Here is a 72,089-nt window from a genome sequence, read left to right as displayed (position 1 = left end):
CTTGACTGATACATTTATATAAGTAAGACTGTCAAGGTTTTCTTTTATCTACTCTATACATTTCCCACCTTTATTCCTCCATGCTTTCATTCATTCACTCATTGAGCAATGATTCATTGATGCCAGCTACTGTTCTTGGTACTGAGAATAGAAGAGGCAGCAAAATAAACCAAATCTCTGCCCTTACAGAAACTAGATTCTTACTCTTCTCTCTACCAGCTCTCAATTTCAGTCAAGTTCATCTACCCTTTATGTCCTGTATACATCATATAAAGCTCCACCTTTGGGTTAGATGACGCTCAGCCTAGAATAATCTCTCCATTCCTCTTAGTTATAGCTATACCCTTTTTCCTTGGTCTTAAGAAGTCCCTTATTCTATAAACACCTTTCTCACGTGCTTTGTCTGAATTCTTTTCCTGCTGTCTGACCTTTTACTGAACATTAAGTGGACTCTTTTAGTAACTAGATCATATTTTATATTATTATTCAATGCATAGAACTATCCATCTACTAAATTCTAGGATACATGAAGGCAGAGACTGTGCATCATACCTTTTTGAGCCTCAGCAGTTGGCCCAATGTCCTGCATACACTATGTGTATAGAATGGAATGGCGAGAGCCTCCCCACTTGTGCTGTTGCTGTTGCCTATTCTGACATGATGCTGACCAGCAAAGCCCTTTAAAACTTTAAAATTCTCTATTTACTCTCAGACACATTTTAAATTCTTCTACTGAGTCTTTAGGGTCCTCAACAAGCTGGTCCCAAGTTTCCTTTACACTGAGACTGCTCACGGACCTGATTTTCTTAAGAATATTAAAAATGTATACTGCTTTTCTTTCCAAACAGAAGTCAATCATCTTGAGACTTGTTTTTATAAAAAGCAAACAATTCTCGATCATTTGGACAATTCCATTTGTGTGTGTGTGTGTGTGTGTGTGTATGTGTGTGTGCCCATCTATCTAGATACCTGATTTAATGATTGTTCTTCCACATTATTTTATATTATAAAAGCCCTTAAAATAGGAACACTACGTTTATTTCTGATTTATATATTATGAATGAGGGGAAATAAATAGAACATTTGGGAGAGAAGAGAATGATGAAATTGTAGTTTTTGATTATTTAAATAGCAATTTTAAAAACTGAAGCAAAATAGATAATGCTGAGGAAAAGAAGAGGGGCACAAGAGAGAACATACTGGGTAATTCCATTAATTTTAAGTTCTAGAACTTCAAAATTAATAGAAATAGTAATCAGAGCAGTAGTTACCTGGGGCAGGATAGGAGGAGACTGACTGTATAAGGGATTGAGGGAAGTTTCTAGAGTGCTGTAAATATTCTAGATCTTGACTGGGTTAGAGGTTACAGAAGTCTATACATTTGTCAAAACCCATTACCCTGTACATTTGAAATGGATATATTTTATTATACGTAAATTATACCACAATAATGTTAGTATAAAATAAAATTTTTTAATCCAATAAAAACAATTTTCAGGGGATGGGGTCAAGATGGCCAACTAGAAACTGTGGCGATCAGAGGCTCCCATCAAAAGAACCATATTTAGTTTGTATCCAGGTTCTCTCATCAGAATGAATTAGGCAGCTGGCCTGATCCACAGAGAGGAAGGAGGAGCAGTGTGGTGTGGCGCCCCACCTGAGAGCCACATGGGCATGGAGCCCCCACCCCCAGCCAAGGGAAGCTGTGAGTGAGCCTGCTATCCAGCTAGGGAAATCATGCGTATTCCACGGAACTCTGCAACCCACGGATTGGAAGATCCCACTCGCGAACCCATGTCACCAGAGCCTAGGGTCCCAACCCTGGAGCAACGCAGATTCTCATCAACCTCTCAGCTAAAATCTGCTTAAGCCTGCCGAACTCCCAGGGGGAGAGGCAGCCAGCGCCACAGCTGTGACTGCCTGCTGTCTAAGCCTTTTGAGCTCCTTCAGGGAGGGGCAGCAGCCAGCACTGGGACTCATAACTGCCTAATACTCCAAGCTCCCTAGATGGGGGAAGGGCAGCATCTATCTCTATAGCGCTAGGCCACACTTCTCCCCTGCTGGAGCCAGGGAGGCTGGACAACTTGGTCCCAAAAGGTGTCCTCCACAGCCCAACACACTGGCTGTGGCAGACTGTGGCCAGGGCACCTCTTCAGGCATGACTCTGACTCATCCTTCCTCACCGGGTGGGGTTTCCAACAACTCCAGCCAGAGCCTCAGGGACAGAACCCAGTCTCCCTGAGCCTGAGTCCCTAGGGGTAGGGGTGGACATAGTCTCTGCGGACCAGCAGACTTAGCCTTTCCTCCTGGTACTTCTGAGGAATGGGGGCAGCCCAGACGAATGAGTTTCCCCATAGTGAAGCGTACCTCCTCCACAAAGGAACAGTCAAAGAGCTTTGTTAAACACATCCTGTTCCCTGTGCCACCCAACTAGGTGAAACCCTCCAAAAGGGGTTGTGAGACACCCTATACAGGAACGATACTGCTGGCATCAGGTCGGTGCCCCTCAAGGTCAGAGATCCCAGAAGAAGGAGCAGGGACCCATCTTTGCTGTTCTCCAGCCTCCTTGAGCGACATCTCCAGGCGTGGGAGCAAACCAGATGAAGAGGGAATAAAATGAACCCCCAGCAAATTGCAGCAGCCCCACAGAAGAGGGACCTGGCCATTGAAAGAAAAATCAAGAAACAGAAAATAACAACAACAGCATCGACAACAAAGAAAACGTCCCCACAAGAAACCCATCTAAGGGTCAGCAGCCTCAAAGATTGAAACTAGACAAACTCACAAAGATGAGAAAGATTCAGTGAAAAAAGGCTGAAAACCCAAAAGGCCAGAGTGCCTCTTCTCCTCCAGATGATCACAACGCCTCTCCAGCAAGGGCACAGAACTGGACGGAGGATGAAATGGATGAATTGACAGAAGTAGACTTCAGAAGATGGGTAATAAAAAACTTCGCTGAGCTAAAGAAACATATTCTAACCCAATGCAAAGAAGATAAGAACCTTGATAAATGGTTAGAGGAGCTACTAACTAGAATAACCAGTTTGTAGAGGAACATAAATGACCTAATGGAACTGAAAAACACAGCATAGCATGAGAACTTCATGAAGCATACTCAAGTATCAATAGCCAATTTAAACAAGCAGAAGAAAGGATGTCAGAGTTTGAAGACCACCTTGCTGAAATAAGGCATGCAGACAAGATTAGAGAAAAAAGAATGAAAAGGAATGAAGAAAGCCTCCAAGAAATACGGGACTTCATAAAAAGACCAATCCTACAATTGACTGGATTACCAGAAGGAGACAGGGAGAATGGAAACAAGCTGGAAAACACACTTCAGGATTATCTGGGAGAACTTCCCCAATCTAGCAAGACCGGTCAATATGCAAATTCAGGAAACACAGAGAACAGCACTAAGATACGCCATGAGAAGATCAACGCCAAGACACATAGTCATCAGATTCTCCAAGGTCGAAATGAAGGAAAAAAATGTTAAGGGCAGCCAGAGAGAAAGGCCGGGTCACCTACAAAGGGAAGCTCATCAGACTAATGGAAGACCTCTCAGCAAAAACTCTACAAGCCAGAAGAGATTGGAGGCCAATATTCAACAGTTTTAAAAGAATTTTCAACTCAGAATTAATATCCAGCCAAACTAAGCTTCATAAGGGAAAGGAAATAAAATCCTTTCCAGACAAGCAAATGCTGAGGGATTTCATTACCACCAGGCCTGCCTTGCAAGAGCTTCTGAAAGAAGCACTAAATATGGAAAGGAAAAATAGGTACCAGCCATTGCAAAAACATAACAATATATAAAGATCAATGACACTATGAAGAAACTGCATCAACTAGTGTGTAAAATAACCAGATAGCATCATGATGACAGGATCAAATCACACATAACAATACTAACCTTAAATGTAAGTGGGACAAACGCACCAATTAAAAGGCACAGACTGGCAAATTGGATAGAGTCAATACTCATCAGTATGCTATATTCAGGAGACCCATTTCACATGCAAAGCACACATAGGCCCAAAATAAAGAGATGGAGGAATATTTACCAAGCAAATGGAAAGCAAAAAAAAAAAAAAAAAAAAAAGCAGGGCTTGCAATCCAAATCTCTGTTGAAACAGACTTTAAACCAACAAAGAACAAAAAAAGGCAAAGAAGGGCATTACATAATGGTAAAGGGATCAATGCAACAAGAAGAGCAAACTATCCTAAATATATATGTACCCAACACAGGCGGACCCAGATTCATAAAGCAAGTTCTTAGAGACCAACAAAGAGACTTCAACCCACACAATCATAGTAGAAGACTTTAACACCCCACTGTCAGTATTAGATAGATCAACAAGACAGAAAAAGTCCCTTAGACCACAGTGCAATAAAATTAGAATTCAGGATTAAGAAACTCACTCAAAACCACATAATTTTATGGAAACTGACCAACCTGCTCCTGAATGACTCCTGGGTAAATAATTAAATTAAGGCAGAAACCAAGAAGTTCTTTGAAACCACTGACAACAAAGAGAAAATGTACCACAATCTCTGAGACACAGCTAAAGCAACGTTAAGAGGGAAATTTATAGCACTAAATGCCCACATCAGAAAGCTAGAAAGATCTAAAATTGACACCATAACATCATAATTAAAAGAGCTAGACAGGCAAGAGCAAACTAATCCAAAAGCTAAAAGAAGACAAGAAATAACTAAGATCAGAGCAGAATTGAAAGAAATAGAGACATGAAAAATCCTCCAAAAAAATCAATGAATCCAGGACCTGGTTTTCTGAAAAAATTAACAAAATAGATAAAACACTAGCTAGACTAAAAGAAAAGAGAGAAGAATCAAATAGACACAATAAAAAATGATAAAGGGGATATCACCACTGAGCCTACAGAATGCAAACTACCACCAGAGAACACCAGAAAACACCTCTACACAAATAAACTAGAAAATCAAGAAGAAATTGATAAATTCCTCAACACATACACCTCCGAAGACTAAAACAGGAAGAAGCTGAGTCCCTGAGTAGACCAACAGCAAGTTCTGAAATTGAGGCAGTAATAGTCTACTAACCAAAAAAAAAAGCCCAGGACCAGATGGATTCACAGTCGAATTCTACCAGAGGTACAAGAGGAGCTGGTACCATTCCTTCTGAAACTATTCCAAACAATTGAGAAGAAGAGACTCCTCCCTAACTCATTTTATGAAGCCAGCATCATCCCAATACCAAAACTGTGCAGAGACACAACAAAAAAAAGAAAACTTTAGGCCAATATCCCTGACAAACATCAATACAAAAATCGTCAGTAAAATACTGGCAAACCAAATCTAGCACGCAGCAAAAAACTTCTCCACCATGATAAAGTAGGCTTCATTCCTAGGATGCAAAGTTGGTTCAACATATGAAAATCAATAAATGCAATCCATCATATAAACAGAACCAAAGACAAAAACCCCATGATTATCTCAATCTATGCAGAAAAGGCCTTTGATAAAATTCAACATCCCTGCATGTTAAAAACTCTCAATAAGCTAGGTATTGATGGAACATATCTCAAAATAAAAAGAGCTACTTATGACAAACCCACACCCAATATCGTATTGAATGGACAAAAATTGGAAGCATTCCCTTTGAAAACCGGTACAAGACAAGGATGCCCTCTCTCACCACTTCTGTTCAACTTAGTATTGGGAGTTCTGGCCAGCGCAGTCAGGCAAGAGAAATAAATAAAGGGTATTCAAATAGGAATAGAGGAGGTCAAATTGTCTCTGTTTGCAGATGACATAATTTTATATTTAGAAAACCTCATCTCCTCAACCCAAAAACTCCTTAAGCTGATAAGCAACTTTAGCAAGATCTCAGGATACAAAATCAATATGCAAAAATCACAAGCGTTCCTTTATACCAGCAATAGACAAGCAGAGAGCCAAATCATCAATGAACTCCCATTCACAATCACTACACACCTAGGAATACAGCTAACAAGAGATGTGAAGGACCTCTTCAAGGAGAACTACAAACCACTCCTCAGGAAATAAGAGAGGACACAAACAAATGGAAAAACATTCCATCCTCATAGCAGAAAGAATTAATATCGTGAAAATGCCCATACTGCCCGAAGTAGTTTATAGATTCAATGCTATTCCCATGAAACTACCATTGACATTCTTCACAGAATTAGAGAAAACTACTTTAAATTTCACATGGAATCAAAGAAAACCCCGTATAGCCAAGATAATCTTAAGCAAAAAGAACAAAGCTGGAAGCATCATGCTACCTGACTTCAAACTACACTATAAGGCTACAGTAACCAAAACAGCATGGTACTGGTACCAAAGAGAGATATAGACCAATAAAACAGAACAGAGGCCTCGTAACTAACACTACACATCTACAACCATCTAATCTTCAACAAACCTGACAAAAACAAGCAATGGGGAAGGGATCTCCTATTTAATAAATGGTGCTGGGAAAAATGGCTAGCCATATGCAGAAAACTGAAACTAGACCCCTTCCTTACACCTTATACAAATGGATTAAAGACTTAAATGTAAAACCTAAAATCATAAAAACCCCAGAAGAAAACCTAGGCAATACCATTCAGGACATAGGCACGGGAAAAGACTTCATGACGAAAATGCCAAAATCATTTGCAACAAAAGCCAACTTTGACAAATGGGATCTAGTTAAAACTAAAGAGCTTCTGCACAGCAAAACAAACTATCATCAGAGTGAACAGGCAACCTGCAGAATGGAAGAAAAGTTTTGCAATCTACCCATCTGACAAAGGTCTGATATCCAGAATCTACAAGGAACTTAAACAAATGTACAAGAAAAAAACAACCCCATCAAAAAGTGGGCAAAGGATATGAACAGACACTTCTCAAAAGAAGACACTTACGCAGCCAACGCACATGAAAAAAAGCTCAACATCATTGATTGTTAGAAAAATGCAAATCAAAACCACAATGAGATACCATCTCACGCCAGTTAGAATGGCAATTATTAAAAAGTCAAGAAACAATAGATGCTGGTGAGGCTATGGAGAAATAGAAACGTTTTTACACTGTTGGCAGGAATTTAAATTAGTTCAACCATTGTGGAAGACAGTATGGCGATTCCTCGAAGATCTAGGGCCAGAAATACCATTTGACCCAGCAATCCCATTACTGGGTATACACCCAAAGGAATATAAATCATTCTACTATAAAAACACATGCACATGTATGTTTATTGTAGCACTATCTACAATAGCAAAGTCATGGAACCAATCCAAATGCCCATCAATGATAGACTGGATAAAGAAAATGTGGTACATATATACCATGGAATACTACCATAGAAAGGAATGAGATCATGTCCTTTGTGGGGACATGGATGAAGCTGGAAACCATCATTGTCAGCAAACAGGAACAGAAAACTAAACACCACATGTTCTCAGAAGTTGGAGTTGAACAATAAGAACACATGGACACAGGGAGGGGAACAACACACACCTGCTGGGGGTGGGGGACGAGGGGAGGGAACTTAGAGGACGGGTCAATAGGTGTAGCAAACCAGCATGGCACACATATACCTATGTAACAAACCTGCATGTTCTGCACATGTATCCTGGAACTTAAATAAAAAACAACAACAAAAAAAAACAATTTTTGCATAAAGCTGCCTTTGAATTGAGGTTAGGTATCTCATTCACTATTTGCCACTATTTCGTGTGTCTACTGCTGCATAACAAGTTGCCATGAACTTAATGGCTAAATCAATACATATTTATTATCCCACAGTTTCTGTAAGTCAGGAGTCTGAGCATGGCTTAGCAGGTTCCTCTACTCAGGATCTCAGGACAATAAATAAAGGCAATATCCAGGCTTTCTTCTCATCTGGTGGCTTAACTGAAGAAGCTCAGTAAGGTTATTGGCAAAATTCATTCCTTTGTGGCTGTATGGCTGAGGGCCCCATCTTCTCACTGGCTATCTGCTAAAGGTTGCCCACAGGTCCTAGAGGCTACTTGCATGCAGTTCCTTGCCAGGCTGCCCCTCTCAGTAAATATCTTACAAAATGCTGTTTACTTCTTTAATGCCATCAGGAGAACCTCTCACTCCCTTCTACCAAAATAGAATCTTGCATGATGTAACTCAATCAAGGAAGGTAACATCCCAACTCCTTGGTCACATTCTATTGGTTAGAAGCAAGTCACAGGCTCCACTTTTACTCAGGAGAGAGGGATTTTACAAGGGCGTTACTTGTAGGGAGTCACCTGAGAGTACAACCTTCGGCCAAAATTAAAAAGAAAAAAACTGCGAATAAACTTTGAAAATTAAGGATACTATAGCAAGCAAGGCACCTATCATGTTATGATTTCAAAGGTAAAACTATTGCATTGTGTGGGAAGGAATGTATACTATTAATTCAACTGGTTGACAATGACTCAGGATGATGAATGCCCTCTCATATTTAATTGATCTAATTCCTTCTCCAGGCTGACAATATTTTTACTGCCAATTTTCAATTAAATTGTTTCTCTCAGGCCTCCTTGACCCCCAGATGCTCAGTTCTGAGGAGTAATCTGGAAACCCTCATCTGAGTAATGGTGTCTACAAAATTCAGAACAAGTCCCTTGCACTATGACAGTAAACACAGGCAAACTGTACTAGACTTCTTAATACACTGACCCAGCCAGAATTACTAGCTCAAAAATATAAAGTTTGTCACCCTGTTCTTGGATCATTTTCCTACAGAGAGAAAAACAAGCCTTAGGAAGACTATGTTTCGTGGCATCAAGCACCACACTAGACTGAAACACAGCTCAGTAAATCCTGTTAGTATAGCTTGAAGAGTAGCTGAGATTGAAACACCATTTCTGCCAGTGGTGATATGCAAATTATGTCATTCAATGACGTCCTGAGCAAAAAGGTAAATGAAGAGTTAAATTAAAATGCCCAGTGTACGGTCCTCTAGATCATGACCCATTCAATAAGGAAGAGAAGATACTGGGATGCCTATTTCTTTTGTAAATATTTCCTGTGTAATTAAATATCCCACCTTAGAAACCATTCATGTTATCTGGTTCACAACATCCTGTTTAACAGAAAGTACAGTATCCTAATTAGACACCCTTAGATTGACCATAAGTAAGACGATTTTTAGTTATATCTTTTCCTATCCATCTACCCAGAGACGTAATTATAGGTGTGGCATTTATTGTCATGACCATATATTTTACTTCTCCTATAAAAGATAGAACAAATTAATATTATAACCATTATTTTTCTATAATGTTTTAAATGTACTCACCTTTGACAATTTTCATTGCAATAGAGATCTCTGCAGATATTGAGCAGGTTGCTTCTTCCTGAAAGGAAATAAAAAGTTTCCATGAAAGCTTGGTTTAAGGATGTCAGTTGAGGAATACGTTCTTATAACTTAATTTTCCTCTACTGAGCCATGAAAATTAAAAGTATCAAGTTTAATGCTGATGCTGTGTTTATAAAAGCCTAACCTGATAATGCTGGTTAATTATGCAACTGAGGTCGTCTCTGACATTTTCCTCTGTTTTCCTGTGGGTTAACACTTTTTCAGCATTTATTAACACTGCTGCTGCTCATGATGATAATGATAGCTAATAATTACTGAACACCTATCACTGGCCAAGTACTTAAGTCAAGCACTTACTATACATTATCTTACTGAGCTTCACAATGCTGTAGAGTAATCTCCATTTTGCAGATGAAGAAACTGAGACTTAAAAGCTATTAATAATACCATGTGCAAAAGTCATACAAGTGGCAGAACCAGGACTCAAACCCAGTTTGTGCCATCATCAAAGTATATGCTATTGGCCTCTACACCCTACTGCATCACTGTGTCTTTTTAGTGGTTTAATTTTATGAATCAATGACACATCATTTATAGAAAAGTCAATGAATGCCCAGTATGTATATGCTGTAAACATTTTAACCCTGGACAGGTACCACAATGCTCTATAAATTTCACAATATTGCCACAAACATTGTGAAATACTATGTACCAGATTAAAGTAATTTCAGCTTCAAAATATCTGTGTAATGTACGACCTTATTCTCAGAGCTTACCAGAGTGTGCATTTCTCTCATTTGAGATGAAGTTTTCTTTAAAAATGTTCATGCGTGTTGTGGTCCTTTTATAGAGATCTCCCTCGAAAACCGAGTGGCTAGATACAATTACATGCATGTTCCCATAAAGAAAATAAATACAAGGAGAGTCATATTATGCAATACAAACTGAAAAATGGATATTGACTATCACTAATGTCAATAATATTGTCAATATCTTTTAAATATTATATTTCTCTTAAAACGATTAATGAAACAGGGTAGCAAGATGACATTTAAGGCTGCATTAGTTTGCTAGGGTTGCCATAATGGAATACCACAGGCTGGGTAGCTTAAGCAACAGAAATTTATTTTCTCAAAATTCTGTATGATAGGAGTCTAAGATCAAGGTGTCAGCAGATTTGGTTTCTTCTGAGGCCTCACTCCATGGCCTGCAGATGGCTGCCTTTCTGCTCTGTCCTCAAGTAGTCATTCTTCCCTCTGTGCATCTGCGTCCTAATTTCCTCTTCTTATAAGGACACACATTGGATTAGGGCCCACCCATATGACCTCATTTTACCTTAATTTCCTCTCTCCAAATCCAGTAGCATTAGGCATTAGCAATGGAACATGAATTTGGTGGGGCAGTTGTGGGTGGGAGGGACACAATTTAGCCCATAACAGAGGCATATCCTCATGATCACCCAGCAAGTAATAAAAATATTGCATTAGGCTGGTACCAAATAACCCTCTCCTTTTCTTGGTATAATTTCTTAAACTCAAAAGTCATTAAATTATTCAGAAAATAAAAAAGCAAAAATGCTCACAGAGAAGTAGTAATCCCTACCTCTCAAAAGGAAAACAAATCAGAAAGTGGTTAACAATTTACAAAATACAAAAATTTTCTCCCAAAAATTTCAGTTAAGTACTCTAAAAACCATCTCACATTATACAGCAAATAATTTTGACATATTGCATATCAATTTTGGCAAAGAAAATTATATTTTCCTACAACTTTCATTATAAAAGCAAAGTTATAGCTCATAGGTATCAAGGATTCCCTTAACTTTATCTTCTGAAAGAGTCCTAGGAGGAGTCATCACTTATCTATTGTTTTTGGATCAGTTCCAGCAACCAACCCTTCAAATAGGCAAGTGATAAGTAGCTGTGACCCATGTGGTGCCTACATTGTATAGGGGTTACAGATTTGTTATTTTTGCAATTAATAAATGGTACAGCAGACATTCCTGAAATTTGTGGTTGACAATCCACAGACCTAATTATTTACAAATTCATCCTCATTCTTCATTTTTACTAGAATTTGGCAAAGAACATGCAGTAGCAATTTAAGATTGGGGTGTTTGATAGCTTTAGGTAATGGTGATGATGGTAGGGTGAATATTTCAAGATTTTATAAAGCAAGCGTATTTTTAATCATTATTAATCATTGCTTTAAATCATGGACCAATGAAGAACTTATGAATTCACACAAAATTTTACACCAATTTCAAAGGCTCTAAAGATTTGTTGAATACCAGTGGACATCAGATTTAAAATCTCTTGTATTATTAAAAAAAAAAAAAAAAGAGGGTAAGAGACATCTGTCTCAGCTCAGGGACTTAAGAGAGTTGAAAAGAGCCCAATTCCTGACTACATTAACACTAATCTCCACACTAATGGCCTAGAAGATGGTAAAGAGTATTGATCCCAAAGCATAAAAACTATTTACCTCAGTCTTTCCTACTACATACGATGGCTGGCTTTCAACAGAAAATGACAAAGTATACAAAAGGTAAAACAAAACAACAACAACAACAACAAACTCCCGCAAGACAAAACAATTATCTGAGGCAGACTTAGATATGACACAGATACAAGAATTCCCTGGAGGTTATTTAAAATCACTATGATTAATGCGTTAAAAGATCTAATGGAAAAGGTGAACCACATGTAAAATCAGATGGTTAATTTCAGCAGAGTGATAAAAAGAATCAATAGAAATGCTAGGAATGTAAAACACAGTACCAAAGTTGAAGAATGCATTCAGTGAGCTGATTAGCAGGCTCTACGCAACCAACGAATAAGTAAATTTTGTTAGATCTGTACAGATCACCCAAATTGAAACACAAAGACAAAAAAAAAAAATCAAGGGTGGAGAGGGACAAAACCCAGAAGGGAGTATCCAAGAGCTATATTCTATTTGTTCCATCTCTTATTTGTTTCAGTTAAAAATATTTTTTATTTCCCTGGTGACTTTCTCTTTATTTCATGCATTATTTAGAAATATGTGGTTTAATTTCCAAATATTGGAAGATTTTCAAATAACTTTTATTGGTTTCCAGTTTAACTCCAGTAAGTCCAAGAACATACATTATTTCAATTATTTTTAATTTTATAATCCAGAATACAGTCTATCTTGATGAATTTTCCACACGCATTTGAGAAGAATGAGTATTCTCCTATTGTCGGATAGTCTTCTAGAAATGAGTATCAGAACAAACATGTTAATAGCGCTGCTTGGGTTATCCACATCTTTCTTGATTTTCTACCTATTTGTTTTTTTCAATTACTGTAAAAGGGTGCTAATGTCTCCAAGAATAATTGTGGATTTTTAAACTTTTACCATTCAGATATATTTTTTCTTTCAGCTATTTTAAAACTCTTTTGCTATGTGAATGTACATTTAATTTGGCATGTTGTCTTGGAGAATGATTCCTTTTGCAAACTTCTAGAAAAAAACATGGAAAATCCATGTGATCTTGAGATAGGCAAAAATTATTGAGATACAACATCAAAAATACCAGCTATAAAATGAAAACATGATAAATAAAACTTTATCAAATGTTGAAATGATTCCTCTTTAAAAGACAATCTTAAGAAAAGTTTTTAAAAGCCACAGAGTATGACAAAATATTTGCAAAACATATCTGACAAAGGACTTGTATCTAGAATATACAAAAATCTCTCAAAATTCAACCACAAGAAAACCTAATTTTTAAAAATGGGCAAAAGATATAAATACACACTTCACCAAAGACGAGATGTAGAGGGCCAAAAGGCATATAAAAATTACTCAGAATCATTGGTAATTAGATAAATGCAAAATTAAACCACAATGAATTATCACTATATACCTATAAGAATGATAGTATAGCTAGTATTACAATGTACAATACTATACAAACTGCAATCTCACTCACACGTATTTACTCAAGTAATTGAAAGTATACATTCACACAAAAACCTGTGAGAGTATTTATAGCAGCTTTATTCACAACCCCCTAAAACTGGAAACAACCCAGATGTCCTTTAATGGGAGAATGGATAAACAGTGTTATATCCACACATGATCTCTATTTCTCTACTTAAAAATAAAAAGAAGCAAACCATTGATCTATGCAACAACATAAATAAACCTTAAAGGCATTTTTCAAAGTGAAAGATGCCAAAATCAAAAGGCTATTAATGAATTATTCCATTCATATGAAATTCTTCAAAAGGCAAATCTAAAGGGATAGAAATCAGATGAGTATTAGACAGGGATTAAGTGTTGGAGAGGGGTTGACTACAAAGGGATAGCGCGAAAGAATTCAGGGGGCCATGGAAACATCCTGTATGGTACTGCATTGGTAAATATATAACTTTATGCATTTGTTAAAATCCATAGAAATATATGCCACAAAGAATGTATCTTACTATACAGAAATTTTTTTAACGTAAGCAGATTATCAGGGGACCCCAAGATGGAATGCAGACCATGACAAATGTACCATGTAAGATATTAACATTAGGGGAAGCTGGGTGAAGACTATTTGGGAACTCTGCTATCTCACAACAGATATGGGCAAAAAAATAATAATCTGAATAGACATTCCACAAAAGAAGATATACAAATGGCAAACAGACTTGTGAAAAAATGCTCAACATAAATAATTAGTAGAGAACCACAAATAAAGCTACAATGAGGTGTCATCTCAATCCAGTTAAAATGGCTCTTATCCAAAAGACAGGAAATAATGAGTGCTGGTGAAGATATGGAGAAAGGAGAACATTTGTACACTTCTGGGAATGTGAATTAGTACAGAACTATATAGAATAGTATGGAGGTTCCCCAAAAAACTAAATATAAAACTACCATATGTTCCAACAATCCCACTGCTGAGTATATATCCAAAAGCAAGGAAATTAGCATATCCAAGAGATAGCTGCACTTATATGTTTACTGTAGTATTCACAATAGCTAAGATATAGAATCAACCTGTGTCCATCAATGGATGAATGGATAAAGAAAATGTGGTGTATATACACAATGGAACACTATTCAGCTATAAAAAAAAAAAAAAAAAAAAAAGAGATCCTGTCATTTATAACAACATGGATGGAACTGGAGACCATTATGTTAAATGAAATAAGCCAGGCACAGAAAAATAAATGTCATATATTCTCACTCATATGTGATAACTTTAAAGAGTTCAACTCATGAAAATAGAGAGTAAAATGATGGTTGCCAGAGGTTCAGAAGGTTATCAAGATAGGGAATAAAGTGGGGATGGTTGATGGGTACAAAAATACAATTAGATAGAATGAATAATATCTAGCATTTAGTAGCACAACAGGGTGGCTATAGTTAATAATGTATATTTTTAAATAACTAAAAGAGTGAAATTAGAATGTTCCTAATACAAAGAAAGATAAATGCTTAAGGGGATGGATACGCCAACTACCCAGATTTGATCATTACACATTGTAGGCCTGTATCAAAACACAATAGGTACCCCAGAAATATATTCAACTGTTATGAACTTATAATAATTAAAAAATATTTTAAAGCTACCTGGTTGTATCATTGTCACTTAATATGACACCCTAACACCAAAAGAGAAAGAAGACCATGATCTTATAACAAAGTTCCCCAAATTTACTAAAAACAATTTTTTAAAAAGGTTTTAGCAGTCCATTAGAGCTGCAAAAACACCATTTTTACATATCCTTTCCTGACACATTTTAAATAATTATTTAAAGGGTATCTGTCTAGCAGGTGCTTAGGGAGGTTTCTGAACGAATAAATAAGCTAAAAAATTCTCAAACTCAACTCATCATCTTTCTCTTAGCCCCAGTTCCATCTTCTAACTAATTTCACCATTTTAATTAATGATGATTTTATGCTCTCAGCGCCCCAGGCTCAAAATGTTGGCATCTTTTTAAGCTCTAGGTTTTCATCTCAACACTTCTCCCCACCCTACATACATCAGGTCACCAACCATGCCATTTCTATCCAGATAAATCTTCCTTTAGCTATTACTCTGATCATGGCATGATTATGTTCTAAAACTGTCACTGATACACCATTTCCTATTAAATAAATTACAATCTTTTCAGGGCATTTAATGGCTCCTCACATTTACCAACACAAGCAAGTTGAATTGTTCAATATTTCCCAAGGATATTATCCATTTTCAGATCTTTCATGCCATTGTTATTGCTATTTGTCTACTGGAATATGCTTTTCCTGTCTATTCATAGAAATCCAACTATCTTGGCCGGGCGCGGTGGCTCAAGCCTGTAATCCCAGCACTTTGGGAGGCCGAGACGGGCGGATCACGAGGTCAGGAGATCGAGACCATCCTGGCTAATACGGTGAAACCCCGTCTCTACTAAAAAAAAAAAAAAAAAATACAAAAAACTAGCCGGGCGAGGTGGCGGGCGCCTGTAGCCCCAGCTACTCGGAGGCTGAGGCAGGAGAATGGCGGGAACCCAGGAGGCGGAGCTTGCAGTGAGCTGAGATCCGGCCACTGCACTCCAGCCTGGGCGACAGAGCGAGACTCCGTCTCAAAAAAAAAAAAAAGAAATCCAACTATCTTAATTCACATTCCATGTTCTTCATAAAGCTGCTCCTAATTCCCTGGAAACTAGATGGAAATTCCCATCCCGTCCAAAACTCTACACTATTTTCTATGAACTGCTATTATGAATCTGATCACATTTTCACCTTGCATTATGATTATTTAACCATCTGATTTATTGTTTCATTAGATTGTAAGCAAAATAAAAAACTGGGGCTGTGATTCATCTTTATTCTTTATATTCCTTACTGCACCAAGAAAAATGTCTGATGCATGGCCACAAGACATTAAATATTTGCTGAATGAATAAATAAATGAGATATCAATGGGTGAATTGGTGAATATTGACCAAATTGTGATGGAGGAGATAAAGTTTGGACTGAAATTTCTTTATAAAAACATAAGTCATTCCTTCTCTCCTATAAAAAAATAAAAGACTATTGGAGAAGAACATCAGCTAAATAGAGAAGAATATCAACGGTTCTTCACAAAGTCTGTGGCTACTGGACCTACTATTTTAGTCACAGGCACATTGCTAACTCTATAGTTTCTTTTATTATTATTATTATTATTATTATACTTTAAGTCCTACGGTACATGTGCATAACGTGCAGGTTTGTTACATATGTATACTTGTGCCATGTTGGTGTGCTGCACCCATCCACTCATCAGCACCCATCAATTCATCATTTATATCATGTATAACTCACAATGCAATCCCTCCCCTCTCCCCCCTCCCCATGATAGGCCCCGGTGTGTGATGTTCCCCTTCCCGAGTCCAAGTGATCTCATTGTTCAGTTCCCACCTATGAGTGAGAACATGCGGTGTTTGGTTTTCTGTTCTTGTGATAGTTTGCTAAGAATGATGGTTTCCAGCTGCATCCATGTCCCTACAAAGGACGCAAACTCATCCTTTTTTATGGCTGCATAGAATTCCATGGTGTATATATGCCATATTTTCTTAATCCAGTCTGTCACTGATGGACATTTGGGTTGATTCCAAGTCTTTGCTATTGTGAATAGTGCCGCAATAAACATACGTGTGCAAGTGTCTTCACAGCAGCATGATTAATAATCTTTTGGGTATATACCCAGTAGTGGGATGGCTGGGTCATATGGTACATCTAGTTCTAGATCCTTGAGGAATTGCCATACTGTTTTCCATAATGGTTCAACTAGTTTACAATCCCATTAACAGTGTAAAAGTGTTCCTATTTCTCCACATCCTCTCCAACACCTGTTGTTTCCTGACTTTTTAATGATTGCCATTCTAACTGGTGTGAGATGGTATCTCATTGTGGTTTTGATTTGCATTTCTCTGATGGCGAGTGATGATGAGCATTTTTTCATGTGTCTGTTGGCTGTATGAATGTCTTCTTTTGAGAAATGTCTGTTCATATCCTTTGTCCACTTTTTGATGGGGTTGTTTGTTTTTTTCTTGTATATTTGTTTGAGTTCTTTGTAGATTCTGGATATTAGCCCTTTGTCAGACAAGTAGATTGCAAAAATTTTCTCCCATTCTGTAGGTTGCCTGTTCACTCTGATGGTAGTTTCTTTTGCTGTGCAGAAGCTCCTTAGTTTAATTAGATCCCATTTGTCAATTTTGGCTTTTGTTGCCATTGCTTTTGGTGTTTTAGACATGAAGTCTTTGCCCATGCCCATGTCCTTAATGGTATTACCTAGGTTTTCTTCTAGGGTTTTTATGGTATTAGGTCTAACATTTAAGTCTCTAATCCATCTTGAATTAATCTTCGTATAAGGGGTAAGGAAAGGATCCAATTTCAGCTTTCTACTTATGGCTAGCCAATTTTCCCAGCACCATTTATTAAATAGGGAATCCTTTCCCCATTTCTTGTTTCTCTCAGGTTTGTCAAAGATCAGATGGCTGTAGATGTGTGGTATTATTTCTGAGGACTCCGTTCTGTTCCATTGGTCTATATCTCTGTTTTGGTACCAGTACCATGCTGTTTTGGTTACTGTAGCCTTGTAGTATAGTTTGAAGTCAGGTAGCGTGATGCCTCCAGCTTTGTCCTTTTGACTTAGGATTGTCTTGGCAATGCGGGCTCTTTTTTGGTTCCATATGAACTTTAAAGCAGTTTTTTCTAATTCTGTGAAGAAACTCATTGGTAGCTTGATGGGGATGACATTGAATCTATAAATAACCTTGGGCAGTATGGCCATTTTCACGATATTGATTCTTCCTATCCATGAGCATGGTATGTTCTTCCATTGGTTTGTGTCCTCTTTTATCTCACTGAGCAGTGGTTTGTAGTTCTCCTTGAAGAGGTCCTTTACATCCCTTGTAAGTTGGATTCCTAGGTATTTTATTCTCTTGGAAGCAATTGTGAATGGAAGTTCATTCATGATTTGGTTCTCTGTTTGTCTGTTACTGGTGTATAAGAATGCTTGTGATTTTTGCACATTAATAGTGTATCCTGAGACTTTGCTGAAGTTGCTTATCAGCTTAAGGAGATTTTGGGCTGAGACGATGGGGTTTTCTAAATATACAATCATGTCATCTGCAAACAGGGACAATTTGATTTCTTCTTTTCCTAACTGGATACCCTTGATTTCTTTCTCTTGCCTGATTGCCCTAGCCAGAACTTCCAACACTATGTTGAATAGGAGTGGTGAGAGAGGGCATCCCTGTCTTGTACCAGTTTTCAAAGGGAATTTTTCCAGTTTTTGCCCATTCAGTATGATATTAGCTGTGGGTTTGTCATAAATAGCTCTTATTATTTTGAGGTACGTTCCATCAATACCAAATTTATTGAGCGTTTTTAGCATGAAGAGCTGTTGAATTTTGTCAAAAGCCTTTTCTGCATCTATTGAGATAATCACGTGGTTCTTGTCTTTGGTTCTGTTTATATGCTGGATTACGTTTATTGATTTGCGAATGTTGAACCAGCCTTGCATCCCAGGGATGAAGCCCACTTGATCATGGTGGATAAGCTTTTTGATGTGCTGCTGAATCCGGTTTGCCAGTATTTTATTGAGGATTTTTGCATCGATGTTCATCAGGGATATTGGTCTAAAATTCTCTTTTTTTGTTGTGTCTCTGCCAGGCTTTGATATCAGGATGATGTTGGCCTCATAAAATGAGTTAGGGAGGATTCACTCTATTGATTGGAATAGTTTCAGAAGGAATGGTAGCAGCTCCTCCTTGTACCTCTGGTAGAATTCAGCTGTGAATCCATCTGGTCCTGGACTTTTTTTGGTGGGTAGGCTATTAATTATTGCCTCAATTTCAGGGCCTGCTATTGGTCTATTCAGGGATTCAACTTCTTCCTGGTTTAGTCTTGGAAGAGTGTAAGTGTCCGGGAAATTATCCATTTCTTCTCGATTTTCTAGTTGATTTGCGTAGAGGTGTTTATAGTATTCTCTGATGGTAGTTTGTATTTCTGTGGGGTCGGTGGTGATATCCCCTTTATCATTTTTTATTGCGTCTATTTGATTCCTCTCTCTTTTCTTCTTTATTAGTCTTGCTAGCAGTCTGTCAATTTTGTTGATCTTTTCAAAAAACCAACTCCTGGATTCACTGATTTTTTGGAGGGTTTTTTGTGTCTCTATCTCCTTCAGTTCTGCTCTGATCTTAGTTATTTCTTGCCTTCTGCTAGCTTTTGAATGTGTTTGTTCCTGCCTCTCTAGTTCTTTTAATTGTGATGTTAGAGTGTCAATTTTAGATCTCTCCTGCTTTCTCTTGTGGGCATTTAGTGCTATAAATTTCCCTCTACACACTGCTTTAAATGTGTCCTAGAGATTCTGGTATGTTGTATCTTTGTTCTCATTGGTTTCAAAGAACATCTTTATTTCTGCCTTCATTTCGTTATGTACCCAGTAGTCATTCAGGAGCAGGTTGTTCAGTTTCCATGTAGTTGAGTGGTTTTGATTGAGTTTCTTAGTCCTGAGTTCTAGTTTGATTGCACTGTGGTCTGAGAGACAGTTTGTTATAATTTCTGTTCTTTGACATTTGCTGAGGAGTGCTTGACTTCCAATTATGTGGTCAATTTTGGAATAAGTGTGATGTGGTGCTGAGAAGAATGTATATTCTGTTGATTTGGCGTGGAGAGTTATATAGATGTCTATTAGGTCTGCTTGGTGCAGAGATGAGTTCAATTCCTGGATATCCTTGTTAACTTTCTGTCTCATTGATCTGTCTAATGTTGACAGTGGAGTGTTGAAGTCTCCCATTACTATTGTATGGGAGTCTAAGTCTCTTTGTAAGTCTCTAAGGACTTGCCTTATGAATCTGGGTGCTCCTGTATTGGGTGCATATATATTTAGGAGAGTTAGCTCTTCCTGTTGAATTGATCCCTTTACCATTATGTAATGGCCTTCTTTGTCTCTTTTGATCTTTGATGGTTTAAAGTCTGTTTTATCAGAGACTAATATTGCAACCCCTGCTTTTTTTTGTTCTCCATTTGCTTGGTAGATCTTCCTCCATCCCTTTATTTTGAGCCTATGTATGTCTCTGCTTGTGAGATGGGTCTCCTGAATACAGCAGACTGATGGGTCTTGACTCTTGATCCAGTTTGCCAGTCTGTGTCTTTTCATTGGAGCATTTAGTCCAGTTACATTTAAGGTTATATTGTTATGTGTGAACTTGATCCTGCCATTATGATATTAACTGGTTATTTTGCTCGTTAGTTGATGCAGTTTCTTCCTAGCCTCGATGGTCTTTACATTTTGCATGTTTTTGTAATGGCTGGTACCAGTTGTTCCTTTCCATGTTTAGGGCTTCCTTCAGGGTCTCTTGTAAGGCAGGCCTGGTAGTGACAAAATCTATAAGCATTTGCTTATCTGTAAAGGATTTTATTTCTCCTTCACTGATGAAGCTTAGTTTGGCTGGATATGAAATTCTGGGTTGAAAATTCTTTTCTTTAAGAATGTTGAATATTGGCCCCCACTCTCTTCTGAGTTGTAGAGTTTCTGCCGAGAGATCTGCTGTTAGTCTGATGGGCTTCCCTTTGTGGGTAACCCGACCTTTCTCTCTGGCTGCTCTTAAGATTCTTTCCTTCATTTCAACTTTGGTGAATCTGGCAATTATGCGTCTTGGAGTTGCTCTTCTGGAGGAGTATCTTTGTGGCATTCTCTGTATTTCCTGAATTTGAATGTTGGCCTGCCCTACTAGGTTGAGGAAGTTCTCCTGGATGATATGCTGAAGAGTGTTTTCCAACTTGGTTCCATTTTCCCCCTCACTTTCAGGCACCCCAATCAGACGTAGATTTGGTCTTTTTACATAATCCCATACTTCCTGCAGGCTTTGTTCATTTCTTTTTCTTCTTTTTTCTTTTGGTTTCTCTTCTCACTTCATTTCCTTCATTTGATCCTCAATCGCTGATACTCTTTCTTCCAGTTGATCGAGTCGGTTACTGAAGCTTGTGCATTTGTCACGTATTTCTGGTGTCATGGTTTTCATCTCTGTCATTTCGTTTATGATCTTCTCTGCATTAATTAGTCTAGCTGTCAATTCTTCCACTCTTTTTTCAAGATTTTTAGTTTCTTTGCGCTGGGTACGTAATTCCTCCTTTAGCTCTGAGAGGTTTGATGGACTGAAGCCTTCTTCTCTCATCTCGTCAAAGTCATTCTCTGACCAGCTTTGATCCGTTGCTGGCGATGGGCTGCGCTCCTTTGCAGGGGGAGATGCGCTCTTATTTTTTGAATTTCCAGCTTTTCTGCCCTGCTTTTTCCCCATCTTTCTGGTTTTATCTGCCTCTGGTCTTTGATGATTGTGACGTACTGATGGGGTTTTGGTATAGGTGTCCTATCCTGTTTGATAGTTTTCCTTCTAACAGTCAGGACCCTCAGCTGTAGGTCTGTTGGAGATTGCTTGAGGTCCACTCCAGACCCTGTTTGCCTGGGTATCAGCAGCAGAGGTTGCAGAAGGTAGAATATTGCTGAACAGCGAGTGTACCTGTCTGATTCTTACTTTGGGAGCTTCCTCTCAGGGGTGTACTCCACCCTGTGAGGTGTGGGGTGTCAGACTGCCCCTAGTGGGGGATGTCTCCCAGATAGGCTACTCAGGGGTCAGGGACCCACTTGAGCAGGCAGTCTGTCCCTTCTCAGATCTCAACCTCGGTGTTGGGAGATCCACTGCTCTCTTCAAAGCTGTCAGACAGAGTCGTTTGCGTCTGCACAGGTTCCTGCTGCTTTTGTTGTTGTTGTTGTTAACTGTGCCCTGTCCCCAGAGGTGGAGTCTACAGAGACAGGCAGGTTTCCTTGAGCTGCTGTGAGCTCCACCCAGTTCGAGCTTCCCAGCGGCTTTGTTTACCTACTTAAGCCTCAGCAATGGCGGGCCCCCCTCCCCCAGCCTCGCTGCTGCCTTGCAGTTAGATCGCAGACTGCTGTGTTAGCAATGAGGAAGGCTCCATGGGCGTGGGACCCTCCCAGCCAGGTGTGGGATATATTCTCCTGGTGTGCCCATTTGCTTAAAGCGCAGTATTGGGGTGGGAGTCACCCGATTTTCCAGGTGTTGTGTGTCTCAGTTCCCCTGGCTAGGGAAAGGGATTCCCTTCCCCCTTGCGCTTCCCAGGTGAGGCGATGCCTCGCCCTGCTTCAGCTCTCGCTGGTCGGGCTGCAGCAGCTGACCAGCACCAATTGTCCGGCACCCCCTAGTGAGACGACCCCAGTACCTCAGTTGAAAATGCAGAAATCACCGGTCTTCTGTGTCACTCGCACTGGGAGTTGGAGACTGGAGCTGTTCCTATTCGGCCATGCTAACTCTATAGTTTCTTCAAGGAACTTCTGTGAAAACAGAGGGTGGCAGCCAACTGTCCTCAGTCTTCAGAACTGACTTTGTGAGCTCTGGCAATGGCTACTCTGATTCTTATGAACATAAGATCTTCTATCAGCTTCCATGTACTGAAAATAAAAGTATTATAAAGACTTATCTCTTTTACATAAAAGAAACTAGACTGTACAGAAAGAACACTAGAGAATTTACCTCAGATAATAGCAGTCTCAGTAAAAAGTACCTGCCGACCCACACAAAATTAAGACATCACATACATTAAAGATACACATCAAATTAGATTCTAATACTCCAGATGACACTCTTCTTTATTAAGCATGACTGAAAGCAAAAGCCTGTGAGTGACAGATATTTTCTTAAGCAGCCATAGGTAAAAGATAATTTATGGCTCAAACAACTAATTTAAATCCCACATTGAATGTTCTAAACAAGGCACGTATGCATTTTTTAAAGGACAAATTCTTCCTCAATGCTATTTTCCTGCTGTGAAATATTTTGTATATTTACACAAAATGACTTGAAATTTTTCACTTTGATGGGCAGATCTTGCCTAAATCCATTTATGAACATAAGAAAAATAAAATAACCTCGACTACTTCTGCTGTTTTTTTCATGGAATATGTCAATGGTCCTAGCCAACCTAACCGTATTCATATGGTGGCTAAAGTTGGAGAAGTCAGAACCTAGTGTTGAAATACCAATAACCTCCTTGTATGTTATTAAGTCTGGCCTTTAACATGTTGGATTTAACATATCCAATGTACTTCTCTTTCACACAACATGAATTTAACATATCTATACTTAACTTTTAATACTTTCATTTTTTCTTGGATAAAACACAACAGTTGAATGTTTCAAAATTTGACATATATAGATACAGATATATATTCTAAGGAGAGCCAAACTTTTCAATTGACTTAAAAATCATTGTCTGATGCCATTTAGTTGCCCTTTTCATAGCTCTGAACACATGGGCAAAGAACTTACTATTTCTGAATTATAATATTTTATGTGTACAGCACAGCTCTTTAAATGGCTATGTTGCAGCTTTCTCCAAACTCACCTCTACTTTTAAATCGCTGAATTCTATATAAGCATCCTAAAAGGGTTATAATATTTTATACCATCAAATCTAAAATACACTTTTACACAAATTTGAATTTACACTAAAGGCATAATAATCTTCAAAGGCCTTATCCTAAATACCACTGAGTCCTCACTTTAAGAAACATTGCAGTTTTAAAAAGAGTTTTTAAAGGAAGTCTCCAGTGAATCCTTTTGCAAAGTGAGTAATCACATTCCAACTTATCTGTTTTGTAAGTTGGGAAACAAGATTCTTGCTTCTGTATCTCTGGTAGAGGAGATGAGATGGAGGGCAAAGAGCATCTCTTGGATGGCCCAAGAGGAAAGGGTGAGATGAGAGGAGAGAGAGCAGCCCGGGTTCTCTCCCTGGAAAGTTAAATGTCAGCAGGGTTAGGCCTTGCCAATATAAATACAATCACAATGATGGTATAAAAAGACATGCATTTTCACCTCTATTGACTTTTCACGTTCATGGGATAATTATTGTAACATTTTCTTAAAGGTCAAAAAGCTTTTGATGATGAATACATCTCATTACATGGAATTTTACGTGTAATCCTTACATGAATCTCATTGTAATTCAATGGATGAATTACGTGTTAATGCTAGCATAACAAGCCTTTAACCTATTTGACTTAATTACAGGCATATCATCAGATTTACTGGGAAAAGGTTTCTTCCCTGTGCTCTAAAAAGTCTTTTCCCTTTTTTTAACCCTTTGGTTAAATCTTTGGAAGTTCCTGTTACAATCTCTTCCTACTACTTGCTATAAACTTTATCTATAGGAACGGGGAGGACAGAATGGAGAGCACATCATTTTGCTTTGGAGGGTTCCAGTACCTCTGGTCCCTTATGGGCAAAGTCTTTTTCAAATCAAAGAATGTAGTGAAATAGAATGAACTTTGGATGGGAGTTGGAAATCTGGCTCCTCTGACAGTCACTAATAGGGTAGCTTTAGAGAAGTCAATTAACCAGCAAGAACCTCTTTTATGTTAAATGGAGAAAATGTACCCATCTGCCTAGTCACAGGGTTTTGCTGAAGACCCCAATGATATAATGTAAGTTTTATGAAATAGTGCTATATAAACAATAAAACATAATACAACTAGAGAGTACTGAGGAAGAATAAGAGAAAAAAAACAAAGGAGAAGGAGAGAAAGAGAAAACAAAGGAGAGAGTAGAAGAGGAAAAGAAAGAGGGATAAAGGGAAGAGAAGGAAGAAAGGCCAATGAAAGGACCTCACATTTGAAGAGTGAAGATTTGAGTTTTATTTGTGTTGTTAGTGTAAGTTGCCTTCACATGCACCTCCTCTCAGGGTACTTTGAACATGCAGTGTTGACAGTTGACTTGTGTTCCCTTCAAAATTCCTATGTTGGAGTTTTGACCCCCAGTACCTCAAAATGTGACCTTATTTGAAAACAGGATTATTGCAGATATAATCAGTTAAGATGAGGTCATACTGAGTAGATTGAGCCCCTGATCTAATATGACAGGTATTCTTATAGCAGGGGGAAATTTGGACACACACACACACACACACACACACACACATACACAAATCCCTCTTTTCTTTTCATATCCCAGTTGCTAACACCCATAGACTGAAGCACTTCACATGTCTGAGCCCAGAGCCGAGAGACAGACCATCATGATGAGGCCATAAACATATAATTTTATTAGAAAAGATGGAAAAATTGGGACCAATAATGTGATCTGCCACAACCACTACACTCAATTACCTCAACATCAGCTTCAGAAGAGAAAGGTAAGGGCCATGGGATATATGAGCCTCCACAGGACCTCACAAAGGAAGAGAGATTCATGGATGGAGGATCTGAGGTTTTAGATAATAACCTGATAATGGTGCTGATGCAGAATCCACTATTGCTGTGACTCAGGTTCTCTTGGTAGTATCCTAAGAATAAAGTAAACTTAGAATCAAAGGTGTATTTGTAGGATCTGTTCATGACTGTTTTATATCCTGGTGCAATGAAATTGAAGACTGAGAATTACAAACATTTTTTTGTGATCAATGGTACTCACATGACCAGAGGACACTGGACAGATAAGGGTCCTCAAGATCACCACAGGTACTGGGGATGTGACTTACCTGGTCTTTCATTCTATAAATATTTATTTATATGAGCCATGAGAGGTCCCAGCTTTTGAACTTGTAGGAGAAAGGCATAACCAAGAGATGATTCAATGCAGATTCCTACTGAAATGGAAGTTGTGATCCTATAAATGAGAGCATTACGTGGATCATTTCTGCATAGTGTTATTTTAGTAAAGCTCCTAAAGAAATGCATTCCAGGCATGGTATATTGGCAATTATTCTGCATCTCTCTTTAAATCATTTGAAGACATGCCATGGCTTCACCCATATTAATTTCAACTGCCTTTGATATAGTTATTGGTCAATGCTCCCAGGCTGCATTGAGGTGCATGATCTGCAAAACGTCAAAAGAGAAGTCCTCCAACTAATGTAAAATTTTCATTTCACCTGCTCACCTTTTGTTACTGTTATAAGTCAAGGCTGTTTCCCAGGCATGAAAGAAATGGTGGAAAGGGAGGTCAGGCCAAAATGAACAGCCTGCATTGCAGAATACACTTTATTCAGGATACAGCAGCAGAGCACTTGTTGGCTGGAAGCATATGTGGCATGAGGTGCTAAATTTCATTAGCCAAGAATCCATAGTGCAGTGCAGTCTGCCTTTCTGGTTTTAATTGTTTTAAAGCAAACAATAGCATTCGGAGCATGACAATACCTCCACATACTAGAATGAGTGGTTATGTATCTATAGCTATACATTAGAAATTATTTCAGAGATCAGCAGTATTACAACAAATCAGCACTTTAAAGCACCTTATTAAATATGCAATACATGTACTTCCAGAAATAAAAAATGAATAGAACACCCATGGAACACATAACATGGATACTTAACTCAGGACAAACAACTAATCTGAGACTTGAAGGGTAAATAGGAAAGAATTAGAAGAAAAACTGTGTTAGGTGGCATGAAGGTAAGAAGTTGCAGAGTTTTCATGAGAGGGATAATTTGTGCCTTACTACAAGGTGAGGACCCAGTAAATTTTTGCTCAATGAAATAAAGGGAGATCATAGTTCAGCACAGAGTGCAAGCTAAAAAGGAGTGGGAAGTGAGGGTGAGACAGAAGTGGAGGCATGCTCTAATGGGCTCAGTTGTAGAATGGTGACTCTAGCTATTCTGTGAAGAGCACTGTAGAGAGGCATGGGAAGCAGAAGCAGAGAAGCCAGACAGGAGGCTACTGCAGCCATTCCAAGGCCTTGGAGAGACAGAGGACTCAACTAGTGATTGAGTGTGGAATGTGAGGATACCTCAAGGAAGGGTTACACAGTGCCATCTTAGATTTAATGAGGATGGAGGCACTGTGGCAGAGTTTCTAAACCTCACCCCAAGTTACAGGAGCATATGGGAAGAAAGACCAAAGTGTGGTGTGCCAGTAGACTCATCCTGAAAGAAGTTCTCTTTGTTGAGTTTTTTTTAACTTATTTTTTTTAATTCTAAAGTTATGGGATACATATACAGAATGTGCAGGTTTGTTACATAGGTAAACATGTGCCATGGTGGTTTGCTGCACCAATCAACCCATCACCTAGGTATTAGGCCAAGCATGCATTAGCTCTTTTTCCTAATGCTCTCCCTCCCTCAACCCCCACTCCCAATAGGCCTCGGTGTGTGATGTTGCCCTCCCTGTGTCCATCGGTTCTCATTGTTCAGCTCCCACTTATAAGTGAGAACATGTGGTGTTTGGTTTTCTGTTCCTGCATTAGTTTGCTGAGAATAATGACTTCCAGCTCCATTCATGTCCCTGCAAAGGACATCATTGCATTCCTTCTTATGCCTGCATAGTATCGCATGGTATATACGTACCACATTTTCTTTAACCAGTCTATCATAGATGGGCATTGGGGTTGATTCCATGTCTTTGCTATTGTAAATAGTGCTGCAATGAACATTTGTATGCATGTATCATTGTAAGAGAATGATTTCTATTCCTTTGGGTATATACCCAGTAATGGGATTGCTGGGTCAAATGGTATTTCTGGTTCTAGATCTTTGAGGAATTGCCACACCGTCTGTCTTCCACAATGGTTGAACTAATCTAAAGGACAAGGAGGAGTTCATCAGAAAGTGGTAGAGCCCTTGTTTCTTGTGCATCTGCAGGTCAGCAGGGGCAGCTCTGCCTCAGGCAATGGGGGCTGAGGGCCCCTTGCTGAAGGTCTGTGCTGCGACTGGAGTGGCTCTCTCTACATGATCTCATTCTGTGGTCTGGGCTAAAGGGGCAGCCCTTATATGGCAGAAGCCCTCCTCGTGGCAATGGCAGAAGCCCAAAAGGACAAACAGAAACATGAAAGACTTGGAACTCACATGGAACCAGCACACTATCACTCCTGCCCATATGCCACTGGCCAAGGCAGGTCACATAACCAAGGCCAAATTCAACGGGCCAAGAGACAGGAGCTACATTCTACCTTTAGTGCACATGTATTTATATAGCAAAAGGTACAGCTACAGGAGTGGCGGCTAGGGAGTGGTGCAGAATGGGCTCAATAACTCTAGCCACCGCAAAGAGCATCCAGAGATAATGATAATGTACATGAACAAAGAGTGTATGAGATAATAAACCAGAGATCAGTTTGACTCAGCTTTAGAGCACAATGGAGTAAGGAAAGGGAGTGAGAAAGTGGGATGCAGAACAGTGGGCATGAGTTGCAATGAGGGCTTTTCTCAAGTCATGGAAGGGAAGGAAGTGCTACTGTGCAAAGGAGCACAGTGTGCCCTGGGAGCAGGTGCAGGCACATTGGCTCTTAGCCAGTCTCAGGGAGTTTCGGGAAAGACTTACCAGACAAAGGGAGTGCCACAGGCCTAGACTGTGGAATTGCAAGCCCCTTACCAAAGCTGGAGCCCACTGACTGAAGGCACATTGTCTTTGTGGCCCTGCAATGCCTATTTTGGCAGAGTTTATACTTGACCAAAGTAACCAGGCTCTTCTGTTGTGATTTGGTGGATACTGTGAAAGGTCCTCTGTCCCCTAAAATAATCATCCCACACATCTAGAAAGCCAATGGAGGCCGGGCGCGGTGGCTCAAGCCTGTAATCCCAGCACTTTGGGAGGCCGAGACGGGCGGATCACGAGGTCAGGAGATTGAGACCATCCTGGCTAACACGGTGAAACCCCGTCTCTACTAAAAAAATACAAAAAATTAGCCGGGCGAGATGGCGGGCGCCTGTAGTCCCAGCTACTCGGGAGGCTGAGGCGAGAGAATGGCGTAAACCCGGGAGGCGGAGCTTGCAGTGAGCTGAGATCTGGCCACTGCACTCCAGCCTGGGCGACAGAGCGAGACTCCGTCTCAAAAAAAAAAAAAAAAAAAAAAAAAAAAGAAAGCCAATGGAGTCCAGGATGTGTTGCACTAAAACAGAAAAGAGGGAGGAGTCTGGCTTCCCTGCTGTTCTGAGCACAGCCCACCCCATGGCAGGGGCTCCAGCAGGATTAAACTGTTTGTTCTCCTATCAGCAGGCCAGTTAATCCTCCAAAACCCTTGCCAGAAATATGCACACAGTAAACACTCTGTTCTGTAAGAACTGTCTGTCCCAACAAAAGCCAAAAGAGAACATCTACTCCCTTGTAGATCTGAACACATCTTAGTCCCCTTTCTCTGCAATTACCAGAGGTGATCATTGGTCTCCAAAAATAATGGCAGATTTCACAAGCCTACTAAGTCCCCTCTTTTTTATTATCCAAGTACAAGTACATATTATATATACATATGATTGAGTGAGGCCAACACACTCTAGAGAGCTGCTTGAGGTCACATTGAGTCAGTGGCTCAATGTGGATTAGAAAAGCCTCATGCCCTGTCTGGTCTCCAATCCTTTTTATGTAACCACAGAACAAGTTGCCATATGAACAAAACATAAAAAGCATTAACCTCTGATAAGTTACATTTATTTTCTTGTGCATTTGGCATTTATTTGGGTTGTTTCAATTTGTGTGTCTGAGTATATAGAGTTTTGCACATTGTCCTCTGATTTCTGGGTCTTTTATTTCTGTTGGCATTTCTCTTATTCTTTAGTTAGAATTACTATTTTCCATTTCAATAAAAGTTGTCTTGAGATCTGTCCTTTGCTTTGGTGTCACTGCAACGTGAAATTTAACAGGATTGTTTCCACTCCACACTGAGACAGCAAGTCATTTCAGCATCAGCCATTCTTGGTCAACTAATTTGAATGCTTCCTAGGAGGACAAAATGATTTTAACAGTGATTTCACATCTTTCCTCTGGCCATTTCTGTCCCCGGTGAAAGGCTTTGGCCTTTAAATAGGCCCTAACATTTTCCCCCATTCACAATGTAGTTGGTGTCAGTTTAAGTCTTTGCTGCATTTCAAGTCTATGCATGCCTGCAGTTAATTTTCTTTTGAATCAGAGCTGTTGACTTCAGTGGGACAGCACCACAGGCTGGACACAGTGGTCCCAGAGCCGTCAGGAGGCTCTATTCTGAAAAAAACAGAAATGAACCCCAGAAAATAAAAGGCTTCACTTGATACAATCTAAGCAGCCCCTATGTATCTGCTTTGCCTAACTGCCAAGCTATGTGGTGAGATTCATAGATTGCCTAAACACAAATGAGCGTAAATATGAGCCCAATTCCCTTTGCCACAGCATGTTTTCCAAAAGTTTAAAATTCACATGAGAAATATGAACAGTTCCCTATTTCTAAAGATTACTATTAAGTGATTATGTTGAGCTGGATAAAACAAACAGCATCACAACAATATCTAACAATTTGTTATATGATAAAATAGCCAGGTTTCTAAATTTGAAAGAAAATCATTACGTGTAACTGGGATGCCATAGACAGTTTCATGACCATCCACATCTAAGGACATTCTTGCCTGCCACACTAGCATGGCTGGCACTAAAATGAGGCAGTCATTTCAAGAGTGAAATTTAAGGGGTGCCAAAAACTCAGTAGTCAAGATCAATATTTTAATGTGATATTTAAAAATCAAAATTAGTGCAAAAAATTCATGATAAAAAAATATTAAAATCAATCAATCAAAGTGGATTGATTGTAAAGTTACTGCCCTTCAGAGGGGTACAATATCACAGGAAGGACAGAAAGATAAAGGTCATCAGTTTGAAAGGTCTAGTTGTTGGGGGCACATTCTGTATTTTTCCAAGGACTTTAAAGAGAAAGCGATAAATTCATGGTTATTCAGTGTTGTGTTTTATGATATCTACCTTACATTAAACAGGACTGGGAAATTGGGGAAGAAGAGAAAGTCTATAGGAAAAGGAAAAAGAAGCCTAAGAGCTACTCAGGTGGTCATTCATCTTGATCTGTTCCCTCTACTTTGGGCCCCCTACCTTGAAGGGGAGATGACATTCTCTGGTTTCCAGCCATGCCGGCCCATCAGCCTCCTTCCTTTATTCATCAGCCTCCTACCCTGGGATTTATCAACATGTTCATGCCATAGCTCAGCACTCACTGAAAGCCTGGCTTTCCAGACCAAGAAGATGTGGAAAATGACAGCAATAGCTCAGGTAGTTAGGCAAAAATATTTGGCCAAAATTTTTCTGAGAACCATCCAATGGGTTACATCAACCATTAAAATTGTATTTGGAGACAGTGGAGAAAAGAATGTCAGTTGTGAAAAGATCAGGTGTTATAATGTGTGCTATGTAATATTCAAGTGTGAAGTGTTATCCATCACAGTCATGAGAATGGGTAAAGTCCACACACAGAGTACTGCTTAGGAAGAGGAAGTCCCTGAGCAGAGGATAAGCATGCGTCCATGTAGGGCAAGATGAGACCACCATCTGTGTGCTGCTTGATGCTTGATATTTTATTAATTGTCACTGCTGAAAACTTCAGATCTTTTCACTATATTTTACTAAGCTTATGCCTTCAGGCTTTTCAAGTAAAGGACAAAATTTTAAAAAATTAAATCATCTCCATTAAAAGTGTTCATTACCATGAATATGTTTAAAAATAGGGTGCTGAAGTTATCACATAGATCTCCCAAACTGAAATGAGCTGAAGAGAAAATGCATCACTAAGAAAGAGAATCCCTGGATAAACAAGTCAGATCAAAAAGGACAAGGTCCATAATCACATCCATCTGACTGCTTTGTGTCTACTCAGGCAGACCCACGGGATAGATTTATAAAAGCCCAGCCTGGTCATTCCTTCATTCACTCAACAAATGTGAATCGAGGGTCTACTATGTGTCAAGCACTGAACTAGATCCTGAGAAAAACAGACTCAGTCCCTGCTCTGATGGAGCTTAAGGTCCTGTACAGAAGACACCCTTTAAGAGAATCATATCCTAAATAAGGGATCCCAAATAAAGGACATGTGTTGTTCTACCTTTATCCTAAATAAAGGTGGAAGGACACATAATTGGGGGACTAGACCTAATCTAGGTTTCAAGGAAGAATCCTCTGACAAAGTGAGGTCTACCTTCAGACCTGGACAGAAAAGTTACAGCTAATTTGGTGAAGGGATGCCTACATGGGAATAAGGAAAGCAAACTGAAAAACAAAATTAATGAATCAGACAATGAGCAGGAGAGGTAGGCAGGTGAGGATTTCATATAGGAATTAGAACTTTCAGGGATATGAGAAAAGGCAAACAAGTGCAAGTCTAGAAAGACGTGGCTAAGAAATCTGAGAAACAGTTGCCAGTGGCTTCGGCCTGGAGTCCTGGAGGGTGAATGGGAAGATGAACTTGAAGGGAAGACTGCAAAGCCCACCTCAACCACAGATTAGGAGTTTCCAGAAAGGTCCATGAAACTTCTGAGTGTATAACAACCCCATGTCTGAACCCCATGACCACTTGAGAATCTCAAATCAGGTCCTGTCATTGGCATTGTCTAACCCAGGACCATGAAGGGAAGAGGACTCTGGAAATCCTTGCTCCCAGCCTTAGGCAGATGTGTAGTAGTGGGAACCTCAAAGCAGGATCACAACATTTACTGCGTGCTATCCAGCTTAGAATGTGAGTTTTAATACTAAAATCAATAAGAAGTGCTTGTAGGGGATAGTATAATTGGAAGTTCATTTTCACCATTTTCATCTAGCCATGCTCCGTAGTACTGATTGGAAGGCAGCCAGGAAGAAGCAAAAATACTGATTAGAAGGCTGTGGTAAAGCAAGAGTTGAAAAAAGTTGGACTAGGGTAGAGAGATTGAGAGAAGTAAAAAGATTAAGATGTAAAAATGTAAAACAGGACTTTCTTCTGAATTGAATTTAGGTGGTAAAGATGAGAAAGGACACAACCAATACCTGTGCCACATGGGTTTCAGTGCTGGTGCAATTCTCCAGTCTTTAGATTCAAAGACAATCAGGATTGCAAGGACTTCAGGTCAATTCATCTAACTCCCTCCCTGGTTCTGACTGATTGCTGTCTTTATTCAACACCACATCGATTAGGTGAAGGGGGCATGCATGCTTATTTCAAGAATTTGTTTCAGTCCACCTAATTTTCATGTCTTTGCATGAAAATGTCACTGTACCAGCATGAATGCAGGAAGTAGAGTGCAGACATTTTCTCTTTTACTGCAGATCGGTTGTAGACAGAGCAGCACACTAAAGAACTAGGACAAGCCAAGTCTAGCTTTTAGCGAAGACAGGTACGCACCTCCTGCAGCTGTGTCTGGATCAGTTGTCAGAGGATCAAGTTTAGAGATGAGTAAGAGTGGAGCTTAAAGGGGATTTGAAGGTGATGAGAAGAAACTCTATCTCTATGTGGATGGAGAAAGAGATACTGCAGGGAGCGAAGCCACTGCTCCTCGCCTTCTCGTTTATCTGTCTCCAAAGCTCCATAGATTGGCAGGAGCTGCCTCGCTTTGAGAGGAGTGCTAAGATAAGTTAATTATGTGTTTGTATTTGATACCATTTGTTAGAAACATGTCCACTTTTGACCATTCAGTAATGTAGCTAATGTAAATGAGAAACTCTTACGATACGAGACAATAGTTGTTCTAAGTAAATTTGACAGTAGACTTTCAAGTTTATAAAACTTTATCGAATCAGTTAGAATCTAATTTCTTCCTGAAACCTTGAACTTGGGGATGTTATGAATCATGTGTGAGACGGTGAAACCTACTGGCAAAATACAACATTGCAGCCTCATGTACTCATGGGGAAATAATAACCTCGTCTGGGTTTTAGATAAGTAAAGCAAGAAAGAATGCAACACAGTTTTGCTGGGTTTGAATGTGAAATCAAAGGATCACTAGAAAGAAGGAACATATTTATCGGTCCTCCTGACCCAGGAAGAACATTAAGACGGAGGGAATGACACCTAGCGCTCAGAAGAAAGAACATCCTCAAGTGAAGAAAATGTCCTTAAGGAAAAAGCAAACTTCCAGTTTAAAACTTGTTCAGCCAGTATCTAGTGATGTACTATGAGGTCCAGTAGCTCCTGAATTGGCAACATCTTAACCACTTTTACCCCCAAATACTTCAAATCTCCATTAGTAAATTTTCCTTCAAAGGTATTTATTTTTACTTGCTTAGCCATTTCAGTCAGAAATACCATTCACCTTCAAGAAATATGTTTTATAAAAAGCTTCGCTGTAAGATATATAATTGTGTTTTACTAAACACCTTATAAGCATGTTATGAGACACATGTTTGTTCTTATGAAAAGGTCTGAATAATTAACCTTATCTAAAATAGCCTAGAACTATAAAACCATTATTCTAACTTTAAAATAAAAATGTAATGATATGCAGTTACAAAAATTGATTCTTCATCACCATCATTCGGAAACACAATGCCCCTTTTCTTATAGACACATATATAGTTGTCAACAAATGAAGCATGAAGTATTCAATCAAATTACTTTCAAATATACAGTAACACTGTATTTTTAAAAATTAATTTTATTTCCTATACAGAAAGCAAATTTTCAAAAATTGTCATGTTATTCAAACTCAAAAGGACCAACACTGAAGATTTTAGAAAAAGATTAGTGGCAGCATCTAAGACAGCAATTTTCAGTTCATGAATGACACAAAACCATTTTACAGGGACTTGTTTGTATCCTGAGTGGCATCATGATGGTTTCTATCATATTGAATGGTAATGTATTAATGCCCCAGAGAGGGCTGAGATTATTAACCCCCGTAAACCTCTTAACAGCACCTCCAAGTCACATTCCTGTTGCATTTCTAATGTTGTACTGTATGAAGAACAGCATAATAGTAACAACCTTTTAAGTTTTTGTAAAGATTAAATGAGATAATGTATATAAAGCATTTAACACAATGCCTAACATAAAGTTCATGCTCAATAAACAATTGCGATTATTATAGTCTAACCTTGCCAGCCAGAGAAATTCCATGAGCTGGAGCATGAGTACAATTTTTCTATTGGGGGTTGAAGTGATTTCAATAATATATACTCTGTCATCTTCATCTAATGACAATAAAAGAGTGTCAACACCAGATCAGCTAGTTATTCTTTGTGGGCGAATTTCAGGGGGACCTAAGTCATACACTTGTTCCAAATCTGAAAGAATTTAGTAAAATGCCTCCAGGTCTTAAAACTTCAAATAAGTACTTAAAAGTCAACAATAATCTGTGCTCTCTGTGTGAGTTGGGAACAGAATAAAAGATAGTGGTTTCTATTCTTAATTTACATAGTAATTCACATGGGACCATGACACTTGCCAGCAGATTTTTCAATGCATATGTGTTTTCATCTGAAAAACTGGGATATTAATAATATTATCTCATGAACAAACTTCTGCAGAGGGCTACAAGGCGAAGGAATCCAGCTAACTGTAGCTTTCTAATCTTGCCTCTTCCTCCTCTTCTTTTCTTAGAACTTAACATGCCCATCACCACAATTCAGTGATCAAAATAAGCAATACTTTTGGCTCCTGATAGCAAAAAGATACATAAATAAAAGTGGTTTAAATAGTAAAGGCACTATATTGTTTATGTACCAGAAAAATCCAGCAATACAGCAGCTTCAGACCAGTTGTGGTCAGGGTTCTAGCTCTGTTTCCACACAAACACATTGTGTCTCTCCCCTCCTTCCTAGTCATCCTTCATCCCAGGCTGGCTTCTGCCATGGGGTACCATATCCAGGTGTGAGGCCCACACTTCACTTTTTCCAAGAAATAGAACTTTTTTCCCTTACCACCAAATACAAGTTCAGGACTTCACTTTGACTGAGTCACCTTCTGTCCTGCGCCCATCCTTGAAACCAATATTTATGGTCGGGAAATGAAATTATGCTGATTTACTCAGGGGGTGGAAGCAGAATGACTGCTACCCACAACAAGGATGTTACACAAGGAGAAAGGGGTGGATGGTGAGACAACCAAAAGCTGCACCATCTGTTAGATTCACCACAGAGGCTAGAAAGTAGCTCCAAGAAAATTGCAGAGATTCTTCTGTAACTCAGCTCTGTCATATTTACAACCTCTGAGATCTGCTCCAGTCCCAGATGGCCGGAGAGCAATCTAAAAGATATATTTCATTCTCTGCTGAAAATTGGCACTCCTCTAACAACAGCTTATTGTCCCGGGACCGAGATTATGTATTGCCTCAATTTCCTCTTCATTTGAGAGTCATTCTTCTCAAAGACTTCTTGGTCCTTCACACAAATAGGATCCCGCCAATTCCCTCCTAAACTGCTGGGTATGTGGCTCAAATTAGTGTCTACCACATCTGCTGCATATTTATACTAAAACCTTACATGGAGGTAAATAATTTTATAAGAACTAACTGGGATTCGAAGTCCCCAGGGTGAAGTCAAAGAATAAGAAAGCATAAGTAGAAATCATAGAAATTCTTCCCCAGATGGATTGCAACACACAGGGGCATATGTGCTCATTTTCTTTTTTTCCTTTTTTTTTTTTTTTTTTTTTTTTTTTGAGATGGTGTCTGGCTCTGTCACCCAGGCTGTGGAGTGCAGTGGCACAATATTACCTCACTGCAAGCTCCGCCTCCCGGGTTCACGCCATTCTCCTGCCTCAGCCTCCTGAGTAGCTGGGACTACAGGCGCCCGCCACCACACTTGACTGATTTTTTTTGTATTTTTAGTAGACACAGGGTTTCACCGTGTTGGCCAGGATAGTCTCGATCTCCTGACCTCGTGATCCGCCCACCTAGGCCTCCCAAAGTGCTAGGATTACAGGCGTGAGCCACTGCACCCGGCCTCATTTTCTTAAAAGAGTGTGTTGTAGGAAATGCTGTGAGGGTGCCATTTTGCACTTTGTCTGACCCTCATTTTTAGATTGGAAGAAACAACCCAAAGACCTTCAGGTCCTAAAATTTCCTCAAGAGTTTTCACAAGTGATTTAGAACTTCAAGGAAATATTTTAGCACATTTGTATCATTTTCAAAAGAATTGTTTTCCTTTGTGAAGTTTAACTGAAAAGGTAATAAGCACACTTCTTCATGTATTTAAGTGTCAAAAATACCATCTTGCTATTCATCTTCAAACAAATAAATGCAGATCACCTATCAAAAAGAAAGATGAACACCAAAAATACAGCTTATAGGGAACGGATGGGAAAAACACTCAAACTTTCTCAGGCCACCCAAGTTATTTTATCAATGTAACAGAACTATGTATCTCTCTCTGTGTGTATGTATGTTTATGTGTTTGGAGAATTCTGAGTTTTCTATAAAGGTTGTGTACCTTTTCTGAGCTACAGGTCCCATTGGCTCTCTAGTGAAATCTACAGAACTCACCTCAGAAAAAACAGGATTACAAAGGAAATCAAGTATATTATAACATAGTTTTCAAAATAAAACTGTATAATATGGTAATATATGTGCTTTTATTAATTCATTCAACAATAAGATCTAGAAGCAGGTCCACCAACTACCATAATTTTGAAGGAATTATGACTAAAAATAATATACTGGGGTACCTGAAAAATTTTAATGTGATATGGAAACATCTGTGATATCGATAACAAAATCATAGGCAGTGCTGATATTACAATGGCCTATTGCATTGCTGAGGAGACACAGTTGAGATACTAACCCCAGGCAATCTGGCTGTAAGGTCTCTCTCAACCACGTTGCTATTCTGCCTAGCACAGATCCATGAGACAATTTAGCTCCAACCCTTCATTTTGCAAGTAATGTAATTAAGGTTCAGAGAGCATGGGTAACTTGCAACCACAACTACAGTTAAGAAATTTTTTCTTTGGTTTTGGTCTTATGGTCCTTGAATGTATGGAATTGGACTAACCGCAATCATTGCTTCAGGACCTACCATCATTACTGTCTAGGCATGGTCCTTCTTACTTTAATTAACTAAGTGATTTAAATAAAATAATGAATATTCATAAACTCATGACTCAACCCAAGGTCTCCACATTAATAATAATTTATATCCACCTCTCCTATGCAATTATTTTTTTCCATGATAGCCAAAATGTTTATGGTGCTTTTACACAGACACACACACACACACACACACATACATTTTTGTTAAATCACAATACAGGCATTTTTAAACAATGTTGTTTAGTTTTACTTGAGGTTGAACTTTATCATAAAATAGGTAATCTGGAGCTTATTTTTCATATTCACCATTTCATTACTGAGATTCATTCATATTGTTGCATGTATCTATAGTTCAATTATTGGTTAGAAAACACACACATGCACACATACACACAAACACACAAAGTCCAGCTCTATTATGTTTGCAGGAAATAGATTTGAACCCCAATCTCCTAACTGAAACACCAGCACTTGCTTCATTACCCTAAAATTGCCACTCTTGCCCTCCAAGCATCCCTTCCTCTTCTGAGTGAAATGTTTATTCAGAGGAAGCTCTTCCCAGGAGCCGTGAATCACAACAGTAAGTGGCTGCCAACCCAACATTGGGGAACACTGGCTCGTTATCTGAAACATGAAAATAAATTGGCACTGATGGAGAAAAAAGAAAAGCCAGCTCACAAAGGCATGCAGAGGATGAGGGTATGAGTCTATCTGGGTTTCAAAGGTAGCTCAAAGTCACAATTGATTGGGCCATGGAAAGTGAGAGGTGGGAAGGACCCTCATATTGCTTCACTTGGGCTAAGACCAAAAGCCAAGCATGGCTGAGACCTTTGGGGGCAGGACTCAGTGCCATGTTGCTATGGCAATTCTTCCACCAGCTCAGAAGCTTCCCCTGCTCTCTAGCGAAGCCCAGCCCCTAAGATGAAAGGGAGTAAGAGAGGTGGGGAAGGAAAAGATACGGCTGCTGAAGTCAAGACCAGAAGAATTCTACTGTGGGAAGACCATGAGATAAAATCTCCTCTGCTGTGTGCGTTTATGTGTGTGTGTCTGTGCACATGTGTGCATATGCCCACATTGGGGAGGGAGGGCTAAAGAGAGGATTCTCTCTGCTATATGCCCACCGTGGGAGCATAGCTTTAACTAATTCATTCTAAACCTCAACATCTTCCCAAATGATAATAACTAATTCAGGTAACTCTACGTTGTAGGATTACTCTTTTACTGGACTGTGAACAGACATCCCTCCACAACAAACAAACACACATGCACACACACTACATACACCCTTCTGCCATCTTTTCTAAACAAACAACAGATTGCATTGCTGCTGTTCAGAATATTATGCCAGGAAAACAGGGAGAAGTTTTTAAAAAAAAAAAAAAAAAAAAAACTTCTTCATCAAGATTCAGACCAAATGTATGTGCCTACCAAGTGATACACTGCACAGTTCTAAGCACTTCAAAAATGCTCATTGATGCCTATGCTTGTAAAGATCCAGGGAAACTGTTGCCCAGCCCTACTCTCTAGGGAAAGGCCATATGCGAAAATGAATCATATTTGCCATCTGCACAGTACATTCCAGAATGCTCAGCAAGCATTCTCTTTGAGGTCACTCATAGTCCCCATTTTACAGATGGACAATCAGAGAAAGAAAAAGAGGTGATATGATGCCTGTCCCCACTGCTTCTCTCAGTATCCACAGAAATTAGTAAGTTCCTTTTTTATTCATTGAAATGATTTTTTTAAAGCAACAACTTTTGCCAGATCGCAGATGCAGAGTTCAGAGCATGATCATTTTTCACCAGGAAACATGGCATCTACAATGACTGCCACCAAGTGTAAAATGAAGAACATATTTCTTCCTCCTTCCTGGGGTAACTTGACTTGAAAGTTATGATGACAGATACTCATAGGCCACTACACCCACCAATAACAATTCTGGGTAAGCCACTCAGAAGAACTAAGTGCCTGTTGTATTGTGGCATCATTGTGATGATATTTTTGAAGTGAAATAAGATTAAGATGCTTAAAATCCATTAATTTTTTCCCAAGTGAAAATGTAGAGTCATAGCAAAAAAGAAATTAAAAATAGAAAGACTGCCTATTCAGCAACCCTAATGACACTACTAGAATATGTCATTATTCTACATATGACCCCAGGCAAATTACTTTAATCTTCCTAAGCCTCATTTTTCTCATCTGTAAAATGATGCTATAAATAGTATTAGCCTCTCAACCCAAGTGATTTGATGATTAAATGATTCATTGTGTATGTAAAAAACTTGACACAGTGCCTAGCACCTAGTAAGAGCTGAGTAAATGTTAGAATTCTCATACTGTGCCAAGTTCAAATGCATTACTTGAACTGGCAAATCATGACCCTTCCCAATGGAAGGATAAAGAATTGCTGCTTTGTGAATTATAGACAGGCCTTAGCAAAACACTGGCCATTGGTAAATACATCCTTAAATTATTGTTGAGCATCCATTATTTATAATTTACATGAAAAGAGGCCCATTGTGCAATTTCTGAAATCATGACAGTACTTTCTGCCCCGAGGTGAACTCTGCTGTAGTACGTAGGTGAGCTGAAGTGGAGAAACCATATGCAGGGAAGGATCCAGGTTGTTCCAGGGCATAGATTCCAACTCTGGAGCATGGATGTGGGCAGCTGGGCAAGTTGCATCAGCCTGGCAGCAGCTAAGCCTGGAGCAGCTCCTTTGAATAAAGGTTTCCAGCTGACTGCACATCTAAGTGGCAGGGTCAGAAATGGCCTTAGGTTCTGGGAGGCAAAGACGTATCCACAATCTGAGAAGAGCCTTTACTCCAGGGATGTAAAAAGAAGAGGGCTCACCCCCATCAGTCTCTTGAGCTGCAGACACATATGCTGGGAAGGAGAACCCCCCAAAGCTGTCACCTTTGAATAGCAGAGAATGGCTGATGAATACAGTTTCATAACTCAGTAGATGTATTTGTTCATAAGGCTTCAGAAAAATGTGAGTTCTCCCTGTAACCAACCTAAGAGATGAATTGCTATTCATCTCAATTAGCAATTGATACACATAATGAATTAAACTAGTTTGTGTCATCATGGAATCCTAGACGTGCAAGACTCTGAAGAGAATGTAAACATCACCCAATTTACCATCTTCATGGTATAAAGAAAGTGCAGTCAAAGGAGATATGTTGACTGGCCCTCACAATTAGGCACATTAGATGAGAATGCAACGATTCAGTGCTTTGCAATTTTTTGAGAAACTGCCTGCCATTACCACCATCCTTACCTCAGGACCATGACTCAAATATTCTATCAGTTTAACCATAAAGAATACTCAATCAGCTCACTAGTTGTAGGAAATTTCGGGCCACAGTTTGAATAGCCTCTTCCTTTTTGGAAACCTCAAACTGCCTGCTCCCTTGCAACCAAACAAGGAAAGCCAAATATACTTAAAGGCCAATCCTAAGACTTCCCCATGCCCCTTTCAAAAGTCTCAACCTAATAGAATGTGCTTTTTTCTATAAAACTCATTTTCTTTTGAATCCTCCTTGAACCTCTGAAGGAGCAAAAGTGACCATAGATATTTCCCTTGCAATAGCAAACATATGAATAAACAGCATTGGCTAATTTGATTTCTAACTTAGTTTTGGTTTGGGCATAGAACTTGAATATAAATGTGTTGTTTAAAAAACCCTTCCCGGCCGGGCGTGGTGGCTCAAGCCTGTAATCCCAGCACTTTGGGAGGCCGAGACGGACGGATCACGAGGTCAGGAGATGGAGACTATCCTGGCTAACACGGGGAAACCCCGTCTCTACTAAAAAATACAAAAAACTAGCCGGGCGAGGTGGCTGGCGCCTGTAATCAGAGCTACTCGGGAGGCTGAGGCAGAAGAATGGCGTAAACCCGGGAGGCGGAGCTTGCAGTGAGCTGAGATCCGGCCACTGCACTCCAGCCTGGGCGACAGAGCGAGACTCCGTCTCAAAAAAAAAAAAAAAAACTCTTCTCATTGAATAACATTTTTTTAAATACAGAATTTTAGAATTTAGCAGCACCAGATCACCTTAATAGCAATCCCTACATGAAACATTTGAATTGAGGCAGTACAAAACTCATGCATGATTCCAACTCTTTCTTCCTCTGTAAAAGCTACCAACAATATTCCAGATGATAAGTTCTTTGTCATGCTGTGTCTTGAGTCACTAAGGGTACAGAGATCTAAATTGATCTATGTTTGTATACACAATATGAGTGAGATATAAACTTGTGTGTGTCAAACCATAGAAATTTGAAAAGTTTGTTGGTACAGTGCTGTAACCTAGCCCATCCGGACTAATCCACCTAGTAAAGTCTTACATTGAACAAGTGCACAAGAGGTTTATTCACTTATATTGGAAAAAATTGATAAAACACAGTTAATTTTTCTGACTTGTGGCCCACATCTTCTGAACTTTAGGAAACTTTAGTTCATGCATGGAGACTAAAAGAAACGTAAGAGAGACATAGACCCAAAAAAACTGTTCACACAAAATCAACCTCCGTTAAATGTTGTAATGGAAAAATAAATAAAGGGCTCTGGGAGCAGAGTGAGGTTGGATTAACTCTGCTTTGCAGATTTGAGAAAGACTCAAGGAGGATATATCATTAAATCATTACATCTATGCCTAAAGAACTTCTCTGGGTGGTGATGAGAAGCAACAGAAAGGAAACAATATGAATAAAAGCCCACCCTGCAGTTCTGTTGGTTTACTGAGCTGCAATAATAATTACATAAGAGCCTACAATAGTCCCCTGTGGTTTTGACAACAGATAAAATCAAAAGATCATTTTCTAGTTGCTAACTGGTCTCACTAGAAGTCCGCTTGAGGAAGATGATACTTCATGCAGGTAGCTCATGTAGAGATCACTGTTAAAGTGTTCTGGAACTATATTTTAAAGTCTATATTTTTAAAATGTTATTTAATGAGCATGGGCTTTTCTTATAATAACTTCCTATTCAAATTCTTCTTTGTCAAAAACAAAAGTAAGAGATCGAATTAACAAAGGCTGAGAATACGCTTGCTATAGTGAAGGAACCATCTACCATCACTTTAACTCACATTTCATCACGTTCGCCAATTCTATACTTATATCATGATCCTTCCCAAGGGGCTCTATCAAGGTGGGATTCTCCCTTACATGGTAAGCAATGAACTCCGCTTTGTCTTATAAACAGGTTGTTCTGGTGATGTTTTAGGGAGCCAGCATTCAACAATCACCACTTTTCCAGTCCCCAATATCAGTTTACTCAGTCACCACCCATAACCTGATTACCAAACCAACATGATACAAGTTTGTTCTGCATCACCCCATCTCAGTTACCAATTTCCAAATTAGCCAAGATAGACTAATTGGGCCAGGCGCGGTGACTCACGTCTGTAATCCCAGAACTCTTGAAGCCCGGGGCAGGTGGATCACCTGAGGTCAGGAGTTCAAGACCAGCCTGGCCAACATGGTGAAACCTGGTCTTACTAAAAACACAAAAAATTTGTCCGGCATAGTGGTGGACTCCTGTAATTCCAGCTACTCGGGAGGCTGAGGCAGGAGAATCTCTTGAACCCAGGAGGCAGAGGTTGCAGTGAGTCGAGAATACACCATTGCACTCTGGCCTGGGCAGCAGGAGTGAAACTCAGTCTCAAAAAAAAAAAGACTACTTGTACTGTGATAACAAATAACCATAAAATCTCAGTGGCTCAATACAACAAAAGTAGATTTTTTGCTTGGATTACATACACAACGTGAGTCAAAACAGGGCCATGCTTCACACGGTTACTCAGGAACACAGACTGACAGAAGCACCACCATCTAGGACATTATCATCCACCAAAGCAGAAGACGGAGAAACCACAGGATCATTCATAGGTTTTTTTTGCTGCCTCAGCTTAGCACGACAAGTATTTCATTGGTCAGAACTATCCAGATGGCCCACCTAACTTCATGGGGCCAGGTAACATGGGAAGCATATTTGATGAGAGTTACTGTCCCTGACACACTAATGTTGTGTAAAATTTTCAAAATAAGAAAAGTGAAGATACTTCTAGCAAGGGGCTTCAAATCTAGTGAAGCAAAAACACTATAAAAACACAAGATCCATAATAAATACCTTCCTCAGGTCATTTGCATGTGGAGCTGCCTCAAAACTAAGACATGATAATTTGCAAAGAACTATCAGCAGACAGGCTGGTTCTAGACCCCACCCCCAGACCTTGCTCCAATCTAGAGAAGAGTCTAAATTGTTTGTATCTGCTCTGAACTGCTCCCCTCCTTTACCCACTCCAATGTTCCCTTGATCAGATTTAAACTAGGAACATTTGGGAACTTAAAAATGACCTTCCAACTGAAAGACTTGGCAGTTCCAGATAACGGTACAACTAAGTTTAGCCTAGCTCAAAGTCAATGGGAATAAAGTGACTTGAAAAATCATGAAATCTGCCGGGCACGGTGGCTCACGCCTATAATCCCAGCACTTTGGGAGGCCGAGGCAGGCGAATCACAAGGTCAGGAGATTGAGACCACGGTAAAACCTCGTCTCTACTAAAAATACAAAAAAAAAAAAAAATTAGCCGGGCGTGGTGGTGGGCACCTGTAGTCCCAGCTACTCAGGAGGCTGAGGCAGGAGAATGCCGTGATCCCGGGAGGCGGAGCTTGCAGTGAGCCGACATAGTGCCACTGCATTCCAGCCTGGGGGACAGAGCGAGACTCTGTCTCAAAAAAAAAAAAGAAAAAGAAAAATCAAAAAATCACCCCCAGACACTGGTAGATGAGTAAGGTCACCACCGCTGCATTGGAAGCTCTATTTGGTTTGGGCATCACTGCAATCCCCAATTCACTCCTGGGGTGGGTGATTTGGTTGATGGAAATCTAGCTCCTCCATGGGGTTCTCCATTCGGAATCCTATTTCAGTGCTTTAGAGCCTAACCTTGGATCTAATCAAGTCCAATAATTCACACGTCTCTTCTCATTCATTTGAATGGTGAGATGTCTGTTAGAATTACCATGGTCCTGGGTCTCTAGATGTCAAAGTCCCAATAAATTGAGATAAATCAACCCCAAAAGACAATAAGTGATAGCCCTTCCCCAGGAAGACCCTCTTGAGCAACAGCGATGCCATGTTGACCCCACAAAGCTCTCTCTATAGTACTGTATCTATTCGTGTGTCTATTTCCAATCTAAGAATAGCTGCAAGCAAAACAAAACAAATACCCAGAATCGAAATGCATTTCTCTGCCAGGAGGACAGACTGCAGAGCCGCAGGTGCTCAGGAACCTGAGGCAGCCCTCTCCAGACCAGCCAAGCCATGGAAAATAACCACCATGTTTGCATGTTTAAAAAATAAATTATTTAAAATGTACACTTCCCCCACTTACTTCACATTTCATTTTGTCTTTACTCCCATCTCCCCAAAGGTGATCCATGCTAGTGGTTCTTGCAACTATTTCAACCATCTGAAAAGGCACTAACTTCATCTGTGGAATCAGCCTGTCATGCTTTATGTATCTACTCAGTATGGTGTGAAATCCCTTTTCTTTGAACTGTACAAATGAAATCAGATAGAGAAGCAAGTGCTTATACCTCATGTAGGGAGTGACTAGGGGAGCCCCACAGAGAGGCAAATTCAGTTGCATCAAGACAGAATACATCTAAGAGGGAAGAAGAAAGTGAGGAATTTTGCAGAGAAAGGTCCTGGAATCTTGGTTGTTTTGTAGCTGAGGCCTTGACTATCAACCTCAGAGGACAGGGAGGTAGTAGGAGAAATGGTATCCAGATACTGAGCTGATGACAAGTGACAAAAGGGTATCCAAATAAAGAATCCGGTAGAAGGACTTTTTAGAAACCCTGTTTGCAGGCCGGGCGCGGTGGCTCAAGCCTGTAATCCCAGCACTTTGGGAGGCTGAGACGGGCGGATCATGAGGTCAGGAGATCGAGACCATCCTGGCTAACCCGGTGAAACTCCGTCTCTACTAAAAATACAAAAAACTAGCTGGGCGAGGTGGCGGGCACCTGTAGTCCCAGCTACTCAGGAGGCTGAGGCAGGAGAATGGCGTGAACCCTAAAGGCGGAGCTTGCAGTGAGCTGAGATCCGGCCACTGCACTCCAGCCTGGGTGACAGAGCGAGATTCCGTCCCCCCCCAAAAAAAAAAAAGAAAAAAGAAAAAAAAGAAACCCTGTTTGCATTGGTTAAGAAGACCCTGAAAGAGAATGGTCTTTACCAACATAGAGAAGTAACACCCAGCAGTAAATTGCGGAACTGGTGCTAGGATGAGGGTGGAAGAAACCCTAATTCAGGTCTTAAAATAATAGAATCTTAGAATGAGGTCATTGATTCTATCTGTTCATTTTATAAAGAAACTGAGGCTCAAAAAGATGGTGTGAGTGGCTCAAAGCCACAGAGATCCTTAGGGCATTGCTTTGCAAACAGGTTTTAGGTGAATTCTCACAAACTTCCATTTGAAAATGAAAGTGAAAAGCATGTATCATTGTTCAGTTATCATAGTTGGAGTTCTCCCAGAATCAGACCTAAGACAAAGACTAGTTTACAAGTTTGGGAGGTACAGGAAATACTGGTAGGATACTGGGGAAGTAAAGACAGATGGCCAGAGAGCTAATAACACAGCAAGACAAGAAACGGTGTGTTAAGCAAGTCGTCCCTCTGGGCACCTGGAGATTATTCAGCTGATCTTCTGGGATCAGTTGGAAAAGTCTGGGAGATGGAACAGAACACGTAGTTTGGAGTTCTACTTGTGGAAAGAGGGATCCAGGGCATTTATCCATCAATTCCTATCTGTCATTGGTTGAGAGGGCTGTGCCTAAAAAGAAACAATTTTCTGGCCCTTTCAGTCTTGTCTGCAAGTGAGCTGAACAGAGTTCCATAGCTTTGGAGAAAGTCATTAGACAAAAAGAAAATTAGCAGAGTGCACAGAAGTGAAAAGGTCTGAAGGAAACAGATGAGGCAACAACGTTTGGTTTTGTGGATATCCACTATATATTTAGCTATATTTCTGCTCATCTCTCAATATGGCTTTGTGTCCCCACCCAAATCTCATCTTGAATTGTAATTCCATAATCCCCATATGCCATCGGAGGAACCCAGTAGGAGGTAATTGAATCACAGAGGTGTTCCCCCACCTATGTTGTTCTCATGATAATGAGTGAGTTCTCACGAGATCTGATGGTTTTATAAGGGGCCTTCCCCTTCACTCGGCACTGATTCTCTCTCCTGCCACCCTGTGAAGAGGTGCCTTCCACCATGATTGTAAGTTTGCTGATGCTTCCCCAGTCATGCAGAACTGTGAGGCAATTAAACCTCTTTGCTTTATAAATTACCCAGTCTTGGGTATGTCCTTATAACGGCATGAGAATGTACTAATACACCTCATTCCATAGATAATTAACAGGTGAACACACCCACTTTTCTCTTGTCATGTGACACAGTTCCTTACAAGTATAATACGGTTGGTAAGTGCTAAAATGCTGCCTCAATAACCCAGTTTTGCCCTTGATCCATTTTTGCAAATTTTGTACTGTAAATACTACATCACTGATTTGACATACACATAATGTACTTTATAGCCTGAACTGCCTGTTTATCAACATATTATTACAATACACAGCACAGATACACAAGTATGTTGTTCATTTGGTTAACTCCCAAATTGGTATATGTATGTTTCAAACTTCTAAATATTATGGGATTTTAAATTTAATGAACCATGAGAAGGTTGCTTTGATACCTATAATTCAGGTCATGGGATTTGGAAATATGACCTAATCCCCAGTGTCTTTGTTAATATATCAAAGAGGCATAGTAGACAGGCATATGTCACATCACCTTTGCAAATAAGCAAGTGCATCTTACCAGCTTTAACAAGAAGACTGTGTCTCCAATAAAACTGTATGCTTTCAGCTGATGCTGCCTGAAAAACTGTTTGGAAAGTTGATTTCTAGAATAGTTAAATTTAGAGTCATTTTAACGTACAAATCTCTGACAAGAACTAGAAGTGCAACCTATCACCCTGAAAAAAGATAAAATAAATGTAGATGTAAAAAGAACTTGAATTTTTTTAAAGCCCTCAGAAAATGTTACCATTTAGTAATGACATTCCCTATTCATTTGACCTCAGCTTGACACACTGAATTGCTCTGAACAGCTGTGGCCAGACACATAAGTTCCACATCTTAACTCTTGCTTTTCTCATTTGTACAGAAACGTACATTAAAAGAATATCAAGGCTAGGGCCAGAGACAATAAAAGAAGCAAAGTCACAAGTAATTATAAAATCCACATCTACCAGTGCAAAGAGGTTATCAACATTTCCCTGAAAACTTTGATAACATTCCACATGGAAATAGCACAAACTTAGAGATATGCCATGCTTCTCACCTGATTCCATGGATTCAAAATGCCTGGATTAATAATACCCGAACTCATGTCTCTCAAATTAAAATAAAGAAGAACACCCTTGTGACTGTTGGACTACTAACTGGATTATAATATGATTAATTATAAGGGATACAAAGTATAGGAGGAAGTATTGGGTTATTTCAAAAATGCTTATGAAGCAAGTGGATCTACAAGCTAATTTTCATGCACATGTTGGCTATTTTCTATTATGTGATACCAGAGTGACTCAGCCCCATAAAGCTGGAAGAGAGCAATAGACTTTGTGATCTCACTTTTCAGTGATTGTTCATGGTTCTCAACCCTGGCCACACATTAGAATTACCTGGAAAACTATTTAAAAACACAGTGCCCAAGCCTCACCTGGCATCTTTAGGGTTAAACCCAGGAATTGAGATGATTTTAATGTTCACTCAGAGTTGAAAATCACAACTCCTTTTTAGCAGGAAAAGCAACAATGCAAATTGCCTTAATAGACACCTTTATTAGTTTGCTACAAGCCATGATATACATACTCAGTTGTCTATAGAAATATACACTTTATTTTTAAAGTAGATAATGAATATATTGTACTCCTTCATCAGAGATTCACTAAGCACCTACTATGTGTCAGAGTTAGCAATAAGTATTATGTATACAAAAACTAATAAGATATGGTTGCTAGCCTTGGGTGTGGGAGGAAATACATTTGTTAGTTAGACAATTATAATGTACTGGAATAAATGCTTTAACAGGTCTTATAAGATACAGATAAAAAATTAAAAATGAATCAACTAATTCTACCTAAAGGAGTCAGAGGGGGCTTCATAGATGGTGAAAAAATTAACTTTTCACTGAATATTATGAAAAAATATAACTATATCAAATATAATTATGAAAGTTATATTATGAAAAAACTTGAAAAAAGATTTGATGCAAGTTCTAAAAACACAGGCTCCTATAAGCAAATGACTTGAATAGACATTTCTTCAAAGAAGATATGCAAATAGCCAATAAGTACATGAAAAGATGCCGAACATTACTAATCATTAGGGAAATGCAAATCAAAACCACAATGAGCTAGCACATCACACCATTTAGAATTACTACTATAAAAACAAAAACAAAACAGAAAATAACAAGTGTTGACAAGGATGTGGAGAAACTGGAACCCTTGTGCACTGTTGGAAGGCATGTAAAATGGTATAGCCTCTACGGAAAATAGCAGAGCAGTTCCTCAAAAAGTTAAAAATCGAATTACCATATCATCCAACAATTCTACTTCTGGGTGTATACCCAAAAGAATTGTAAACACAGTCTCAAAGAAATTTATACTCAGGTTTATAGAAGCATTATTCACAAGCTAAAACACCGAAGCAACCCAAGTGTCCATCAATAAATGAATGGATAAGCAAAATGTGGTGTATATATATATATACACACACACACACACACACACACAATGGAATATTACTCATCATTAATGTTGACACATATTCATACAATATGAATGGACCTGGAGGACATTTTACCAAGTATAATAAGCCAGTCACAAAAAGATAAGTACTATATGATCCCATTTATATGAGGTACCTAGAGTAGTCAAAATTATAGACAGAAAGTAGAATGAGGGTTGCTGGGGACTGGAGGGAGAAAGAATAGGCAGTTATTGTTGAATAAGTATAGAGTTTCAGTCTTGCAAATGAAAGACTTCTGAAGATGGATGGTGATAATGAATGTACAACAATATGAATGTACTTAATCATTGAACTGTACACTTAAAATTGGTCAAGGTGGTAAATATCACGTTCTGTGTATTTATTGCAATTAAAATATTGGAAACAATATGTGGGCTCCCAGTGCTTTCTCAGTAGCAGCACTTTGTCCTCAGTTTGGAAGTTTTTCTGGGGCTACCCAGTGATCCTGAATAAGCAATTCCTCACTGGGGTGATGATACTGCTCCAGTAGAGTACCAATGAAGTGGACAAGACCAATGAGGTGGCATTTGGCTGGGCAGGGGGTTTTACACAAGTCTGCCTTGACATACCCACAGCCAGAATGGCATGACTTCAGAGTCAGTTACAGAAAGCTATGGTTTAAATAAGACACTCTTTAAATATGAATACAAACTCCAAAAACACTGTAAGAAGAAATAGGAGTGCCCAGAAATAGGATTAAAGTGAAGGAAAATTGGCCATAGGAAGGTGGGATCTTGGGCAATTGCAGGAAATCCTGGGTGGTGGTTGGGTTAAACCCTTCCTCCCATTTCCATAGCTCAGGAACAAGACTTTACCAAGATACTGGCCAGAATCTGGTATTTATTTCACTGTGTATCCAGCTCCTCATCTTGAGTCACTGGAGCTGGGCCCAAGAGTGTAGCATGGAAGACAAAACTGAATTGGCTGATAAAATAGGAAGAGGCCATGGACAATGACAGTTAGAGAAAGCAGTCTATGGAATTGTTGCCTTTGGAGGGCCCTGAAAAACGTTCTTCCAATTTGTAGGAGTCACTGTTTGTTCATTCAACAAATCATCTTTATGTGCACTTAGTATTTGTCAGGCACAAGAAACAAGGCACAGGCTCTGCCCTTCCAGAGTTTACAGTCTAGTGGCAGAGATAAACACACATAATACTGTAAATTACCAGAAAATTGGAACTATACTTTCTATGTGTGTTTATTTCCCTTGTCTCCCCCATCCCATCCCTATCACAATTACAACCATTGTTCTTAGAAGTGTTCTGTAACTTAATGAGAGGATAAATGAATGGTTTAAATGTCTAACATCAGAACTCTGCATGTAAAAAGCCTGAGTTGAAAGAAAGTCTTTAAAAATCTACAGAACAAAGCTCTTACCTTGTAAATGAAAAAGTAGTATTAAGAGAAATTGTAACTTGCTCAAGGTCATAGCTAGAATCTGTAACTTTTATTTTATCCATGGCTCTTTTTGCAAGACCTTTATATGTTGACAAAAGCCTTTCTGGTAGTCCCAGTGAAAATTTCTCTGTGGGAAAACCTGAAGCTTAAGAAACTTACAGAACACCATAAACTACAACAATATTTTTCAAAGTAAGAATACATAGTAACATATGACTAAGGCGATTTTGAATAAAAGAAGCTTAATGGAGGAAGGAAGACACTAGCCCTCCCAAAGTTTAATGCATTATAAAGTGATAATGATTAAGGATCTGATAAGACTAGATAGACAAAGTAATGGAAGAGAATATGTAACTCAGAAACACAGCTAAGCATATCAAAATTTAGTATGGTATAAAACGTGTCTCACAGATGAAAAGGCAATTTAAAAGTATTTTTAAAGGCATTAGAACATTTTAAAGGTGCTAAAACACCTAAATACTAGAAGTATTTAGGAAAAAAATAGATTTTCCCTCTTCATTATATACTAAAATTTTAGCTGGAATAAAGAATTAAATGTAGAAGAAAGAATGGCAAAAAAGAAATAAATAAATTGTAAGCAAATATTTATCAACTCTTTGGAGGTAGAAAGGCTTTTATAGCTTTATATGTGGTAAAGAAACTCACAAAGTGATTGGTATGGTTATAAAATGTTGAAGTTGGAAGGTTCAAAACTTTACAAAATTAAAAGGCAAGTACAAAGAAAATATTTGCAACAAGTATAACAAAGCATCAATACTTCTATGCATTATAAACTTATAAATAGATAAAGAAAATGCCACAAACCTATAGGGAGGAAACAAGAATGAACAATTTATGAACATAAAATCAAATTGCTAACCAGCACATGGGAAAATACTTTATGTCAAAGGCCATCAAGACAGATATTTACCTATGAGCCAGGAGCAAGTCCCAGACCATGCAATGAAAAGAAAGAAGTAATTACTAACACAATTTCTCTCAGATTATGAAACCAGAAAATACTCATTTGTTTCCAGTAATGCCCTCAAGCCAAGCCTCAAATTCCTTAAATACAAAACTCTTCGGGGTCTACTTCTGACATTGCCTTTTCAAAACGAAGTAATTTAATGTTGAAAAATTGTTGAAGGAAGAAATGAATGAAAGAACAAATGTATGAATGAATGAATGAGTTACTTAAACCTTAGCACCATTTATGACTTTAAAATTTAGACAAAATATATTAATAGCAGAAGAAAATCAACAAACTGGAAAAAAGCAACAATAGGGAAATTCAAAGTCTTTGGGATTACTAAACTATATGTATTTAGCTAAGACAATGCAGATGAAGCCATGTCTATTCTTTGACTTCAGCAACATAGGTAGTTTTGTAAATAGAGGAGTAGATTCTGATAATACAGGAAGTGTGGTGTCTATTAAAGAGATCAAATAGTCCTTTTAGGGGTAGTTGCAGACGATATATGAATATTTAGCTGGAGGAAGCACCTATCTAATTGCTATTCATTGGAGCAGAAAGCAGAACAATGACAGCTACAGAAGCCACCTGCCCTTACATTTGATCTAGGATAGGATGACTCTCTAGAAAAAGCCTGACCCCAGAGGTTGCAGTGAGCCCAGACTGTGCCATTGCACTCCAGCCTGGGCATCAAGAGTAAAACTCCGACTCAAAAAAAAAAAAAAAAAAAAGACAGGGAGAAAGTCTGACCCAAGGAACAGGAACAGGAGGCCCGCATGCCAGTCCTGAAGAGAGATCAAGAATAGAATCTTAGGAAACCACAAAATAGACTGGGAAGGAACCAAGAAGGATGATCAAGGAGAAACAGGAGAGTGTGGTCCAGAGGTTGCAGTGAGCCGAGATTGTGCCATTGCACTCCAGCCTGGGCATCAAGAGTAAAACTCCGACTCAAAAAAAAAAAAAAAAAGACAGGGAGAAAGTCTGACCCAAGGAACAGGAACAGGAGGCCCGCATGCCAGTCCTGAAGAGAGATCAAGAATAGAATCTTAGGAAACCACAAAATAGACTGGGAAGGAACCAAGAAGGATGATCAAGGAGAAACGGGAGAGTGTGGTCAAAAGTGAAAAGAACGGGCCGGGCGCGGTGGCTCAAGCCTGTAATCCCAGCACTTTGGGAGGCCGAGACGGGCGGATCACGAGGTCAGGAGATCGAGACCATCCTGGCTAACACGGTGAAACCCCGTCTCTACTAAAAATACAAAAAAAAAAAAAAAAAAACTAGCCGGGCGAGGTGGCGGGCGCCTGTAGTCCCAGCTACTCCGGAGGCTGAGGCAGGAGAATGGCGTAAAACCCGGGAGGCGGAGCTTGCAGTGAGCTGAGATCCGGCCACTGCACTCCAGCCCGGGCGAAAGAGCAAGACTCCGTCTCAAAAAAAAAAAAAAAAAAAAGTGAAAAGAACGAAGAGAGGTAGGAGTGGTTAACAGAAAGACATACCTTAAAGAAATACAGAAAGATGGTGGCTAAAAACAAACCCATTAGAGAACGTAATGAAAACTGTTTCATTAGAGTAGGAGGAGCATCAGCCAGGTTCTGTGGACTTTATACATAAAGTACATGCAAGTGAAGAGCTAATGTAAAGGAAGTAAAAACATCAACTGTAAAACATTGTTTTCAAGAAGTTTGATGGTAAAGGAATAGTAGGATTGCTTTGAACTAAAATTGGTGAATTTAAAACCTGAATAAATTAATATATGCCAAAACAATATGCATGCCTTTACTTGTCACGACAATTAACGCTGGATAAACTGTTCTGATTTTTAACAAATTATTTAAAAATTTTATGTTGCATTTTTGGATTCAAAAACTAAATATTTTTAATATATTTATTAGTGTTCTTATGTTATTTCAATAACCACAGGACCCTAATGACTACTAGACTTTTCTACATGGAATCAAATGATTTCCTCTCCCATCCCCATTCTTCAATGCAGCATTATTTAACATTCATTAAGCATCAGTAACTTTATTTCAAGGTCTTTTGGTTTTGTCTTGACCAGGTAACCTTTGGAAATATTATCCTTGCCATGTAACTTTCTGTCAGCCACATCCTCTCATAGAGATATTTCTTCTATACGCCATCTGCCTTGCCAAAAAATTACCCTTATTATAAAGTTAATAGGAAGAAATTTAATTAACAGAAACAATTCATTCCAAAAAGAAAAAAAAAAAAACTCACAAAAACTAAATACTCAGAAAAGCCCTAGGCTCTTGGTGTCAGAGTTTTAGTTAAATTCTCAGGCAATGAGGAAGAGAAAGAAATGGAAAATCAGGGTGGCTTCAGAAGCCCTTTATGTTGCCCATATTTGTTCCTAAATCTTGCTTTTGTTTTAATTCTTCCACAGTCATCTTTCTTCCTAATCTCCATGGACTCTATTTCTATTTATTTGCATTCTGGGCAAGGCCACATCAGGGAACCTGGAGAGGGCACTGTAGCTATGCTTCTACTCAGTTAACTTTCCATTCTGAACACGGATAGAGGTTCACCTGGACTTGACATCAGAATGCTATAATGAGAAATGATTCTCTGTCTCAGAGCTTCCCTATCAATTGTTCTCATGCCCAGGATGGGACAAGTATGTTTCATAACGGGAGGTATTTTTAATGATGAGCCAAAAACTTTCCCCTCATCAGAAATATAACTGGATAATTGATCTAGTACCAGGACTCACACTCTCAAAAGTACAAGGCTTCCCAGGCCTGGCCTTGGGAAGTAGAGAATGCTGAAAGATTTATTCCAGAAAGGTAGTCAACTATATAAACATACTACGAAGATCAGAATCTAGATGCTCTGGTTATGTCATAATGCCATTCTGGCTGGCCAAGCTGACCGATGCAAACCTTCAGCAACATGCACAAAGACTGTTGATGAGCCCACTCATGACAGGAAATGGTGCAAGTGTCAAATACTGGCCTAGCCAACCCAAGAACACTGAACACTGCATTCAGAATACCCACAAATACTACCACATTATGCTGCATCTCTGACTTCCTCTTCCCTCTACCATAAGAGTACCCTGGTAGCTGTGGTACATTTAGACTCCTGATCTTTCAACTCCCATCTTCCTTACCTCTAACCTACCTACTTCATCTGACCACAGACCTTAGTTCACAGGTCTGCTTTAGATAAGGTCATTTGAGGTCTTTCACATTCATGTCCACTTAGCCACTGTTGGCAGATGGACCCATGGAGCATATTAATGCATAGAAAAATTCCTCCACCAATAAACTACCCATCAGCAATTGCAGTTACACCCCTACTCACCCTCACCTCATTCCTGAATCTGCTTCTATCAATATCCACTTTCACAGCAGCTCTGGCACTTACGCCGGTTTGCATCATCCATCAATAAGCTCAGTCCAAAAAAGCCCTGCCAAGACTCTGATGATACCATATGAGGAACCCTTGTATGTGCAGGGGAGAGCTGGTCTCCTGATGATGTCAGATCCTGGCCCACCTGGAAGTACAAAACACAAACTCGCTGGACATTAGTACCTTTTACCAGGTAAACAGGGAAATCTCAGTGTGGTTCTGGCTAAGGGAGCAGTCAAATAAAAGTACATGATTTACTGGTGTCTTCTGCCTTATATGATCCTGGTTCATACTCACAAGGGACCTTCAGAGCAGCATTAAAACATACTAGGTTTTAATATTACCCCAAAAAAGGTAAAATACAAATTTTTTATATTGAGCATGTTTTTAAGCACTGCAATAATAATAATTCAGATATATTGGGTTAAATAAACTCAAATATAATAATAATTTAAAAAACAAAAACCTTTTAAGCTTAAGAATTCCTCCAGGCCTACCTCCCCTTCTTTGGTTTTTTTAACATCTCATTCTGAGGCTTCCATCTGTCTCAGGCTCACATGACTTTATAACTTAGCCTGCTTGCTCATTCTTTCTCTCTCTATAATCATCTGACTCATCATTTACCCAGTTTGTGTTCTGGTATTTTTTAGGACACTCAGCTCTCCTTTCTTCAACACTTGCACCCTGCTTGGGTTCCCAATTTATCATGATGGGGGGACAAGCAGGTTCCTAACCCTGTGATTACCAAGGTACAAGAGATACACCAAGGAAAATGCTGTTTCTTCCCAGAGCCCACAGCTATTGCTAACTGAATCCTCCCCTTTCTCAAAACAGCCCATAAACTTTGAGCTGGCTCACTTCAGTCCGACTCTGGGCTTTCTGAAGTGCCATCGCCACCACCCACCCATCCACCCCACTGTAGGGTCAAATTGCAAAGAAGATCAACCATAACCCTTCTGAATTTCCTCACCCTTCCACTTACTAGCCCTGTGAAACTTTGTCCTGCCTCTGCTACCACTTCAGTAAAATATAAATAACATTTGTGTCTAATATACATACTGAGGAGATTGAAATGTTTAAAAACACATGTGAAGTATCTATACATAGCAAATGTTCAATAAATTATTAGCTTCATTTACTATTTCTGCTCATAGACTCTTGTTACCAGAAAAAAATTAAGGCACAAACCAGCTCTTTTAATGTTTGCATTTGGTAATTATTCCAAGATTTAATGTAGTTCAAGAAAATAATGGAAAATAAAAAGCAAGAACCAATCAGGTTCTCCTTCAACTAGCCACCAAGCTCGTTGTGTTTTTGGTTGTTGTTGAAAAAAAAAAAATCTAAAGAATCTCACGCCTGCAAACAATCCCTTCAAAGTTTAATTCATTTGTATTTGTTTCAGGAAAGTAGAACATCTGTCTCCCCACACCTCTCCCCTGGCTCTTGTTTCCTTCTCTGGAATGTTATACATTTTTTTTTAAACCTCAGAGACATCCCATTAGGTTAATAATTTGGAATCAAAAATGTCTGTTTTATTTGTTTTCTTCTAGTTTGATAAAGTAGCAAATATTACTTTACTTGTCCCTAAAGTATACAGTGTTAGATTTCTTTCCTTACCAAGAAAATGGCATATAGAGTAATTCTTCTTCTACTGTATATAAATTCCAAATGCTACCTTAGCAGAATTATGAAATAAAAATGAATGCTTTTTAAAGCATTTATGGGGACTGGGGAATAAATGATAGAATTTTCTTATATTTCTTGTATATGCAGATAACAGATACATTTAATGCAAGAAGGAAATAGAATTTTAATAGAATTTTTAACTAAAGATCTTGAAACAAAACTAGACATACATTTTAATTGAATTTCTGGCTCAAATTACAGCAAACCATTATAAATCATTAGGAATCAGTTTTAAAACTGCTTTCACTTTTCTCCGTATTACAAACACAGAGGTAAGCTTTTACAGCTTCAGATAAGTGTTAATAAATTACCCGAATTTCAAAATTAATGGCTGCCCGGCTGCTTTGGGGAGATATCATTGTGTTTCATGAATATTTTGATTTTGTGATTAGATCAAAATGCACTGAATTCCTAAACAGTCATAACCAAGGTCTGCTGATCATAAACTGTTCTTTTTCAATAAATTATATTCCTCACAAATCTGCTGATATGGAATAATTAGAAATTGGTTGCCTGCATTTACTGTAATATTTGCATGACTTTAGATCTCCACCTACTGATCTAGAGGCTGGCAGGAAATGTACATTTTGTACATTTCTAAATATACCTTGCCTGCAGAGATAATGGTTTACATTGTGATGGGAAGAAGGTTTTTATTTGCAAAAAACAAAGAGGTGTCACTTGCCAGTTCTGGAAGACATTGATTAGGCAGTTTATGTCATTTCTATTCAGAACTTATTATTTACAGCTTCCTTGTTTCCTTTCCTTTATAAGAGATAAAGATCTGTATCTTGTAAACTGCTTAAAGAGTGTCTATTTTGTCTTTTTAGGGAGTCTTGAAATACGTTTCATAGAATGCAAGCATCCTGAAACTAAATGTGAACTGAGTAAAATACAGTATCCCGTTAGACTATCTCCAAGGGTAATCTTTAAATTAAGCAATACACAAATAGTTACACTGAGGAAAAAGAGAAAGTCCCCTGTGTAAATCCATCCTTTACCATGTAAAGCACAAGTACATACATTTGAACCTAAACAACCTACACCACGTAATCTGATAATTAAGTACATTCATATTGGAGAAAATGCTGACTACACAAATTTAAGACTATTTTTATTCTTATAAATCTAATGATCTTCTAAAAAATTGAGTAATCTCAGGAGCTAAAAGCCAGTGAGAATATTCCAATACAGTAATATTTATGGAAAATTTCTTCAAGGTTTAGTGAAAGAGAGGTTTTCAAGAATGGGGCAAGAACAACTCTTGATAAAATCCAGAGAAAGTTTCAGGAGAAGGAGGCAAGAGAGTTTCAGCAGTTTCTCACCATTTGGAGACCTGGGAAGTAAAGAAGGGGCCCCTGGGAGCATCATTTACTGCAGTAATGATACAATCATCTTCCCCTGAGCCTTCATAAGCCAGAGCCAAGGAGTCATAAACCTAGTATTCACAACAAATTGCAATAGTTTCATGGGTCTCTGAAGTTAAAACGAGGCTTAAATCGGTTGCCTCACTTGTGGTTCATGGCACGCAGTATTTTTTTAAAGTGGTTTAAGGCTAGACCAGTGACAGTTACTCACTGTTGGGGTTCTTTGAAACTCCTCAGCTTACCACAAACACAAGAGGATGTAAAAAGAGTGGCTAGATTCAAATTACTAAGAGTCTGAGGCAAGCCTTTCCATGAGAAGCATTTAACCTTAATAGAAGACTCTACCAGTCCAGCATAGTAAATGCACAAATGTGCATTGGTTTGTAAGAAAAATAAAAGGGAGGCCAGGCGTGGTGGCTCACGCCTGTAATCCCAGCACTTTGGGAGGCCTAGGCGGGTGGATCACGAGGTCAGGAGATCGAGACCATCCTGGCTAACATGGTAAAACCCCACCTCTACTAAAAATACAAAAAATTATCCAGGCGTGGTGGCAGGTGCCTGTGGTCCCAGCTACTCGGGAGGCTGAGGCAGGAGAATGGTGTGAACACGGGAGGCAGAGCTTGCATGAGCTGAGATCGAGCCACTGTACTCCATCCTGGGTGACAAAGCAAGACTCTGTCTCAAAAAAAATAAAATAAAATAAATAAAAGTGAGATAACACTCACATTTCTAATTGGGCAGCCAGCCTTACTATGGTTTAGTATGTTAGCAAATGTATCTAAGAATCTACCCCAAAATTCTGATTAGAGCCCATGAAATCTAATAAGAAAGAACATAAACTAAAATTCATTAGTTATTGTATATACCTCCTGGAGCTGTTAAGTGGATTGAATGAAACAAAGCATGTGAGATGTTTAAGTGCCCGGAGTATAGTAAATAATAAATATTACAAAACAACACAAAACAAACAAATAAAACCCAGCGGAAATACTAAGAATTTTATAGAGACAAACTTTCAGCATGGATTTTTTGTTTTGTTTTCATCCGACCTGTTTTACACATTCACTCTGTTTTCAGCCATCTGCAATTTCTACATAAATCTTTATTTATGCTTATATTTGCATTGAAAAGCATTTGGGTGAAAATATTTTTTTTTGTTACTCAAAAGAGAGGGCATCTACATTAGTCATATATGTCAGTATTTGCATAGACAGAAGGTATCTCTATAGCCGCAAGCAACTCTGTGCACTTTAATGTAAGGTGGAATCTGCATTGTAGAAACACATTTTCCCAAAAATCAACAGTGTCATCAGAAAGCTTAATCATGTTAAAATATATTCTTCCCTCTGAATATGTTTATGTACATAGATTTATATTTTTAAAAGTTTTAGCTAGTTCTATTCCAAATATACGATTACTATTTTAAATAAAGAAGGCTTTCCTAGTAATAAAGAGTGGGTTTCTTAAGAATGATTTATCCACTTAAATATTTATTGAGCATCTGTTCTGTCCCAAGTACTATGCTAGGTCCTTGGGATACAGGGACAAATAGGGCCAGGTACCAGTTTCAGGAAGCTGAGTCTGTTGGGCAGAGAGAAAACTTCATTTTCAGTTATGGTTTATTGTGATTAACTCTGTGGTGGAAGCATGCATAGAATACCATGGGGCCAAAGGAAGGCCTCAAGAACAGACTAGATGGTCAGACAGAGAACTTGGAGACTGGAAAAACCAGGAGGAGGAAATTAAATGATGAAGCAGAAGAAAAGATAATTCAGAGGACCAACACTTGAGACACGAAGCAGTACCTGTTTGAGAAAGTTCGTGTATTTCATCAGTCTGAAGCAAATGATGCCTCCAGGTGCCCTGCAAAGCATAAAGCTCCATTTACAATCCATCGGACCATATTTGGGGAATTAGCCCAATTGGGTCTACCTAGCCCAGGTCTAACTGGGAAGGTCATCCTACTAACCACCTTTCACCTTTCCATAGTCAGTTGCAGTCATATGGAAACAAACATTTCAAACATGAGATATACAAAATGGAATTACTGATCTTCTCACTAGACTTACTTCTCCCCCCAAGCCTTCCCATCTTAGTTAATGGTGCCACCATCTATTCAGTCCCTCAAATCAGAACTATGGAAGTCATTTTTTACATATATGCCTCCTTCATATAACCCCCATCCACATCTTCAATACTTTCCCAGGCAATTACAATTCCAGATTATACCTCAAATAACTGCTTCTCTGCATTTCTACTACAGTGTTGAACTGGAGGTCAAACTACCACCACTTTATGTCTGAACTGTTGCACTAATTTTCACTCAAATCTCTTCACCTCCATTCTTGAGCCTTTAGAATAAATTTTTTCACAAAAACCATTTTTAAATGTTAATCTGATCATATATCTTTGGCTTAAAACCTGCAATAATTATTCTCTGCCCTTAGAATAAACTCTAAATCTTTACTCTCCTTTTTCTCTGGTGATGCAGTTACATCTGGACAACAGGTGTCTGGACAACTGGAACTTGCCGTTCTTCTAGGATCTAGAAGTGACCATATAATTAGGTTCCAATGACGATTCCAAAATGAATGGGAACGATGTGTGTCATTTCCAAATGCCAGCCTTCGCACATGCGATGCCCACACCGTTATGCTCTGTCACCTTTCCACCAACTAAATATAGCAACAACAGGAGCAATCTTGGAAGAGGAGTATTGAGGATGGCCGAACACTTCTGTTAGCCTACATCTCTGGACAAATCTGCCAAACAGAGATCCCTTAGCTTTCCCAGACTCTTTTGTGAGAAAGAAATGTACTGCCATCTTGTTTGAGCCCTTGAACTTTGGGATCTCTTCTTTCCAACAACCTGGATTTCACCCTGATCCACTCACTGATTCTAGTTTATAAGCCTTTCATGACTTGCCCCTAACAACTCCATCTATAGGACTCTCCCTTTTTCGCAAATGACTTTTGAATGTGACAAGTTCTTTTCTGCCTCATAGCCTTCAAGTATTTAGTCCCTTAACTGAATCCCCACTCCCTGTATCTTTGTGTAACCCTCCTTCTCCTGACTTCTACTTATCCTTTAGGACAAATCTTTAAATAACTCATGAAGGAGGTCTTCCCTGATCCTGGAAAACTAAATTAAGTCTTTTATTTTCACTCCTATTAATGTCCTGCTCTTTTCTTTCTTTCATTCCCCTCTCTTTCAATGTTTATTCAGCACAGTGCCAAACACTGTGCCAGGGATTGAAAACAAGAATTTCTGGTAAATATATAAACAGATGACAGATAGATAGAGACACAGATACATAGATAAATACATGGCATGCAGGCTATCAGAAAAGATAGAAACATAAATAAATTAACGAAATAATTTCATGTTATGGTAAGTACTATGAATGACTTAGAAACTAGTAGAAAAAACTAGCTTTATTATAATTTCTAAATTATATTTCATTTGTAAGTTTACTTGACAGTGTCTCTGTATCTCACTATAAGCTTTAAGGGTAAGGTTCTATCCATTTTGATTTCCCCTGAGTATTTTCTGTCTTGTACAAGACCTGGAATATAGTAAGTGCTTGATACGGTTTGGCTGTGTGTCCCCACCCAAATCTCATCTCAAATTGTAATCCCCATGATCCCCACTTGTCAAGGAAGGGACCTGGTGGGGGGTGACTGGATCATGTGGGCAGTTTCTCCCATGCTGTTCTCATAATAGTGAGTTCTCACAAGATCTGATGGTTTTATGTGTTTGACAGTTCCTCCTTCACATACTTCCTTGCATGTGCTCACTCTCTTTCTTTCTCCTGCCACCATTTAAGGCAAGCCTGCTTCCCTTTTCTCTATAATTGTAAGTTTCCTGAGGTCTCCCAGCTATGTGGAATTGTGAGTCAATTAAACTTCTTTTCTTTATAAATTACCCAGTCTCAGGTATTTATAGCAATATGAAAACAGTCTAATACATATGCTCATAATATAAGCATAAAAAGAAGAAATGCTTCTCGAAGATTTATGCTAACAAGGCCCAGAATCCGGGGTACACATTTGTGACTCGTATGCTTCTATTACCAATCTTGAACTCATAACTCTGGCAAACATTAGTATTCTCTAGGCACTGTTTTCTTCCAGGCCTGCATATGATCTTAGAACACTTATTAACACTATTCTGGGACATCACTACTAATTTTCAATCTAATCTTTATTATTTCCTTTCTTCTACCTGCTTTAGGTTTAGTTTGCTCTTTTCCCCTTAGTGTCTTAAGGTAAAGGTAAAGTTAACTATGTGAGATATTTATTTTCTATTTTTATCTTTTGTGACAGGGTCTCACTGTGTCACCCAGGCTGTAGAGTAGTGGTGCAATCTCAAATCACTACAGCCTTGACCTCCTAGGCTCAAGCTATTCTCCCATCTCAGTCTTCCAAGTAGCTGGGTCCACAGGCACACACCACCACACTTCGGTAATATTTGTATTCTTTGTAGAGATGGGGTTTCATCATGTTGTCCAAGCTGGTCTCAAACTCCTGGGCTCAAGTGATCCACCCATCTGGGTCCCCCAAAGTGCTTGTATTACAGGTGTGAGAAACTGTACCCATCCTATTCTGTTTTAATATAGGCATTTATAGGTATAAATTTTTCCTTAAGCATTGTTGTAGCATACGTTTTGGTACATCTTCATTTTCATTCATCTCAAAGTATTTTCTAATTTCCATTTTGATTCCTTTAACCCATTGGTTATTTAGGAGTATGCTGTGTTGCTGAATGGAGAATTCCACAGATATCAGTCAGGTCTACTTGGTTTATAGTGTTCTTCACATCTTCTGTTTCCTTACTCATCTGCTTAGTTGTTCTATCCATTATTAAAGGTGGGATAGTAAAGTCTCCAACTACTACTGTTGAATTGTCTATTTCTCCCTTCATTTCTGTCAGTTTTTGCTTCAGGTACCCTGTTGGTACTCTGTTGTTTAACAACTAATTTATTGAACACTGTATTAGTCCATTCTCACACTGCTATAAATAGAAAAAACTGCCCGAGACTGGGTAATTTATTTTTTCTTTTAAAAAGAGAGATTTAATTAACTCACAGTTCCACATAGTTGGGAAGGCTTCGGGAAACTTAAAATCATGGTGAAAGGGGAAGTAGGCATGCCTTACATGGCGGCAAGTGAGAAAGAGAGAGCATGTGGGAAGGAGGAACTGTCAAGGATTTATAAAATCATCAGATCTCATGAGAATTCACTCACTGTCATGAGAACAGCATCCACCCTTATGATTCAACTACCTCTCACCAGTTCCCTCCCTCGACAAGTGAGGGTTATGGGCATTACGATTCGAGATGAGATTTGGGTGGGGACACAGAGCCAAACCATATCATTCCACTCCTGGCCCCTCCCAAATCTCACATATTTTTTACATTTCAAAACCAGTCATGCCTTCCCAACAGTCCTCCAAATTCTTAACTGATCCTAGCACTAACCCAAAAGTCCAAGCCCAAAGTCTCATCTGAAAGAAGTCCCTTCTGCCTAAGAGGCTGTAAAATCAAAGGCATGTCAATTACTTCCAAGATATAAAGTGAGTATAGGCATTGGATAAATGCTCCAATTCCAAATGGGAGAAATTGGTCAAACAAAGAGGCTACAAGCCCCATGCAAGTTCGAAATCCAGTGGGGCATTCAATCGTAAAGCTCCAAAATAATCTCCTTTGACCTCATGTCTCATCCAGGGCACGCTGATGCAAGGGGTGGGCTCCCAAGGCCTTGGGCAGCTCTGTCCCTGTGGCTCTGCAGGGTACAGCCCCTGTGACTGCTTTCATGAGCTGGCATTGAGTGCCTGTGGTTTTTGCAGGTGCAGGTACAAGCTATCAGTGGATCTATCATTCTAGAGTCTGGAGGATGCTGGCCCTTTTCTCACAGCCCCACTAGGCAGTGACCCAGTGGGGACTCTGTGTCGGGGCTCTGGCCCCACGTTTCCCTTCTGAATTGCCCTAGCACATGTTCTTCATGAGGGCTCTGCCCCTGCAGCAGACTTCTACCTGGAAATCCAGGCATTTCCATACATCCTCTGAAACCTAGGCAGAGGTTCCCAAACCTCAATTCTTATCTTCTGTGCACACTCAAGCCCAGCGTCACATGGAAGCTGCCAAGCCTTGGGGCCTACATCCTCTGAAGAAACAGCCTGGGCTATACATTGGCCCCTTTTGAAAATTTTCAAATTTTTATGCTCTGCTTTCCTTTTAAATAAAAGTTCTCATTTCAGATTATGTCTTTGTGAGTACATATGGCTGGATGCTTTCAGAAACAGCCAGATCAAGTCTTGAATGCTTTGCTGCTTAGAAATTTCTTCTGCCAGATACCCTAAATCATCTCTCTCAAGTTCAAAGTTCTACAGATCTCTAGGGCAGTGCCAAAATGCCACCAGTCTCTTTGCTAAAGCAGAGCAGGAATAACCTTTGCTCCTAAGTTCCTTAGCTTCATCTGAGACCATCTCAGTCTGGACTCCACTGCCCATATCACTATCAGCATTTTGGTCAAACCCATTCAACAAGTCTCTAGGAAGTTCCAAACTTTCTCACATATTCCTGTCTTCTTCTGAGCCCTCCAAATTGTTCAAACCTCTGCCCATTATCCAGTTCCAAAGTCCCTTCCACATTTTCAGGTTATCTTTATAGCAGTACCCTACTCTGCCAGTACCAATTTTTTGTATTAGCCCATTCTCACACTGCTATAAAGAACTGTCCGAGACCGGGTAATTTTTAAATAAAAGATGTTTAATTGACTCACAGTTCTGTATGGCTGGGGAGGCCTCAGGAAACTTATAATCATGGTGGAAAGCAAAGGGGAAGCAAGCACATCTTATATGGTGGCAGAAGAGAGAAAAAGAGAAGGGGAAAACGCCAGACACCTGTCAATCAATCAGATGTCATGAGAACTCACTATCACAACAGCGAGGGGGAAATTCGCCCCCATAATCCAATCACCTCTCACCAGGTCCCTTCCTCAACAAGTAGGGATTACAATTGGAGATGAGATTTGGGTGGAGCCACAGACCCAAACCATATCATCATATATATTAGGCTTATATAACTAAGAGACTGTTTCCCTGCTAGGATCCTTCAAGTTCTTCACTAGGCATGTTACCATGGCACTAGAGTGTCCCTGAGGAAAGTGGATCACTATAGATAGTCTAGCATTGTTAAGGGGTCAAACTGGAAGCAAAAGGACTGCCTTGCTCCATCCTCATATAGTAGTCAGCCAGATCAACGTTCTTTCAAACACCTCCTATTGCCCATGTATATGCTAACATGTTCAACAGTTGCAGCTCTGCTTCTCCAAAGTTATTAGCTGATTCTGAACTCACTTAATTTCTTGTATCATTTTGATATTTATTCTGAAATCTGAAATTCTCCAACATTTATATTTTATAGTATATTGTATACTAATGGTTAAAAGCATGCAGTATGAATCTCGATTTCCCAGGTTCAAACATTTCTGGTTCTGCAACTTACCTGTGTGATCTTAGACAAGTCACTTAGCCTTCTCTGTGCCTCAGTTTCTTACATAAACTGGGGATAAAAACTACATAGGGTCTTTAAAATAATGAATAAATCAATAAATACATTTAAAGTATTTAGAAAACCTATCATACAAATGAAAACATGTTGGCCACAATTACTTTCTACAAAGAATTTATATATACACCATCTCATTTAATTCTCATAACCAGCTTGGGAACTTGTTTATTCTCTTCTGACAAATTGGGAGACAGCAGTCCAGAAGCCCAACTTTCCCATGGATCCACAGTTGTAAAATAGGTTTAGGCTCCATTCTTTCTCCATGCTGCTATGATGCTAGAAGGCAACAGATACATTGAAAAAAAATATGGGCTCTGTGACCAAGTAGACTTGGATTGGAACCTCAGGTTAGGGAACCTCGGGTTGCCTACCTTCTAGTCATATTCCTTTGGGCAAAGTCCTTTACCTCTGAGCCATGTTTATAAGATAGGTATAATAATTCCTACTTCATAGAGTTATTATAAAGACTGCTGTGAAAAAACATCTCACACAGTACCTATTACATATTATATGATCAACAATTGTTAACTTTCTTTTTTTTACATCTTCTCTTAGTAATGAAAATATTCCCTCCTTACTGTGAGCTGTGCTCAAGAAGATCCCTCTGTGGCTATCAGATCAAGAGAGTCAGCTTTGAAATGCTCTCTTGGTGCTTTGTAATGTTAAACATTTAACACAATTATTGTAAGTAAGGCATGCTCATTATTACTGGATGGGATGAATATTTTAAAATGAGACTTATAATAAGATTGTCATAACTGTACTTTTTCCAAATGCCATACACAAAGACAGGAAGTTTTATTTTGTTTTTTGAGCACTACAAAATAAAACAAAGAGTAAATAAATTTTAAAACAAAAAGAGTGGTTAGAGGTTCTAGGGGAGGTGATATATATATGAAGTTAATAGAATTATGGTGAAACATCTTATCAATCCTAGCCTTTCTACAGAAATCAAATATTCAGGCTTTTATGACCTAGTTGAAGATTCACTAGAAATTAGTAAACTTATATTAATGGATGGGAAAATTACTAATGGTATACAACAAAGTTTCTGTAATTGTATACAATTTTCTTATCCTCTGAACATAGAAGAATAGATTAAAAAGTACTTGCCAAATTAAACAACTAAAGAAAAGGGACAAAAGAAAGATTCACTTAATATTGTTTTCAAGAAGAGACTGGTAGAAAAGAAAGACAGCCCAACACCTTCCCCAAAGCTAAAGGTTGTAGTTATCATTTGTACTGAGCAAAGAAGGAAAGTAAACAATACTTCAGAGGATACAGAGACACTACAATTTTGGGTTTCAACTAAGCAAGAAAAATGCTTTGCCAAGAAATCTAGGGTAAAAAAATGTGATTTGATAGAAGGCAGTCATCAAACAGGAAGAAACTTCTGGGTCATTTCTAGATTCATTTTTCAGACTGGGAGCCCAGACCACAACAAACATCAAAACTATAATAGTTATTTTTTGCTTTTCATGATGCCTAGAATTTGAGCAGAAAACAAGACAGCAATATTCAAGCCTTGGCTCTGTGGCCACACCTGAGTGACTTCAGAAAAATAGAACTTTGATGGTCATAATATGATATAATGCATTTCATCCAACTTCATTGATAAAGCACTCCTTCTCTCTTGAATTTTCAAAAGTTATCATCCACACCTTACAAAATGGACCAAGCACTCACAATGGCTCCATTTCCCAGGCACTTAACAGGAACTGGGGACATTTACAGAATCATAAGAGGTCAAGAAAATATTTAAGATAAATATAAACTTTATTCTAAACTTTGGATCACTGACTTTTGACATCTCACAGACTCTATTTTTGTATTTTTAGCATCTGTAGCTGAATTTTTCACATTCTCTTCAACTAGATTTTGCAATCTGGTTGTAAGTTCCTCCTTGAAGATAGGAATCCCATCTTACATTTAAAAGTAAAGAAGGTATTAATAACACGTTCATGAAGTGACATATTGTTGAGAATCTCCAAATTTTTAATATCACCATAACACATTATTCCCTTATAAAAATGTATTAACTTACAACTGAAAAATATAAATGCACCATTTAGTATTAAGGAGAGTTACTGTGTATAAATAGAGACCAATCTAGTTGGTTTGAGCCCAGGGTGTTAGGTAGTCAAGCCATGTTCATGCTAGAATTATGAGGTTTAATGGTGATATCTAGCCTCTGGCACCCTTAATTCAAATTCTTTTTTCAGGAAATTAAAATTATTTGTACTTAGCTTGGCTCAAAGTACATGTTCAAAAGTCTAAGTTGATTGCATAAAATACACACACAGACACACACACACACACACACACACAGAGAGAGAGAGAGAGAGAGAGAGAGAGAGAGATATCTAAGTAACTCCCCTACCATTGAGAGGTGACTCCCTTGCCACTGAGAAGGCAATTATTATTAAGAAAATAATAAAAGGCACCAAGATATCATTCATGCACTCAGCAGCCAAGAAACTAGGATGCTTAGAGTAAACCAATGAGAAGCTTAGATATAAAAAACAACATCTGAAAGGAGAAGTACAAGGGCATTTCCTCACTGCAAGTCTTCAGTACACACTTCAAAAGTATAGAGTATGTTGTGTATTCCCATAGACACTTGCGCTTTCTAACCATTACCCACCAAATCAATGTCAAAGCATGACACCTTGCCTTCTTTACACTGAAATACAGATCCCCAAATACCATGATATCTATAGCATCTACTGAAATGACTATAGGAAATCCCACATACATTGCTAAAAAGGGAAAGATATCATAATAGTGTGTTTACGAAGCACTGAATGAGGCACTGATTGGTGGGAAAAAGTGCATGTAACATAATATTTTCATAAGTCTTGGTTTTGTCTATGATCCGGACTTCAAATTACATTTGTAGTCATTACACAAAATGCTATCAATTCATGCTTCTAGTACCTCATGTTTTGTCACCTTCAACTTAGAATGCTGCAGGTTGGCATAATCTTTCAAACTATCCAAGAATCTGGCATTTCACTGAAAATTTAAGAAAATCCTTTTGTAATTATAGGAATGAAATATCAAAGGCCCTATAACAGAAGGAATAGGAGATATAGTCATAAATAAAATATATAATATATTTACATATAAAAATATACAGTGTAAAATAGTAAGTGCCAGAAAGGAATGTTGAGATGGAGAGGGAAAGATATGAACATCTGAATTCTACCTTTGCTCAACAATTTCTCCTTCCTCTGAAGTACTGAGAAAGCAATACAGCAAGACACAAAGATGAATGGACACATTATTACTTTAGAATTAGCTGGACCAGGATCCAATAGTCCAGTGCAGGATTCTCCTGTAAAATTGGTTTAGTGAGTGTGTCTGATGCTCAAAACTCACACTGGGCTACCACGTCCTAGTCTTAATTCTCCAACTACTCACATTAAGTGATAAGAATTTGGGAGTGTGTAATAAAAGAGAGGCAAGATAGGCTTTCCAGAGAGGCTGCCACAGCTTACCACTTTATATCTCTTAAAGGCAATAGGAAGGAGAAGAAAGAGATCAGGGCACAAGAGAACATCAGTCTGCAATGGTAAATGCATCCATTAGTAAACACAGCCCAATAAATTTCCTCTACTTTGACCAGATTGGGATATTGTAAAGAATAAGAGAAACAGAAGAAATGTCCCTCTTGCCCCCCCACCAAAAGTATCAAATGCTTTGGGAACTCAAAGAGGGATGCTGAAATCTAGAAAACTGTATTCTTTTGATGTTTCTTCCTCTTCAATGATTTCTTCCCCATCTACTTCCTCAGCTCTTCTTCCTCTAGCTATCCCTTAAGTTATCCTTTCAGGATACACTGCATTGCTACAGACTCAATTCAGGTATAAAATACCACCTGGGTGCTGATTAATTCCAACTCTAAAGCTCAGTGGAGACCTGCTTTCTAAGCTTCAGGTAGTATGCCATGCCTCTTGTACATTATCTAACTTCATTCATCTTCACCTGATAAGATAACGAGGCCTTTCACATTTATCTCTAACCTTTCCTTCTCATTTCCCCCACTAAGCTTGTTCCTCTTGTGTTATTTTTTTAATCTTAAATTTGTAGCACCACTATCCAGCCAATTAAGCAAACTAGAACTCTGTGAGTGATCACTGATTCTCTCTCCCTCTCTTCCTAATCTCCAATATCAATTAAGAGAGTGCTATCAATATTAGCTGCTGAATATTTTTTTGCTTCCCTCCTTTTGATTCTCTTTCACTCCTAGATTATGTTAACATTTTCCATCTACTGCTATTGGCTGTGGGGTTTTCTTCCTCAAATTCCTTCTCAACATAACTTCCTGCTTGGTATATCTAAAATGCAAATCTAGCCATGTCAGTACTGAAATCCATTCATGGTTCTCATCATCTATAGGACAAATTCCAAAGTTTTTAATGTAGTTCAGCAGTTCTTCCCCAAACCCTGCCCACCTTTCTGACTTCATCTTCTGCTTCTCCTTTCCTCCATCCCTTGAGCTGAAACAGCACCTGCCTCCTGGTGGTTTCACCAAACACCTCCTTTTTTCAGCTAGCCTATGCTCAAGCTAGCTCTGATATTTGGAAAAGCCTTCCTTCTCTGCTACCTTTTTCATCTAGATAATTCTTCATTATACGGTAAGATTCAGCGGAGCTGCAACTTTCTCCAAAAATTATCCTGTGATTCACTTATCATTTCTCAAACAAAGATAGATTATAGTCTTCTCCTCTTTGCTTACATATTTGATTACACCTAGTAATGTACTGGTCATGTACCCTAGACCGTGAGGTCCTTGGTGGCCCTGTGTACCCTTTTGGCACATAACAGGTACCTATGAATGTATTTATTTATAGGAAGGAAGCCTGGAAGGAAGGAATAAAGGTAGGAAACAATGATTTGAATAGTTTGGAAAATCATTTTGGTAAGCAACAGTTATGTAGAACGGAATTAGAGGCAGAAGGAACCTCATGAGCTAAGGTATAAAATGTAAAACCCAAGACAATGGGTGGAGAGATACGTGGATAAAGATATATGAGAGGTTACCCTGATTTGATCCTTACACATTATATGAATGCATCAAAATATCACATTCACCCCCAAAATATGTACATATATCAATATTAAAAAGATATATGAGAAGGAAATAACCTTCAAAGTTTGGTCAGGTTGTAAAGGACCAGAAAACAAGATTAAAGGGTCTGAACTTCATCAAGAAGATGAACTACTGAATAATTTTGAGCAAGAACGACTGTACCAAAGTAGGTTCATGAAAGAAATCTTCATTTCTGGGTGAGATGTATTAAAGAAATGAGAGTCTGGGGAAACCAGATAGAGGTAAGTGGATTGCAGTACTCAGAACGAGATCTAACGCAGAATTGAATTGCAGAAGTGGATTTGGGAACAGGAAAAAAAAAAAGACACAGACTTAAGAGAAGTTGTGGGGGAAAGAATTGTCAGGAATTGGTAATGGAGTGGAAGTGGGGGAGGAAAACAAGAGGATGTGGATGGCTTAAAGAATGGTGGTATCATTAATGAACAACAAAATTCACAGATGATGCTAGTGTAAGAGGATTGATGATGAATACAAACTGGGACATGTTGAGTTTGAAGATTTTCTAGAAGAGACATTTGAAGATACCCAGATTTGGAGCTCAGGAGAGTGACATTGGCCTCAGAAATAGATTAAGGAGTCATTTGCACACTTATCGGAGTTGAACAAGAAATGTGGATGTCTTTGTGCTCCACCAACCTAAGGATATAG

The 72,089-nt window shown here is 38.9% G+C and overlaps 1 long non-coding RNA gene across 1 annotated transcript; it reads right to left on the bottom strand.

Annotated features, from left to right (window-relative positions):
* Window positions 1-29,829: 29,829 nt before the first annotated feature.
* On the bottom strand, window positions 29,830-66,317 carry LOC117079098. The gene is made up of 3 exons (XR_004435259.1): window positions 66,260-66,317; window positions 60,558-60,615; window positions 29,830-30,039 (listed from the first exon to the last, which is right to left on the bottom strand). It is a non-coding gene; the product is annotated as an uncharacterized LOC117079098 (long non-coding RNA).
* Window positions 66,318-72,089: the final 5,772 nt, after the last annotated feature.

This window comes from Trachypithecus francoisi, unplaced genomic scaffold (genome assembly GCF_009764315.1).
Source record: "Trachypithecus francoisi isolate TF-2019V2 unplaced genomic scaffold, Tfra_2.0 Lachesis_group7, whole genome shotgun sequence".
NCBI classification, from domain to species: Eukaryota; Metazoa; Chordata; class Mammalia; order Primates; family Cercopithecidae; genus Trachypithecus; species Trachypithecus francoisi.
Note: the sequence above shows the minus strand (reverse complement) of the source record. Positions and strands in the feature narration are given on the sequence as shown.